The 72,089-nt window shown below is 41.4% G+C and overlaps 2 long non-coding RNA genes across 2 annotated transcripts; both read left to right on the plus strand.

Annotated features, from left to right (window-relative positions):
* The first annotated feature begins 4,961 nt into the window (after positions 1–4,961).
* LOC116438594 lies at positions 4,962–8,315 on the plus strand. The gene is made up of 2 exons (XR_004237834.1): positions 4,962–6,139; positions 7,824–8,315. It is a non-coding gene; the product is annotated as an uncharacterized LOC116438594 (long non-coding RNA).
* Positions 8,316–14,797: 6,482 nt separating this feature from the next.
* On the plus strand, positions 14,798–23,825 carry LOC116438459. The gene is made up of 2 exons (XR_004237757.1): positions 14,798–14,912; positions 23,078–23,825. It is a non-coding gene; the product is annotated as an uncharacterized LOC116438459 (long non-coding RNA).
* The last annotated feature ends 48,264 nt before the right edge of the window (positions 23,826–72,089 follow it).

A 72,089-nucleotide genomic window follows, 5' to 3' on the forward strand; every position in this document is an offset into this window, starting at 1 on the left:
TGTTGTGTTTGCATCTTCCATGTCTGCCCCCCAGCTGACACATCCCTCCGTATCTTTTAATGAAGATGAAAAGCACTGCAAGACCTTATTATTATAATTTAACACAGGGGAGAGCCTGGATCTGGTATTAGGAAAGAAAACATGAGAAGACGCTTTTTTTTTTTTCCCCTTTTTCCAGGGGAACAGGGTCATGAAAATGACAATCTGCAGGATGCAATGCCTGGGTAAACTGCTTTTGTGGAAGGAGCTGCCAATAGGAAGAACACCTGTAAAGGGCTCTGTACTATATCATCCTCACCGTGTCTCTCTTTTTATACACAAAGAGCACTTTTTGCAGAGTTCATGTCACTTTGCTGCATGTAATTCTTAAGGGCAACATAACAGATCCAGTCAGAGAGAGTGGGAAGACTGTTCCACTGCTGTCTGTGGCAACATTTGCCTGCTCTGAAGTATTCACAAGTGTTGCTATTTATTTAAGCATAGCATTACATGGATTTCAGAGCCTGTCTTCAGGAGACTTGGATGTCGCACTCCTTCATAGACGAAATTTATCCTGCTCAAAACCAATAATCAACAGTGTTTTGCAGGGCTATGACATAATGGATAAAAATGCCTGGCACTGGAAATCATATGGCCTGACTTCAACTCTTTGTAAAGCTGTAGCTTACTATGAGGTCTTGGGAAAGACATCTAATGTACATTTAATGTGTGTCAAGTTCTTCAGCATGAATAATTGTTTTTAACATCTGTGAACTTCTGTGAGATCTACAGTGGAAAAGCACTAGGGAAGCTTGATCTATAACCCTATTCAGAGCCCTCCCGCCAGTCATCCACGTTTCTGGCATGACTCACTCCTAGCTTTGTCTTTCTTCTACCAGCCTTAAGCAAAGCTGTGTGCCTGGGTTTTGCCTGAGGTTGAATTGTTTGTGAAAGATTGAGGAGAAAAAAGTATAGCTACCCTGTGTTGAAATGTGAGATGAGAGGAAGGAGGAAGAGCCCTAAACAAACAAAAATGAGTGAATGAGTCCTGAGGTTTTTATGTGAACATCTGGTAGTACCAAAGCCACATGAGGCTAAAGGCTGAATTTCTGATTCTAAGAAAGGACTTAATGAATATAATAAGCAGTACTTATAGTTTCAATGAAAGATTGCTGTGATTTAGCAAAAATGAACTTTTGAAAGCCATCATTTTAGTAGTTCCAACCACAGCAATGTTTTCAGTCATGATTTGCCAACTTTCCAGCAGAAATTCATATGCTTTGTTCCCGTCTGGATGGCTGATTAGTCTCCTTATTAAAAATACACAAAGTTCAAACTCCTGCCCATGATTCCAAAAAGCCTCTTGCTGCTATTTTAACTTTGTCCCTGACCTTTACCAAAACATAAGCACAAGCTCACTTATGTTACAATTACCCAAATAAAGGTAAGGAGGTGTTTGTAGGTTTACAGGAAGGTTTGAACCTTGTTATTAAATTACTTGTTAATTACTGATTACTTAATGATAAAGAGTTCACTCTCTATCTATGATATACAAAGGAAATGTCTAATTTTAGCACAAAGATGATGTAACACTTTCTCTCCCATCAAACAACAGAAAAACAGTTTATCTGATTTGGACTTAAAATGAAAACAAAAAAATTGTCTAAAAGCCAAAACCTGCCCTTAGATGCAAGCACAATTCCCAAAGTAGTTGGGAGACCAATCCGTGTACCTAAAAATGGAATATAGCCCCCAGTTTGGGTTAAAATTCAGCATTGCTATGCCACAAATTAAGATGTTATCACAGGTTAAATCAGTGATGATCTCCTTCCTCAGCACTAATTTAAAAGCCTGAAATCACCCCCCACCCCCTTGCACCCTAAATTTATATGGAAAATGGTGTATTCTGAACAGTACAGTAGATTTGGACTTAGTAAATCAAACTTGAAAGAAGGTATTTCTTATGCTAGTTATAGCATATTTAATAGGAAATACTTCTCTGGTTAGAGAAGTAAAGTTATCACATTAGCACTAATACAAACAGATTGCCTGAAAAGTCTATAAACGGTGTCTTTGTGGTTTTTCCCTGTCTATGCCCTCATCCTGCGAAGTGTTAATATAAATTACACCTCCTTAATTTGAACCCATCTATCTGGATTGATACCTGCCACCAGACCTTTTGATGATTATCAGTTTTGTGTCAGGGCATTTTCCAAATAAAGAACAAATAAGCCAAAACAAAATATTGAAAGGTACCTTTCTTTTTGGTGCTTATGCTGAAAAAAACATGGGCAACAATTAAATATTTCCTGAGAACTGTGCTGAGTACGTTGCCAACGTTTTTCTGAAATAAAAATGTAGACTCTAATGTTGCTTCCTTCTTAAAACATTTTCTTCCTTATATGGCTTTTCTATGACTGCAAAATAGGGCTCCAAGGATATAAAATATTCACGGTCTGCTTTATTTTTTTTCACATATGTACACTGGCAACTTAGTTGAAAGGCAATATGTATAAAATGTATAGTGGCAGGAGAAAGGTTCATTTTCTGATATTTTTCTTTTAGCTGTGTAACAATACAGTTAAAAACACTAATGGGATATATATGCTAACAACGGGTAGCATATGGATAATCTGATATAAGAATAAGTAAGTAGCTTCACTGAATTGGTCTGTGGATTTATATTGGTTTGACAAAAGGCGAAAGTTTCTTAAGTATTGCATGTGTATTTGAGGCATGTTTATTTGATAGTGTGGTAAGTATGCCTGTCTTGGAAACAGTTTTGGGCAGAATTACAGGGTTTCTTAGTAAATGGTGTCAGAAGGCCACATTTTGGGCCAGACTGCATGTTTCATAGGGAAAATTCTGGAACAGAGAACTTCACTTTGCCAGTGTGCTTCTCCACTGGATTTCCTACCTCCCAAGTATTTACAGGGTATAATTTTATGTGATCTATTGCATTTGTTTCATATTCAGCAGATTAGGATCAAGCCGATAAACAGAAACAAAAAAAAAAGCAAAACCAACCCAAAATCCCCAAAAGACCAAAGCCCTAAGAAATCAACACACAAATTTTCTTTCAACACTAGTTTTCAGGAGTTCTGTTACCCTTAGCAAAAAGCCACTGCACAGCAAAAGTTTCTCACTGTTTGCAATAATGCTGCTAATTATACTATTTATGGGAATTATGGGCACATAAACTGATTAAATGATTGGCATTTAACATGACACTTGTATTCTTTGCAGCTGTTTAGTGGTATATATACAGACAAAAAGATACAGACACAGATACATATTTAGGTATTATTGACAGCTGGAGAGGGGCTGTCCACAGCAAATTAATCCCACACCAGCTAAATGAATGCAATCTTTAAGTTTATATCAGTTTTTCTTCCTACTACATAAAAACAGACACTGAAGGATGTTTATTTGTCTATTGATTGTTTTTGTTGAGGCAAGACATGGAACACAAGAAGGTAATCCGGAGGAGTCAGCATGGGCTCACTAAAGAAAAAGTATGCTAGAACAACCTCATTGTCTTGTACAATGAAACAACAACCAGTATGGCTGAAGAGAGAGCAGTGGATATGATTTACCTTGACTTCAGCAATGCTTTGGATGCTGTCTCTCATAACATCCTCATAGGCAAACTCAGCAGGTGTGTTAAACGACTGAACAATGAGATGGATTGAGAACCAGCTGAGCAGCAGATCCCAGACGGTTGTAATGAGTGGCACAGAATTTGGTTGGAGGCCTGTCTCTACTGATGTCCCCCAAGGGGCAGTACTGGGCCCAGTACTGTTTAACATGTTCAACCTTTGGACAAAGAGACAGATGCCTCCTCAGCAGGTCACTGATGAGACAAAGCTGGGAGCAGTGGCCAATATCCCAGAGTGCAGCCATTCAGAGGGACCTCAACAGGGTGAAGAGACAGGCAAAGAGTAACCTTCTGAAATTCAGTCAAGGCAAATGCAGGGGTCCTGCACTGTGGAGAAATAACCCCAGGGACCAGCACAGGCTTGGGCTGATCTGCTGGAAAGCAGCTCTGAGGAGGACCTGGGGGTCCTGGTGGACAACAAGCTGTCCATGAGCCAGCAGTGTGCCCTGGGGTCCAAGAAGGCCAATGGTTGTGGAGGGCTGTGAGCCCTTGGCACAGGAGCCCTCTGCTCTCACTTGGAGAAGAGAGGCCGGAGGGCAAAACGATCTTCCCCAGAGATAAGCAACCTTCCTCTGGGTCACGGTGAGAAAGTGAACCACCCCCAGCATGCCTTGTTTCTATATGGTAACAGCCTGTACCCAGTTGGCTAGCTGGTTTCTACTCCATCTCCTGCCTACCCCATATAACCTCTGCCCCCTGGCCCTGATGCAGGGAGCCTTGTCCCTTAGCCACCCCTTCACAAGAACTGCTGGACAATAAAGGCTACCTCTGTGGAAGTGCTATACAAGGCTCCTGTCTCTCTATCCCCGAGTTTGCCTTGGGTGATTTCACAAAGGGCTGAATCACAAGAGCTTATATCACTTCTAGCTGAGAAGTTGCTACGCTACCTGAAATCACTTGTTGCCCAGGGAAGCCTGCCACCACCCCTGGAAGAGCTGTTCCTTGCAAGACACTCTTTCTAGGAGGGTCATGGCACACCGGGTTATCCACCCCCAGCAACAAGTGGTGTCCTGGGGTGCATTAGGAAGAGCATTGCCAGCAGGTCAGGGGATGTGATTCTGCCCCTCTACTGTGCCCTTGTGAGGTACCTCTGGAGTGCTGTGTCCAGTTCTGGGCTCCTCAGCACAAGGGAGACATGGAGCTCCTGGAGAGAGACCAGCAGACAAAGATGATTAAGGGCCTGGAGCATCTCTCTTATGAGGAAAGTCTGAGGGAGCTGAGCCTGTTCAGCCTCGAGCAGAGATGACAGAGAGGCGACCTCATCAATGTCTGAGTATCTGAAGGGGGAGTGTCAAGAGGATGGATCCAGGCTCTCCTCGGTGGCGCCAAGCAATAGGACAAGAGGCAACAGGCACAAACTGATGCACAGGAAATTCCACCTGAATATGAGGAAGAACTTTACCACGTGAGTGATAGAGCACTGAAACAGATTGTCCAGAGAGTTTGGGGAGTCTCCTTCACTGGAGAAATTCAAGAATTGTCTGGACACAATTTTGTGCCATGTCTTGCATGACCCTGCTTGAGAAGGGAGGTTGGACCAGATGACCCAATGTCCCTTCCCTTCCCTTACCCATTCTGTAATTATGTGAAACCCAAAGTCTCAGTCTTTTGAAAAAGCTTTGTTCTTTGTGAATGATTTAATGCAAATCCCTATTTGAATTGGAAAGGAGAGATTGCAGCCAAAACTATTACTAAAAACTACCACCTGGACTGTGATGCAAACCTAGCCCCATGTTACCTGCAATCCAAATAGGCAACTGTGTGAAGGAAGCAATCTTAGAAAGAAAAAGTGACTTTTCCGCTGATGCTAGGAGCAAAGCCTTGCCCCCAGACTTCCAAGAGAACAGCTGTATTCCTGCTGATCGCTACCTGGCCAAAAACCACCTTGATTTTCTGCCAAATTTGAAGCTAGAATGGATATGTCTGAGGCAACACACAATCTGTATGTTTTACAGCAGTACAACTTAGTATGTGGCATCTGATATTAGTAATGTGTATGTTTCCTTGCACAGGGTTAGAATAGTGATTCTCAAGCCCTTCTTCATTAGGCAGGCACTGAAACCTCTACTGCTGTCCAGCTGTTGAGGAGCAACTGAAGTGAGTCAAATACCGTTAAGCAGATAAACACTATAAATCCTCATGTGTGACAACACGATTACATGCATAATCTTTTATTGAAGTGACTTGTTTCTGGATCCCAAACACTGCCATGATGGCAAACCCTTGTGCTCTTCTTGTTCTTTATTTTAGGTAGCCATCACTTGTCCACCAGACAAGGAGAGGGCTCTTTGTGCTAGGCAATGTGCTAATTTTCTATAAGCCTACTTAAGAAGCTTAAAAAACGTTTCTAAAGATATATATACTCTGACTTCTCAGTGGCACAGGTTTCCCAGAAAGGTGGTGGACTCTTCTTCCTTCGAGATCTTCAAAAGCTCTCTGGATATGGACCTGGAAACCTGCTGTAGAGAACTCTGTTTGAGTATCAAGCTTGGACCTCCAGAGGTTTGTTCCAACCTTAACCATTCTGTGATTCTGTAAAACTTTCTGAGAAAAGAAATTAAGTTTGTCCTTCCTAAGAAGCATGATAGATAGAAGCAAGACATACAAGAAGGCAAGGCAGAAGAAAGGTGAAGGAAGTGATTTCATTTATCTTGTGTTTACAGAACAGAAACATAATGATTCATTTAGGGTGGTTATACAACACCCAAGCAATTCTAAGATGTAAACTTGGATTTCTTGAAATGTCATGACAGAGATCAGTCTGATTCTGTTTTCCTGAGCTGGAGATTTTGTTTTCTGTCAAAGCAGAAGTTTTACCATCCAACTTGCAGTTTTGGTCTCCTACCAAATTAATCTCTGCCTATGTGTATTGGTTTTGCACGGCCTGGTTTTTGGTAGCAGGGGGCCACAGAGGTGGCTTCTGTGAGAAGCTGCTGGAAGCTTCCACCATGTCCAGCAGAGCCAATCTCTGACGGCTTTGAAGATGGACAAGCTGCTGGCCAAAGCTGGGCCAATTAGAGAGATTGGTAACACCTCTGTGATAATGCATTTAAGAAGAAAATCAAAACAAAGTGCACAAGAGGAAGAGGTGAGAACATGTGAGGGAAACAAGGTCAGAGGAGAAGGAGGGGGAGGAGGTGCTCCAGGTGCTGGAGCCGAGATTCTTCTGTGGGCCGTGGTGAAGACCATGGTGAAGCAGCTGGGCCCCTGCAGCCCATGGGGATCCACAGGGAATGCAGAGATCCATCCACAGCCTGTGGGGGAGGTGCCTGTGCTGGAGAGGGTGGATGCCTGGAGGGGGCTGTGATCCAGTGGAAGACACGGTGGAGAGAGGGGGTCCCTGCTTCCAGGCTGGAGCAGCCTGTCCTTGGAGGACTGCACCTCGTGGAAAGAGAGACCCACGGTGCAGCAGTTTTGGGAGGACTGTTTGCCCATGGGGGGAGTTCACACTGCAGCAGTTTTGGGAGAACTGTTGCTTGTAAGATTGGAGCCACACTGGAGAAGTTCACAGAGAACTCCCTCCTGTGGGAGGGACTCCATGACGCAGCAGGGGAAGGATTTCTCTCCCTGCACAGCGGAAGAAAACCTTGGGTGACAAACTGACCAAACCCCCCTGCCCTGTACCGTATGCTGTCAGTGGGAAGGAGAGAGGGGCTGGGGGAAAAAGGTGTTTTAAGGGCTTATTTTACTTCTCATTATCCTCCTCTGACCCTGTTAGCAATAAATTCACTTTGCAACTTTAAGTTGAGCCTGTTTTGCCCTTGGGGTGGTTTCTCCTGGTCCTTATTTCAACTTACGAACACTTTGTTAATTTTTTCCTCTCCTCTGCCCAGCTGTGGCAGGGGAGGATGAACAAGTGGCTTTTGTGAGTGCATGGCATTGGGCCAGTGTGAAACCGTGACACTATGGGACCAAGAAAATATTTGACCTTACAAGATACTGGACTCTTAACCAGCCACTGAAACTGAAACTGAATTCAGCAGTGCTGTGAATGTTAATGGATGGGGAAAGGCCCTTAACTGTGTCTTCACAGAACCATACTCAGTGATTAAAACCAAATAACTAATTAATAATTAAAATCAAATAACATTGAGATCTTAATTTTTCATTCCTTCTGCTGCAATTGTTTTTCTGAATTTGGACATTAAGTGGATGATTTCATGTGAAGTAGTAATTTGTTTTACAGGAGGTGAAGAATAATAAGGAGACCAACAGTAGCTGAAGGAATTAGAACTGGAATCTGGAAACCATGAAATGTGGTGTTTGTATAAACCTGATGGGTACAGATCCTTTAATCAGAAGTAGAGCATGAAGTATTCTGTTGGAAGCAGACACAAGGAAGCTGTGTTTAAAACTACGTTTGAATGCTCCTGAAAATTTTTCCCTGAAGCAGATTTGAAAAGGAAGAGGAGGGAATGACAAGTGATTCCATATGACTTTTTTTGGAAATTACTTTTTTTTCCAAGATCATCTCTGCTGAAATCAATTTCCCTTAGTGGAGCTGACCCAACTACTGTTCTATATTAAGGAGCCAGGTGTTCTGCTTGGTCTGTTTTGAATAAATGGCAGAGTGTATCTAAAAGACAATTTTTAATTTCTACTTTGTCATATTTATTCGGCCTGTTCCTGTTTTAAATTGATGACTTGGCCTATCTAGAATAAAAAGGTCTATGCTAAACACTCTTATGTCTTGTTTGCTTTAATTAGAATTTTAACATGATGTTATCTTCCAAGTAAAAGTTGATGTTTATAGCATTTGAAATATAGTCATGAACAAGAAAAGGACAGACTCTTCTTGGTCAAAGAAACTAGTCAGGATTTCTTAAATGGTTTTACAGTATGAAGTGCAGTTTCTAAAAAATAACATTGTATCAGGAAGTTTTCCATTTGTCTCAGATATGACATATTAATATTTCACATAAGGTCAACCCAAGTGGCTTTGAAATATTTTGTTTTGTTCAAACAATGCCTAATATTTCTGCCCTATTAAGTAAATTAAGTTGGATTTCCCTACTGTGGCAAGCTGCTGCCTGGGAATATTGTTCTGTTCAGCTCTCATGATGCAGTGTTGTCCTTCCCCAGCTAACAGCCTACTGCTGTCTGACTGCAGACTTCATGGGAGATGTAATCTGGCCCATAAGGTCCTTTGGGAAAACACATTAAGCTACAATTCATGTGGTCAATGATACAACAGGTCTACCTCATGAGCCTCTGCATGAGTCTCTTGTGTAAGTGTCCAAATAAGAATAGGATGAGGTAAATATTTTCGGCTTTTGCAGAACCTCTGTACTTCTACAGCAACGTGTACACTGACATGGGCTTGCTTTCACTTTTGCAAGATATTTCTGAAAGACATTTGGAAGACATCCATGGACTTCTCTGAACAAAGAAAACAGGTGTGTTACCACCCCTGCATGTAAACACCAACCGTATTTTTTGGTGGTTCAGACAAGGAGTAAATATTTGCTGTGATGGGTTGACACCTGCTTCTCCATGGTCTTCACCCAGGGTAGCCTCTTCTCCACTACCTGGACCACCCCCTCCTTCTCCTTCTGCACTGACCTTGGTGTCTGCAGGGCTGTTGCTGTCACATATTTCTCACTCACCTCTCTCAAAACTGGTATGAGTTGTTTTTTACCCTTTCTTACATATATTTTTCCAGAGGCACTACCAGCTGGGCTGATGGACTGCTTACCTCTGGCCAGTGGGGGTGCCATTTTAGCACTGGCTGGAACAATCCATGTTGGGCATGGGGCAGTCCCTGACCTCTCCTCATGGAAACCACCCCTGAATCCCCTGCTGCCAACTCTTGGCAACTCTTTACCATAGCTCATTTGATAGAGAGGCTCTTCCTTTTTTTGTGTTGGCTGTAGCAGTGAAGACCCATAATCCTCCTTGAGCACAAAATCCCTTGACTGCACATGAGAATTTCTCTTTAGACCCAAAGGATGCTTGTCTCCTACACCTCAGGTCATACCTTCTTTGCTCCCCATGTAAAAGTGCCAGAGCTCTTGCTGGGACTCCCTGGTTCTCCATGTCACGACCCATGTTGTGTGTCCAAGCCCTACAGCTGTGACTAGCACCATGCATTGTTTTGTCCCAAGTGGCAGCAGTGACAAGGTGCATGAGCTGTGTTTTAGGTGGCACACACAGATTAGATGGCATGGTTTTGAGACACTGTAAGGATGAAGGAATTCAATGAGTGCTAAGGTTTTTGAGGTTGAGAAGACAGATTCAGAAACAGTGTGAGAGAAGGTATTTCCCAGGGCATTGCAACAGTCTGACAATGAGCTCTCACATCTTGAAATAAGGATGCCTTCTACTGCTCCTGTGGTTCATGCTTTTTAGGAAACCATTCAGCCCTGGTTTCTGGACAAGTTTTGTGTAAGAAAGAGTGGAGCTCGTTCAGTGGGATGACATGGATAAGCTCACTGCTACCTGCCCATTCCCACAGCACTTGAAGTCTAACTGCACTGGGATGCAGAGCACTGGCTCTGGGCAACTGAAAGGGAGACTCCCTTGTGAGAGCAAATCTACTGTGGAATGACTACAGCAGTGGGCAAGGCAAAAGCCGCGAATATCATCCGTCTGGATTTCTGTATGGCCTTTGACATGGTTTTCCACAGCACCCTTCTCCCTAAATTGAGGAGATACAGATTTGATGGGTAGCCTATTTAATGGATAATGAATTGGTTAGATTGTTGCATCCAGAGGTCAGTGGCTCAGTGGATGGAGATCGGTGATAAGTGGGGTCCCTGAGGGGTTTGTATTGGGAATAGTGTTGTTTAATGTCTTCATCAATGACACAGGGTCAAGTGCACTCTCAGCAAATTTGCAGATGACATCAAGCTGAGTGGTGCAGTTGACATTCCTGGGGACAGGATGCCATCCAGAGGGACCCGGAGAAGCTCAAGGAGTTAGCCCATGGGAATCTCTTGAGATTTATCAAGGCCAAGTGTAAGGTGCTGCAACCTGGGTTGGGGCAACCCCAGACATAAATACAGACTGGGAGAAGAACTCATTGAGAACAGCTCTGCAAAAAAGGACATGGGTGTGCTGATGAGTGAAAAGCTGGACCTGACTTGACGATGTGCACCTTCGGCCCAGAAAGTCAATTGTATCAAAGAGGAGTGGCCAGCAGGTTGAGTTATTCTGCCTCTCTGATCCACTGTGATGAGACCCATCTGAAGTGCTTGTCCAACTCTGGGGTCCTTAGCACAGGAAAGGCATGAACCTGTTAGAGCAGGTCCAGAGCAGAGCCACCAAGAGGATTGAGGCCTGGAGCACCTCTCCTACGAAGAGAGACTGAGACAACTCATGTTGTCCAACCAGGGGAAGAGACAGCTCCAGGGAGACCACGTTGCAGCCTGTCAGTTACTGAAAGGGGCCTACAAGTAATACGGGGACAAAACCTTTATCAGAATCTGTTGTGATAGGATGAGGGGTGACAGTTTTAAACTGAAAGAGAGTCAATTTAGATTAGATCTAATAATTTTTTATGATCAGGATGATAAAACACTGGCACAGGTTGTCTAGAGAGCTAGTAGATACCCCATCCCTGGAAACATTCAAGGTCAGGTTGGTCAGACCCCTAGATCTAGCTGAAAATGTCCCTCCTGACTGTAGGAGTGTTGGACTTTGTGATCTGTGGAGGTCCATTCCAACACAAACAATTCTGTGATTCTATGATTTATCTGTCTACCTGTACGTGCATGCAGACAATGCACTGGCAAAATCAAAGATGTATTAAATGAGGTTGTTTTCAGGTAATGTGCTTTCTTGATATTATGTCATAGTAAATCAAAGGGCCTGGATTTGTTGAGATCATGGATGCCAGCATGCATAAAAAAGATTGGGTGGTGGCTGGATTATATCACCAAATCCTAGTTAACATTTCTGAAAGATGGGTGGGCATCAACACTCTTAATAAAGCAAACACTGGGAAGTGAGAGGTGATTTCTTACCTTGGCTTACTCAGTTGATATCTCTGGTGAATTTAGGTCATGCGATTTACTTCATTGTGTTTATCACTCCCCTGATTTCCCATCTGTTTGTGTTTCTTTTTTAACACTTATTTCAGTCATTGTCTGTGCTATGATGGAGACTGAACTTCAGAACAGAAAAATTATTTGTAAGGAATGGGAAAGTGTTATATTTCTTAAAAAGTGTATTTAATAATTCCTAATACTAGTTCAGAGCTGTTCACTTTCACATACTGTCTTAGAAGCTAGTTGCCATGAATTAGCTACCACAAAGCAGAAATTCACTTTGCACTGCTGTTATGCAAAACTGTAGGTTATCATTTATTAAGAGAAAATAAATTCAAGTCTATATGAGTGAAACCCATCTCAGTAGCCTTTGGATCCCTGTAACAGAAACATAAGACACAGAGAGCTTTGGTGCCTCCATTACCAGAAGTCAAAATAATGACCATTTAGTGAGCTTCTATCATATTACAGGAAAACACCCCATGGTAACTTGAACCCCCACAGTCATTAAAACAAAATTCCTTGAAATATTAGTCCATTTTTATTGTTTATGTGTTGACTTAGATTAGAAGGTCAGACTGTCCAGATTGCTTTTCAGTTCTGTCTTAGTGAAAGATAAATAGTTTAATTTTCTCACTAATATTTTCAGTTGCATGACCTGATGGAATAGCAGCAGGCTGTCCAACCCTCTCCTTTGCATTGCCTCTATGTTATACGAGTTTCCTGGTCATTTCCTGGTGAGCATTTACTATGTCACTTAAGTCTCTTGTCTTTTCAGTTTCTCAGGCATAGTCTTTTTTAAATGCAGGATGGTCATAATTTTTTGGCTAAATGGTGGGTGATAGTGGATCTTTCCCATCCCCCAGTTACAACAGTGATACCAGGAATGCTAGGCTGTGTTTAGGGACTGTCATTTCAGCTGTAAATACCTTCTGCAAGTCAGGCAGTTTAAAGACCACTGGGATAAAGAAAAAGATCTTGGATTTCTAATGTGTTGTAGTGAAAAACCTTTAGGGGTTTTTTTTGTATCTATCTGAGGCATTTCTGTATTGCTTCTTTCTGCTATGTACAATATACATGTCACAGACAAACTGCATGTATTAATATTACAGAAGCAGGCCTTTTAGTTATACACAGCCATAAAACACAGGCATGGTTGCAGAGATTTAATTTCTGATATAAATAACACACACTAGAGAGTTTGGCTAAAGACATGTTAATTTCTTAGCAATAACAATCCCCTTGAAGATATGGCCTCTGCAGAAAATGTAAGGTAAAAAGCCTGTCCTATGTCTTGTCATTTATGTGAATATAACAAAGCCTTTTTCTTTTTTTGACCTTCTATATGCAGTGTTTTTCTTCAGGGCTTGCTAGGTTCTTTGGACATTTATCAGTTTTACTGGCACTTACTACTCCAGCTGCAGACCAGTATTTTGTAGGGCTACCTACAGTGACTACACAGAATGTTTGGGGTTTCTAGGTCTTATGTGTGTGCAAAATTGCGTTGCATATTTCAAGATATCTCTTCTCCTCTATGCTTCTTTGATGGCAAAGGATGAGTTAAAAAAAGAACAGCTGAAAAGTGGAAGAATAAAATACAAAACCATCTTTTCTCACCTAGAAAAATGTTTGTGAGAAAGAAGAGATTTATTTCTAGGCTGAAATGACGTTCACACCATGTTTGCTTGGAAACATCTTGCTCTTTCAATGGCATGCTTTGGTTGGTAAACAACCATTAAAATTCTGAGCAGATCTGCATAGCTTGCAGGAAAACCTCTCAAAACAGCTGCAGCCTCCTTTCAACAGATGGGAATTAATAATAGCCTTTGTTCTCCAGGCTCTTCCATTTTTACCCACAAAATGGGTTGAAAGTTGCTTTTCCTAGACCACTGGTGCCCACAGGAGTGTGACCACTCCTGTAGTGGGAGCTGTAGGTTGTGAATGAGCACGGGAGGTTGTGTGTGGCACCAGCCTCTCTTTCCCCTCCCCCTTGCTGGCCCCTGCAGATAAAGGAGCCGAATCCAGCTGATATAGTGAGATATAGGTCTGGTTTCACACCTCCTCTCATCTCCTCTCGGTGCAGGGAACCCATTGAGAGTGTTTCTGGTGCCTGCTGTGTCTCCAGGAGATGTGTGTTTGGGACTAAGGGTACAGCTTGATGAGTGGCAGAAATGCCACAACAGGCTTGGGGATTTCCAGCAAAGGATGATAGTGCATCACCAGCATGGATAAAAGGCTCATCTATGCTGGCAGAGAGAAGCTGACAAGTGGTGAGAGACATTCCTGAGCCCTGGGAAGGGAGTCAACCCCTGGCATCTGTATGTGCCTGCATTGATGAGGGGTGTGGGCCTGTGTCAGTGGGTGAGTGTAACTTGGCTTCTCTGTATTGACCCAGAATGTATTGTTTTGACCGCCAGAGTTACAAATTTCTGCTAAAACGTCTGGCCAGGCCCTTTACCCTATGCTTGTTATCTGGAACTTTTTTATTTTATTGTGGAAGAATTGCCAGGTATGTCTCTTACTTCCCAAAAATCCTTTTCATAAGGCCTAGACGCCTAGAGGCCAAAGCCTCTAACACCTGGAGTCACCCACATCCACCCCTGCTGCCGGCATCCCACCACATACCCTTGCGCCCTGGACTTTTGTCCTTACGCTTCCCATGGCTTGGGACCCGAGCGCCGTAGAAGCCGCCAGCCCCTCTGAGTTGCCTCCAGGCAGCGCTGCCCCTCGAGACCACACGGCATCGAAGACAAGAGAGAAGTATATGAGATGCAGAGACAAAATGTTCTTGGCTCCCCGAGGAAATGAGAACCTGCCAAAAATCCCTGGGAGATCACAGCATGCTGCAAAATCTTCCCGTTCAGTGGCACTTTCCCACCCTCCCTCCGTGTACGAGAGGATAAACACGCACGGCTCGGAGAAGGCTGGGGCGAGATGAAGCCTCGAGGAGTCTCCTGCCGGCGGGGCGGGGGCAGAGAGGGGCAGGGGAGCGTCCCTGAGCAGCAGCGCCCGCAGCCCCGCAGCCCGTGCCGCAGCCCCGCCGCTGCCGCAGCGCCGCCGCTCCCCGTTAGAGGGCGCTCCGCCGCCGCCGGTGCCGGGGCGCGGCCGCTCGGCGTCCCGGGCTCCCGCCGCTCCCGCTCCCGCCGCTCCCGCTCCCGCCGCTCCCGCTCCCGCCGCTCCCGCTCCCGCCGCTCCCGCTCCCGGGCCAGCCCCTGCCCGCAGGAGCGATGCCACCTGCGCCCTGTCGGGTAACAGGCTCAGCGAAGTTCTCTGTTACGATTTGTTAGGTGCGTAAAATATTGCTAATTTGCCTGTACTGCTGTGTTTAATTTCCGTTTAGGAACCTAAAAGTGGTGCTTCAGTATTGTGATTCCCCCTTTTCTCTGCTTTAATATAGAAAAACAAATCTTTATTGCTGACTAGTAGAATCTGCAGAACACATCCGTGAACGACAATCTTACTGTAATGTAAGCTGCAGAGGTCTGCTGAATTTCTTTCACACTGACATTTGATTCAGGAAGGAGAACATATTTCTCAATCCTTTTTAATTTCAGTAATTTCCTTGCATTGTTTGGAATTGTTTAGGCCTTCTAATTTTTTATGTACATGTTGATGATGTGTGCCTCAAAATCTTTTTACTCCAACTATTGTCAGATGTCCAACTCCACAAGGATGTGAGGTTCTAACTCAGATGGCAGCATTAGAAGTGTTAGAGAGAAACAAGAAGAGATTTTCTGCATAGTAAAATCTCAAAGACACTGAATTTTCTTTTCTTGTTCTCTTTGCCTACTGCTGTGCTGATAGTATGCTATTCTTCATACCAAAAAAACCTGGCTATGGGATGTAAGAATTACTGCCACATGTATCTGCTCTTTTTTTCCTTTCATAGTGAGATAAAAGCAGGAAGGCTACTTTTGCTGTTTGATGGCAAGTGGATTGAACTATCAATTTAAGGACAATAGGAAACATTTTGATGTGGCAGCATGACATCTCTCAACATCTAGCAAAATTAGGTGTATTCTGCACTAGCTAGGGATGTATCCTGTATTATAGTTAGAAGGGAGCCACCTTCACTTTCTGTTATTAGCGTTTGATGTTTTGCAGTCAGATAAGGAAAATCTGCAGTGTTAGACTTGCAATGTTTTGGGTATGCAAACCTAGTTCTCAGGTAAAACTGGTTTTGCTTATTTTCTTATGGGCAGCAAGACACCAAGTTCCCCAAACAAGTAAGCTCCAGTTGTCCTCCAAGTGCCTGAGTTTCCAAGAGATCGGCAGGGGGCCAGTAAGCAATTCAGACTGATCACCATCAACAACCGTGTACTAGTGCTGCTGCTCTTTTCTGATGACTCACATAATAGCATTGTTTGGTTCAATTTTATAGAGAGAACAAACATTGCCTCAGTGAAAGGAAAAAGGAAGCAGAAGCAAACTGATAATGATTGTACTTTCTAAAGGAAGAAGAAGTCAAGATACCTTTCAAGGATGACTCCTCTTTGCGTACATTGGTTGAGATGCAATCAGTTAGTGCATCTGAAGTGCATTCAAGATAAATTAATATAAGTTTATAGTAGATCTCTATTTTTTTCCAAATTTGTAAACATTTAGTCGGAGCTTAGACACATCATCATGTAGCTACCTGAGTCATAAAATAGGCAGAAGTCAAAGAAATAAAACTAAAATCTTTGCAAATTCTATCACAAATTCACATCACTGTAAATATGTATGTGGTTTCCTTGTAATCAGTTTTCCAAGGGGAGAAAATATGTATGGAAATGCAAAGAGAAGCTCATTTTTTTTTCCAAACAGGAAGAAGATTAGTTTACTGGGGTACACATTCATATTAATTTCACTGCACCTCATTGTAAGTAAAGATATTCATATAATGGTTGCTGCACAGGACACATGGACGCTGTATAGCTTGTCAGGGACTTAAAATTGTGAAGACTGTTGCAAAACATCTGCTTTTCTTTACTGGCAAAGTCTGTTCACATTTCAGGGAAAAGTCCCAGAAGAAATGGTGAAAGAAGGAAAAAGTGTATTTTTTGTATTTTCTGTTCTGCCTTAAAACTAAAGCGAATAATAAAACATATCCAAAAAGTTACACTAGAAAGAATTTTGTCATAAAATGGAAAGTCTTATGTTTCTGGATCAAGAATAATAAAATCAATAACTTGAACTAGTGGTTTTGGGCAATACAGGAATCCATGTGTGTAGAGTAATTATGCAGCTGATGATTTCAGAGAAAAGAGGACAGTTAGAGCAAAGTGGATTGCCTCTCTCAGATACATGATGACAAATAGAAAGTATTTTACCAGGATGCTGGGGAAACAGCAGTACTTGATAGAAAGTCCATTTGTTAATAAATCAGGAGGGAGATTATATTAAAAAAGACTTAGCATGGTTGAAATACTGAACTTGCTTTGCTTTCATCTTAAAAAAAAAAAATAGACAAAGTGGATGGGAAAAAAAAAAGCAGTAAATGCAAAGGGGAATAAACTGCAAAAAAAAAAAAAAAAAAGTGAACTGATATATTGAAAATCTAGACACATACAGGTCACCTGGATGACACACATCATTAGGTGTTAAAAATACTGTTTCCTGAATAATTTTCTTCCACTTACAGCTGTTTGAAAACAGTGGGCAACAGTGGAAGTGCTGAAAGATGGAAGGAAAGGAAATATCACATTCCTTTTCTAAAATAAGAAGCAGACCAACTCTAGCAATTCTACCCAGGTCTATGAGTCCCAGCTCTCCCCAAAAGGTAGATCCCATAGGAACACCCCCTCTCTCCTTTATCCTATTATGTCTCTCTCAGCTCAATGGTGCACCTCAGCCGCGCAAGCCCAAGTTTATCTGAAATTATACATAAGCTTAGGTGTAGGTGCTTACTTGGATCTGCACCTCTGAGAAGAAAATTTCTGAGTATTTCTGAATATTCAGACTCTTGGCAATAAAAGATGAACATGCAGATACACAGGAGATGCTGGAGAAAGAGATGAATGGGATATAAATACTATTTTCCTTGATATTAAACATCCGGGATTTAGCACAGCAAAATGCAGATGATCCGAAAACTCATAGAGCGAAAATATATTGGTGCAGCGCATCACAGTTTCAAGAGTAAAGCCAAAAATCTGCAGCAGTATTAAAAAAAATACAAAAATAACCCTATTCCTCAGGCAGGATGCTATTGATTTTGTCTTTTGTATGCTGAATAAACTGGGGAGGTACAAAAGAAATAATGAGATTCATTTGCTATTTTTAATATGCAGCAATGAATTTTAGTCCTTAAAGTGCCCCAGCGGGTGTAGATGTGATTGTGGAATAAAGAGAGGCATGGAAATTCAAAATGATGAACAGCTCAACAAAAACTTGCAATCTACTGGCATTATGAAGAATATCAGTATATTATTAATTGTGGTAATTTTTTTCATTTCAAGAGAGAGCTCTTCTCTTTTGGGAATGTAAATATACTCACTGCAGCTTTATTAAAGGGTTTTCATAAACTAAGTTTCATTAAAGGGAAGATCTGCAGCATTTCATCATGCCTCTAATGTCTGATTTGGACAGATCAGCTCCTTGATCTGAGCTTCTGATACTTGTGTAGCCCTGATTCAGGGAAGCATTTATATTCAGAAGCAGCCCTTAGTATCAAACACAGACACAAGCGATTTTCTAAATGGGAAAGGCCTCAAAGACATATTTAAATTCTTGCTTGGCTCAGGAGTTGCTTGCTGTCTTTTATGATGCTGTGAAACAGAAACAAATGTGACGATTACTGAAGTATGAGCTGTGAACTGCAGCAGTTCCAGCTGGAAAGCCTTCCTCTATGAGCTTCTGACTGCCCTTGCATAGCCTGATCCTAAGTAACTGGGAACCTGCTTTTACTAGGCTCATTTCTTTTTCTTCCTTGAGGATCTAGCAGTACATCAAAAAACCCAAAGCAAACCCAAAGCAAACCAAGAGCAAACAAAAACTCACAACCAAAACCAAGGCCATATATACAAATTTTGAGTTACTGAGTAGAAAGGAGAATCTGCATGTCTGACCTGGGAGAAATTATGTCTTGTAGAAATAACACGGTTTTGTGTGAGGAGGCTTTAATTTGTTAGTGCTTTACTCCCATGGAATAACTCAGATGATGTTTGCAGAGCAAGATTTTCCTGCCTAGAAATTCAAAACTCCCTTCCTTCACTGTAGACCAGGGTGAGGCAAACAGGGCCCTTTCTGGTGTATCAGGCTGGAGTCTGCCAAGGAGCATCCCAAAGCAGGGAGGTTTGACCAGTTTTAGGACATGGGGCAGTACAGTGACATCCATGTGTGGGGCACAGAGCTGCCCTGCCGCTAAAGGCCCACAGGGGAGGGGTGCAGGGAAGGGAAGCACTTCTGCTTCAGCCTCTCCATTTTCTCTTATCTTGTCATCTCCTTTTCTCCTCAGAGTGTTTCTCCCTCAGCCCCCACAGCGCCACAGGAAACCTCACCCACTCTACTTATTTTTGCCTGTTGGGATGTGGGCAGGTATACCTGCCCTGTGTGCTTTAGCTCAGCGCTGCATCATGGAGCAAGCACTTTTGTTCAGAGCTCTTTTTAAAGCTATTAAAATTTAAAAGAAAAAAAAAAAAGAAAAAAAAAAGAGAGAGAGAGAAAAAAAAGAAGCATGCACCCTGAAGCCTGAATAGCAGCATTTCTATCATCTGTTGTCATGACACACAGCTGACGTGGGAACACGGCAATAAGGCTGACTGCTATATGGGTTTAATTTTGGTGCAGAAATTTGCTAGAAGAAGCTTTCAAAAATATCTCTGGGTGGGAGGAAAACAGGTGGGTGCTGGTTATGTGTATGAAGCAGGAGGAAATAGTTGTCAATCTTACCTAAGCATTACTCCGCATCTATCAGCCCTTTGGTACCCTCACTACTCAACAGGGGAAATAAATGATGCTGCCTCTCTCTCTGCTCCTCTCTCCTGTTACTTCTGCAGAAAGTGCTGGTGAGCCATAGAGTGCAGGGAAACCAAGCATGGGATGACCGAATAGAACCATGGTTGTCTTGGTCATGTGGTTTCAGTAAAGATATCTATGCAGGAAGGGGATCACATACCAACCACTGGAGCCAAGCGACAGTGAGATGCACTCAGGACAGAATTCTGGGCCAGTAGCATCTAAAATGACGCCTGACATTGGAGATGGGTGGTGAGTAGTATATGGTCTGTAGGTACTCCTAGGCTAAACCCAGTTTCTGTGGTTGTCCGTGTAGGTGAGCGAGTGGACTCAGTTCAGCCAGTTGTTCAAGGGGTTTGTTCAGCCCTGTGTTCCTACGCCACATACACACTTTTGTTTCAAAAGCGTCTCTTCTGTCCATGTCAGTGCACCCAGGTAAATCAGACCTAGTCTGGTTTTTAGACACTTCTGAACGATCACAGCTTCTGCTGGATATGAAAGAGTGTAGGTGTTCAGAACTATTCTCTAAAAATCACTCTTCTAACCTGTTACAAGCTCATTTTGTTTTACTGCAATTACCATTTATTAGTATATTTCTCATCTGTTAGTCATCTTGACTAATGACTTTACTCATCTATACTAGTTTACTCACCCATTTCAATACTTTCCTAGATCACAGGAACATTTTGTGACTTAATTAAACAATCAGTTAGAAGCTCAGAGGTCTTTGAATGAAAAATGTTATGTTTTATAAGAGCAAAATACTATGATTTCATGACTGAAAAACATAATTTAATGTAGGGACTTTAATTCTCCCCGTTCGGTGATTGGACATCCATTATAACTACGGTGGCAAAACTGGAACCCCCAGCACTGAGAAGTTTGAAAGAGGACAGCCACACTATAACAAGTTGGTGGTCTGTACTGACACTGAAGCAGAGGAAGAAAAGGAAGAACTTGCTTGGAGAGAAGGTGCACTGGGGCAGAAGGACATTTAAGCCTGTATGAGCAGAGTAATTCAGAGTACCTCTTGCAGAGCAAAGCTTGTACCTCTTGTAGTCATAAAGCCAAGGGAACCATAGCATTTTATTTTTTCCCCTTTTCATTGTGTTTCAACACAATTTGAAAATCTGGCTTTTCCCATACTGGTGCCTCTATTTACCCAATGTGTGAAATCTCCCTTCTGCAGTCCCAAAGGAGAAGCCTTGTTGAGTTGAAAATTTGATAGCAATGTATCCTTTGCATCTTTACTTAGCTTTTTGGGTTTGATCCTGTCTCTTTGTGCTCCTCTGATTCTCCTGCAGTTTTCAGTTTTCAGCCTCTGCACTGAATATCTCATAATGTGCTCAATAAAAATCGAATAGTTTCCACTTAGAATTCTAAAAATGGTTTGCCATTTCCAGAAAGTGACAGTATCAATATTATCGTCAGTCTCTTATGCAAATTGCCACCCTGTTGCTACTCACCAAAGTATCTAATATTTCTCTGAAACTAGGCTCCACATTCTTCCACTCAGATGCTCTGGAACTCCTGATGTTCCTACTGGAGATGCCCAAACCACTGGCATTCACCTTGCTACTGGGCAGAGTAGATATTAATTATTTAAGTGGTGTGAACAGTCATCAGCTGGGAAACTGTTCTTCATACTCTCCCTTTGCAGAATCTAGGTGGCTTGTCTGAATTCTTATCCCTTTTCCTTTTCCTTTTCCTTTTCCTTTTCCTTTTCCTTTCCTTTTCCCTTCTTTAAATTCTAGAGGGCTGGGAAAAAAAATCAGTTCTGAGTTTGTCTTTGGGGAAACATAACCATCTGGGAAAAATATAAGCTTGTGCTGTAGGGTTGATCTAGCTTCCCATGCTAAACAAAGAAATTGATTTTTCCCTTCTTTTTAGTTACTGCACTTCACATAATTTTTTCAAGCCACCTTGAAAAGACAGCCTGGACTAGCATTCTTCCTATATAAACAACTCTGGTAGAAATGTTGCTTTTCTTTACATGAGTAGCAGCCATGTGCTCTCAGTCAGAATACCCTAAACGAGAGGACTCAATTACATTTTTAAGAAGCACATTTTCCTTGTAGACTCTCCGCTGCCTGCTCCAGTCTGAAGACAAAGTGACTGCCTGTCTGAAGACAGCAGATGTCTCAGAGACGTAAATGCTCAGCAGCCCTGAATCAAAGCCCCAGCATAGCTGAATACCCCACTGTATAGAGACAATATCGACTGTCTTTGTGTTTGTTTGCTTTTTGTGTAGGGAGTTGAAAATGCTAGTGATGTTTAAACACCTCTTTAGAGTCATTACAAGATATTGTGCAAACACGGTTATTTCTCCCTGGTAAGCAGGCATGAAATGCACATTTGCTTATCAGAATGAAACAGTTCCTGGGGAGGCCTTGATGTCTGTCAGGTGAATCATCTAATCTCCAGATTTAATGTATTGAACTGGGTAAATAAGTCACTTTTTGGAGATGTCTAAATATACATTTCCCCGAGAGCTTTTTGAGTCTCTAGGGTAAAGAAATCATTCTTATATAAAGATTGGGTGATTACATGAAAAAATAATTGTGATATGGCCATGTAGTGCACACACTAAACAGACTTATTTCCAACATTCTTCCCTGTAAAAAGGCTTATTGCCAAGCTGCATCAGCCACTTAGGATTTAATAATGTGTGATAAGATATTTCCCCCTCCTACTCAGGAGAAAAAGAAAAGCAAAAATAAAACAGATACAAATTTTGCAGTCAACAAAATTGCCATACCTCTTAAGAATATTTAAGTTATAATATAACCTGACAAAAATCATGAAATTAAAATGCAAAACCAACCCACTGTCCTTAATTCACCCCTTTGTGCTTTTCCTTATTATCATGCAAAAGAACAGTGCCATTTCTGCTGTGAATCTTTGCGACACTAAACTTCCTTGCTGCATTTTCAAGATGACTTATTCTGGCTGTTAGCTACCTCCAGAACTGTTACAGTAAGTCATCTAGTCCATCTCTGCAAAAGTGCAATTAATCCCTACTGCACATTTGCAAGGACTTATCCCACCTAATGTAAATGTCCTGAGTAAGCTGGCTTTCTCTTTATCTTTGCTTTACCACTGCATTATTTTTCAGCCTAGGAATATGTTAAAAAAATAGACTTAATCAGGATCTTTCCTTGACTTCATTAATTTTGTACTAAAATAAGTGCTTGGTATTTCCCTGCAGCTGCACGATGTTTTTTCACTGTATTTTCCTTTCCTTCCCAAAAGCTGACGTCTGGAAGTATTGTCCTGGAAGGACTGCTCAGCCTTTGACCTCACTTTTGGGAGGGATTCTTTACCCCCACTTTCCCACTTCAAGGCTGTTGTGCTTTACCACACGCTTGGGAGTACCATGTCTTCAGTTTATCTGCCTGGCTGGGCTCCTTCACTTTGCAGCACCGACAGGCTTAGTGTCAAAATCCAGCCAAGGTTTATTCTGAAAGAGGTTTAAGATCAGACACTGTCCATCTCTTCCTGTTCTTATTTGCAGCTCCCGCCTTGAAGATCCTGCCTGGATTTGAAAACCCTTTGGATGACTTGATCTGAAAGCATGTGCCTTGGGTGCACATGTTTTTCTCTGAAAATAACATTGAGGCTATTTTACCTTTCCAGTCTCTCCCTGGGAAAGGGACTCTAAAGACTCAAACAAACCTTCTCTCCATGGTGCCTCCTCAACCCCAGCAGCATCGTCAATGCCTGACCTCAGTTCTTCCCATGAAGCACACAAGAAAGAGCTTGGCTGTGATAAATGCTGGCAAGGTCTTCACAACAGGCTGGTGCCATGGTTTACAGGCTCTGAGTGAGGCACAGATGCTCAGTGAAGATTGTGCATGGCAGAGGCGCGTGCAGCCATGTCAGAGCAAGTGTATGAGAAACTTCCTGCCTTGCCCATTTTGGTGTGTAACCACTTGTCCAGGCCACTTGTTTCTCAATTAAACAAGGGATTTGGCAGCTGGGTCTCTGTGTTCTCAGTGATTTTTCCAGCCTACACTTAATTTTTCCCAAGGTTGGGCAGGAGGATAGAAGGAAGAAGTAGAGAAAGTTTTTTCAGAACTTTTATTTTCATTGATGTACGATATGTAAATTATGAAGAACACTAGTGGGAATATAGTTCTTAAAAGTAAGTAGCAGTATGACTTAATACAGCCAATCACCAAGAAAGAGATGATAGGGCATCACTGTAGAGTCTGCTCTAATGTTATGAAGCTGGCAATAAAATGCAATATTTAGTAACAGCCTTTAACATTTCCTTTATTTTATTTCCTTAACCTTTAACTGTGATGTGAAACTGAGACAGGAAGGAACTGCTTATTAGGCTTGCTAAGTGTATTGTTCATGGCAATTCTGAACAATTTTGCTGGCATCCAGAGGACTGAACCAGGCACAGGCTCGTTTTGAAGACTGTGATGGAGCAGAGTCAAGCTGAAGTTCCTAAATATTGCCTGATTCTTAAAACAAGTGTCTGGAGCTCAAATTTTCCATTGTTTTATATTTATAGGGAATTTTGCTTGATTTCATTGATAGTATAAATATTTAAATGCTAAGCACAAACATTTATATTGTTATTAATAGTATAGTGAGGAAAGGAAAATGAAAGAACTGGCCTGTCTGTCCTTACTTAGACAACTGAGTATGGTTTTTTTCTGTTTATTCTTACATCTTTTAGTGCTGAATAGACAAGAGTATTTAATAAATGGCTTCTTCACCATTTACCCTTTCTAAAGAAAAGTAGCCTCCCCATTCTGCAGGTGACTGAACCAGAGACAGAGTTAGTGCCTATTTGCCTAGCATTCAGACAACTGAAGCAGGACCCAGGCTGCTTTCTCTCACACAGGTGTGGAGCAGAACAAAATTAATTTCAGAAAACCAGTGCCAGAGAGCATGACAGGAGGGAATATCACCATTTTCCAGCCACTTCTGTTTACACTTGCATTGTGATCTGGGGCTAGTCTCTGTATGGACAGGACCTGCAGGAAAGTTAATAAAATTTTATTTTAAATGTATTGGTAAAATTGTATTACCTCGCTCAGGTGACTTTAAAAAAAATTTAAAACAGGCCTTAATTCTGTTTCTTTCAATTCTCTTTACAATATAATGTGGTTTACCTGGTCCAATTTAAATATACACCTTAAATTAGCTCAGCTTACCTTTCCTCAGCATCCTCACATAGCCAGGACCTAATTTTGTTTTCTAAGTCTTGAAGCCGTATTCCCCATGTAGGAAGGACCTAATCTTATCTTTTAAGTCTTGAAGCTGTGTTCTACCCTCTCTTCTCAGTGCAGCTGGGAGACCTTATTTCTGCACTTCACAGATTGCTACATGCCCTGCCATCATGCAGTTAATATAACCAGCTCTTAAAAAGGTCAATGATATTAGCAGTTTTTGTCGATACAGAGTTACTTAAAAAACTGATGATTAAAAAGAAGGTGTGATAGAATAGGCTGGGATAATAATTCACAGAGTAAAAATGATGAAATGGTGGAGTAATTACAGCCTGAAAAATTAAAAAACCCAAATGTGACCAGCTGTGGGACTTGTGACAGTTTTATTAAGGTGAGGGACTGAAGAGAGGGTGTGAATGGGGCTTTTGAAAACTGTTTTCCTGGCATGAGGATGCGGAGGAACTGGGTTTGCACTTGGTGGCAGTGCTCTCCTGCCCTGCCAGCAGCCCCGGCTGCCCGTGCTGTGCCGCTGCCTGCAGAAGACACGGAGAGAGAGTGATGTCTCTGCACAACCCAGGGCTCATAACCTGCCTAATATTGTTTTCTTAATTAATTTCAAATACTGTTCCTTTACTCTGTTAGAGCTCTGCTGCTTTAGAGCTTTCATTGCTGTCTAAAGGACTCCCTAAAGAGAAATGGAGGAAAGAAGTTTCTGGAAATGGGTGAAAATGTTTGTAATTATTATAGGAACAGTTATCTCTGTTATCAAGAGTCCCTTGAGAGTAAGGATAGATGTCAGAAGGAAAATGGTTGGGAGGTCTTAGGGCCGTACTTGGTATTTATTTTTTGCCTGGGAAAGCACTGACCTTCATGGACTGGCCCTATTTTTTGCTCTCTTTCCTCCCCTTTCTTTCTCCTTCCCTTTTCCTTCTTTCCCTTCGTTTCTCCTTCCTTCTTCCCAAGCAGGCTATACTCCTGTAAGGGAAATGCTGTACCTTCCCCACTCTTAGATGTGACATGTTGAAAGTAAGGAAACACACCAGCCTACAGCAAACATCCATTGCCGAGGCATTTATTGACTGTCCTTCAGCTCTCCAAGAGGGCAGGAGAACTGGTGCTGAAAGTCAGGTTCATTGCCAGTTTACTTGTCACTGACAGCACCAGAAACCACATATTGCTCTCAGATGAAGCTCTGGTCCTTATGTGACTAACAAAATTACAAGGATTGAGTGTACTAGACCGGAGCTGTTGCCTCTCCTTTGACAAGACATCCACAGCACCACAGGTGTTGAGGGGGAAATAAAGTGTCCTTCAAATGTCCTGTGCCTTGTGTAATGGGAATCTTGCATTTATGCCGTGTCCTGACTGATTCTGTTGGCAACAGATGGGAGTCCTCTAGCACCTCTTTAGGTGGAGATCACTGATGGTCTTGCAGCACATGGTAACACAGACCTACTGACCACTCTGGTCTGCTGGAATGAAGCAGAATTAACGTGGTGTGGTCAAGTCTCACAGTTTCATTATTAATTTTGTAGCATTAGGTGTTTTTCTCAGTGCTTCAGTCTTCATTCACATGACATGCAGAGAAGGTAATTTCTCTTCTTTGAAATGGAATGTGTGGCTTTTCCTCTTTGTGTGGAACAGATTTGAAAATGTGAAAAACAGAGGCTTTGATTGTAGGAAACAAACTCCCTCCATTTGCCCAGGAAAATGCGAGGCACTTTAGTGTCACGATTTTTGCAGTCCTCAGATGACCAGTAGTCAAAATTAGTGGAGTGGTCTCTGCTTCAGCTTTACAGACACATTTTTTGCATAACAAAATGAAATGTGTGAGACTCTGCAGCTGTTCCCTCAAGGTACATTGGTTGGTAATGCCCTGTGGTGGAAAGAACTATGTAATCAGGGAGGAATAATGCTGGCAGCAAAAAAGAAAGGGTGGGTCAAATCTGTCCATGTATAAATAGAGGATGAAATAGGAAGCTTTGTAAAAATTAGAGAGAATCTGGAGATGTCTTTATCAAAGCAGCAGGAGAGGGAAATCAAACAGCTTTTTAAAGGAACTTGTTCCTGAGAAGAATGTGAAGTTCAGACCAGACACAGTGACACAGGACACCTCTTTATTTACTCAAATTTGGCGGTTGGTTATGCACCATGTAAGTTCATAGCCCATTCTAGGTGCAGAGGTTAAATATTCGATGCTCAAATGGGCCCAAAGCACAGAAATAATCTCTTTACCATGACACACAGTGAAAGGTGAGGCTAATGTGGTTTCTGTGGCTGCCTGGGGCAGGTCGTTCAGCAGCAAACATTGTTCATGGATTTATCTATCAGCAGAGATGAGCCTCATTGCTTTTACAGTTCAGTGGAGCTCCTGATCAGCCCAATCTCGGTAACGAACAAAGGCTGTGACATAATTTGTGTCCTCTATTAGAGACAAACAAGCAAGAACACCACTTAAGGAAGCAATATAAATAATTAATGAGTAGAGAAATGTGGCTCTTTCTGACAGAAATGATGCTGGTTTTAATTTGTGTTTATGGCACCTAAAGTAATGGGCACATGAAATATGCATGGAGAGAAAGAACCAGGAAAAAAGCCCTGCAGAACCCGACTGCAACCCCCTGGACTCTGACCAAAACTTGCAATGGGAAAAATGCAACGAGGCAAAAAGAAAGCTCCAGTAGGAAGAGAAAATAATAAACACAGGAAAAATACAGTGCGTATCTTTCTCTGGTGCCTGCTACACTACTAGGAAATCAAAACACTTTTTAGGAAATGAGCTCAAAGTGTAAGATTGCCTAAAGAGACAGTCTGTAGCATTTGATATAATGAAGTCAGATCTTTATGGAGAGAAAGATAGTGTTTCAGTGTTGCTTTTTGTTTAAAATATATGAGTCCCTCTTTCAGGGGTCATTCAGAGTGGTTTTCCTCTAAATTTAAGAATAATATGCCATGAATCAGAATAAAATAAGGATGTAACCCATCATCTTGAATCTTCCTCTGGAAAAACAGGTTAAGTTTGGTTAAATCTTTTCTTGAAGAACATTTTAGAAATTTGAAAATAAGGATTAAAATTATTTTAGCTTTCATAGTTGAAATTGCTTGTTCCTGGACTTTTTAAAACCTGAAGAGTCTACAGATGTGTTAATATTTCTGAATATGATGAGTAGGGACCTACTTTTTTTAACTGGGGGGCTGAACAACAATGTCCCAAACCTGCAGTGATCAGAGTGATTACAGGATATTGTTTTTTGACCCAGAGCAAGAGTACAAACATTTTGTCTGAGCTTGACCATAGAATCTGGTTTCCCAAAGTAGCACGTATGATTTTCATCTCAGGAAACAACGGGCCAGCTCTTTCAGCAGTGCTTGGAATGGAATGGGATACAGGTCTTATATAGTTGAATTTTGAATGTGGATTTTTCTAAATTAATTTTTCCACAAAAGTGAAATGGTATCATAAATTTCATAACAGGACTTCTACATATCATAACAAGACTCCTGTACTTTCTCTTCACACCTGCCTAAAGCCATGGGGCTGTAACACCCCTGTACACATGTACCCTATGTATCAAAATTACATCTCCAAAGGCAGTGTGTTATCCATCAAAGGGTTTGTACTGGGTTTGCATGGCCTAGTTTTGGTAGCAGTGGGGCTACAGGGCTTCTGTGAGGAGCTGCTGGAAGCTTCCTCCACGTCCGGCATAGCCAATCCCTGATGGCTCCAAAGACAGACATGCTGCTGTCCAAGGCTGGGCCAATTAGAAATGGTGGTCAACACCTCTGGGAAGACAGATTTTAGAAGAAAGAAAAAAGTGGTTGTGGAGATGTAATTGTGGCCAGAGAAGAGCAGGGTGAGAACATGTGAAAGGAACAACTCTGCAGGCATCAAGGTCAGTGCAGAAGGAGGGGGAAGGAAGTACTCCAGGCACCAGAGCTGCTTCACCCCTGCAGCCCATGGTGCAGCCCATGGTGAGGCAGCTGTGCCCCTGCAGCCCATGGGGATCCACAGGGATGCACAGACCTACCCACCTACCAGAGCCAGTGAATGCCTAGAGGAGCCTGTGACTCCATGGAAGATCTGTGGAGAGAGGGGCCCTGCTCCCAAGCTGGAGCAGCCTGTCTGTGAAGGACTGCACCCTGTGGAAGAGTGACCCACGCTGCAGCAGTTTTGGGAGGACTGCTGTCCGTGGGATGGACTCACACTGCAGCAGGTCACAGAGAGCTGTTGCTTGTGAGATGGACTCACACTGGAGAAGTTCATGGAAACTGTCTCCTGTGGGAGGGACCCCATGGTGCAGCAGGGGAAGAACTCCTCTCCCTGAGCAGTGGGAGAAGCCTCAGGTGCTGAACTGACCATAACCCCCATTCGCTGTCTCCCTGTGCCGCTGGGGTAGGAGGTAGAACTGGGAAGGAGGGAGGCGGGGGGGAAGGTGTTGTTAGGGCTTATTTTACTTCTCATTATCCTGCTCTGATTTTGTCAGTAATAAATTCACTTCGTATCTCTGAGTTTTTGTTTTTCCCATGACAGTATTTGGTGAGTGATCTCTCCCAGTCCTTATCTCAACCCATGAGTCTTGGTTATTTTTTTTATCCGCAGTCCAGCTGCGGAGGGGAGTAAGAGAGAGGCTTTGGTGGGTGCCTGGCATCTCGCCAGTGTCAACCCACTACCATGTTATAGTTATGAATAGTTATGATAGGCTGTACTGAAACTTGTTAGTCCCAAACGAAGTGAAAGATAATAGTCCCTAGATAGATGAAAGATTACAGGAAAGAGAGAAAAATCCCACTCCATAACAAGAAGAAAGTCAGACACAAAACTTTCTAAGGGTAAGGACAGTAAAGGAGTAGATGTCCTGATCATCGAATATTCATCTCTGAGATGCTAGAAAAATGTCAAAGTGCCATTTCTGTCCAGCATGACTTTGGCACAGGCAATTCCCCAGGATCATGGCATTAACAGGCATGTAGGCAGAAGATGAAGAAGGAAGCTGCTTGAGGTCCCTTTCAGTTCCACTGGTTCAGTGAGCAAATGAAATGACCCAATTGTTTGTGAGTTCATGGAAGGATTCAAGTTGTGGGATTGCTCTAGCAATACTCATCAGAATTAATAATACACCTGAATTAGAGGGGTGCAGTGATGTGCAGTGCCCAGCTTCCAGGGTGTACAGGGGTCCCTGTACAAATGATCAGTATGTTTTCTTCCTCCTTGGTTGAAAGATTTTGTCCATGTCAAAGGGAAAACGATCAGTCAAGAGTGAGCAGAGCTGTGCTGGAAGCAAGAGAACACAGATGGGAGAGGGGTGCAAGCCTCAGCTTCCCTGGGAACTTTGTCCTAGCAGGTGAAAGTGGAACAGTTCCTTTGTGTTTTGTTTGTGTGCCTAAAAACACATTTGAGAATGCATCTATCAATTTTTTTCTCAAAGAGGTACCTTAAGCACCTTAAGTGTCATTTCTTTCAGCTGGAAAGTCCTCTGCAAGTCCCATCTGAACCTGCTGAGAAGTCTGGTCACTCAAAACTTGCATTTTCCAGAGAATTTGCTGAAAACAAAAAAAAAAAAAAAAAAAAAGGAAGAAGGCCCATCTCTTATGACTCTAATGACAAAACCATTTGTTCCATTTGTTTCCAAGAACTTCTCACAGGTGACACAAGAATTTTCTGTTAATGTCTTTGGGTCAGATCCTCGCATGACACAAATTGGAATATATGTCTATGTAACTCAGTGTCATAGGTTAGCAAGCATAGTCCCGGAAGGGACGTCCTTGCCAAGGGGTGCTTACAGCTTCCTCTGGGAACTGATAGAGCCTATCAGCTGGCCAGTTTGAATATGGACAATTCTCTAAGCCACTTAAAGTTGTGATCACCTCTGTGATCCACATTTAAGAATAGGCAAACTCCCCCCCAAGCTCTCTCTCGTTTCCGGCGCTGGGACAGGTGGCTGCGGGCCCCTTGTGGGGGCCAGCGGGCCCGGCCAGGCCCTGCTTGGGCCAGGCCGGGCCGGGCCACGGCCATCCTGGAGCCGATGGATCTGTTCCAGCCATGGAACCCCCCCCACTGCCTTGCCGTGGGCAGCCGGAGCGGCTCGGCTCTCGCCCCTCTCCACTGCGATAAGAAACATTCAACATTCCAGCTGCAAAGCTGCAAGGCCGAGGTGAGATTAACCCTTTTATTGCTGTGAAGAGCTGAAAACCTGAGGGAAGAGAGAGAGGAGATGCTTAAAGCTGAAATTCTGTTGTGAAGCTATGATATATCAGAGTATCCTGTTGTAATTTCATGAAGATATGGGGGGTGGAGTGTTCAACTCGTAAGCAAAAGCACCTGTGCTGAGATAGGCAGATGCTGACGCAGCTGTAATTTCATGAGAAGTTTGGACAGGGAGAGATGAACCAGATGAGGACTTTTGCTCCAAACAGGAAAGGAGAAAACCTCAGTTCCTAGAGATGCTCCCAGAGATAGTCCTAAAGATGAAGATGATGAAGACCCTTTGCTCCCAGGGAAGGAGAAGGGCCTCTGTTTTTGTTTCTGAACGGCTCAACCTTAAAATTGTACCCCAAAAAACTTCAAGAGTGGACCCTCGAAAGCAGTTGAGGGAAAAGCTGCAAGTCGGGGGAAAGGACTCACACGCAGGCAGAGAGACTCCTCTTCCTAAATGGACTGAACAATATTTGGAAGTGGGCGGCTGGCTCGTTGTGATAATGTTTTCATAGCATGAGCAAGAAGAGACTTCTCTTTCTAAATGGACTGAACAAGGTTATTATGGCAGTGGTAAACAGACTGAACATCTTAAGGGTTGTCTTTTCACATTGTCAGTGGGAGAAGGGAGGAAGGTGGGGGGAGGAGGAGAGTTCTGAAGGTGGTATAATTTTTTTTTCTTCTTTTAGGTCTGTTAATAAACTTCTTTATATTCTTTCAAGTTTGGTGCCTGTTTTGCATTTCTCCTAATTCTTATCTCACAGCAGATAAACAGTAATGAGTATTTTAGACCAAACCACTACACTCAGTCTTTCAATTCATGCTCCAGAGATTTTCTTTGAAGTGCCTGTTTTTGCACAAAAAAACTAGTGAGGCTATGGCCATGCCAAAATGTAGCAACAGGATACAGACTGGCATCTTCAGCAGGTGGAAGTCAGTTTATCTCCATGATTTAAATAGTTTATATAAGCCTTAGCCAGCATGAACCACACATGCATTTCAGTAAGGACAAAGGAAGGGCTCATCATTCCTTTGCAAGGACTCCCAGTCAGATATTTCCCATTCTCACCAGTTTCTTTCTCCGGAACAGTCCACAAAACCCAATTTGTGGCATTCAGTGAGTACTAGGTAACAAGCACGGTAGAAGAAAGGCCTCAGCAAGCCTAAGATTCACTGGGTAGGTAAAGGAGAACTGTAAAGAAGTGCCCTTTCCAGGTCTCTGGTGGGAAGCATAAACAGGCAAAACTGTTCTTTGCTCACATGCTTATTTTGACTGTGGATTTCCTACTCAAAGGCCTTGTGAGCACAAGGCAGCATAAATGAAAAAATGCCAAACTACTGGTAGAAATGTACATGCCCCTTAGCTGTTCTTCAGAACGGTCTCTGTACGATGAGTAGGGATCAGACCTTACTATGGGGAACACATATGCCATGTGCAAGTACACTGGTTAATATTTCTTGGTCTGAAAAGCTAAACAAACATGTTACATTTTATTGTCCAGAGAACCAAACACTATCCCCCAGCGGGGAGTACCATAATTTTTGTTGCATTGGGGTCTGCAGGAATCCTGAGCTGCAAGCAAACCATGAGAATTGTTTCTCAGCAAGTCCCAGGTTGACAGTAAAGGCAACAAAGATAAGTGACAGAAAGAAAAAAGTGCAACTGTCATGGCAAAATGGACATTGTTTTCAAAAGAAAACTAGCTTTCTTTGTTCCAGGGCTTTTGCTTTAATCTCATCTGTGCTGTAGTGCAAAATGGTAGACTCAAGATAAAAAGAAGCGTTCAGTGCTGTAAGAACTCCTAAATATTTGTTAATGGCCAGTGATGAATTTGCAGAAACCTCCCAGACCCTTTCCAAATGGGAAAAGGTTTGGGCTAGATCTACTTTGAAAATTGTTGCAGTGCTAGCCATTGTCCCTTTCATGTGCATTTACAAAAAAGTTAATCTGGGATTCATAATGCTGTTCAGGTAAGTAAGACATCCTCAAGAAGCCCTCCTATTAGACCTCTAGCTTTTCAAGTTGAGCAACATCCTTGATAGCAATAAATTTCCAGTGTCCCACCCAAACCTGTGATGGGTCATGCTTGACTGGAGGTCTGTCTGCTTTGTGGTGCTGGAGTAATCCTGCCAAGGAAGAGTATGATTATGGAGGGCCAAGGCTTGTGAGCTACACAAAATGTGTTAGAAATATCTGGAGTGGATTCCCTTTTCTTGCACAAGACGAATAGGTAGCATGGTAGATTTTGTACTGTTAATAAAAGCCAGCTCTTCTAGGAGAGTCTAATGTCTGCAAATTCTTAAACAAATATTAACAGGACCACCATCTTTGCATTTCAAAAAAAAAAAAAAAAAAGAAGGACACACATTTTGCAAATATACTTTTTGGAAGAACTGCTTAACTAACTTTGAACTGTGCTTCAGGTGAATATATTTCAGACAGAGCAAAACAGTAAAGCACAAAGCAGACTTGTAAAGTGACACCACAGCCCCAACTGTATCATGCACATCTCTAAAGTAAGCAGATCTTTCTTTGATAAGTGACTTAGATTATTTGAATGTTGACCAGGAAAGTGAGTCTTCATGGAAGAAATTACTTTTTCTTTGCATTGCGAAGAAAAAATTTCCTAGAACATGGGCAGGACAAGAGCTAGAATCCCTGATGAGTGTTATTAAGGACATTGTTATGAAATATAATACTTGGTAGTTCTTTGGAGGAGTGATTTTCTTGCCACAAAGACTGTTATTTTAATAAAACCATATACAAATGCATTTGTTTAGCCAGTTTTCTCTCCTCATTTATGGAGCAGGAAGTTTCAGAATATATGGTTTTTGAAAAGCCTATGTGGAAATTGCACTGAAAAGACTTGCTTTGAAGTAATGAAATTCTTATATTTTATCATACTGAAATGCTGAAATAACAACTTGAAACACAAGGTTTTACTTCCATATGTTGATTTAACACAATTTTTTTCTTAAGCATTTCATCTACCATCACAAAAATCAGAACATCAGTAACCTCAGAAAATACCAGCACTGTACCCCAAAATAAAAAATGTCTGTGTGATCCCATTATCACTAGAAAAATGTTCCAGTGGAAAGTATGAGCCATTGTCAGAGTTCATTAAAAATCCTTCCTATTGGCTTTAACTCTTTATTACTTGCCAGGAGAGGTAATTTTTCTACATCACATATTTTTTTTCTTCATGGAGTAGAGACACCACAGTTCTTGCTTCAGTTGTGTGCAGAGAAAATCGAAAATGGAAAACCATCCAAAGTCTGCTGAGGTTCTGGAATCTAATGGGGAAGGCTGACCTTTTGCATGTGGCATGAATATATCACACAGAAATTTCAGATCCGTGCCAACCCCAGTATTGATTTTTTTCATTTCAGCTGCTGGTTGGCAATGAGCTACACCAAAGCTGCCAGTTTCCAAAATAGGCCCAAGTGACTGGCCCTGACTCCATGCAACTGCAAAGAGGTGAGGTGTGCACACAGCAGATTTGATCATGTCTCCTCCCTAGAAACTTGCCCTGGCATTTGGCAGCTTGTGACTATCAAATACTTATCACATTGTCAGAGGACAAAGCCAGAGCTGATTGATATCTTCTATAGCAGAACCCAACAATGTAGGCTGTGTGATAAGCAGTGAGAGCTTCCTCGGCACTTCAAGGAATCGGAGCTTCTCAGCCCAGTGTCTTCTTATTTTTCAAAATTCCTATTCCTCTACTCAAGGTTGCCAAGCCATGAGAAGATATTTGCTGTGTATTCTACAAATTGGAAAGAGAGGCTCACCATGCAGCAGAGCCACCAACGTTGGCCAGGCAGTGCAGGGACAACCAGGTCTGGGGACCCGCACCAGAGATGCTCTGGCTGGCCTCTGTCACTGCCACAACAGGAGGGGAAGGGACAGTGTTAGGACCCAAAACATTCTGAGCCAAGGTAGAAAGCCACCTCAGCCTTTGGAGAAAGGATGCTATTACAAGCTCTGGCTTAGGGGTAGGAAGAAAAGTGTGTTTTCTGTGATTCTGGTGGTGTGATAGTACTTTTGATCCTGGCCAAGTCAGAGATCATACAGAAAGAAAAATCCACAACAACCCACAAACTAACAAAACTCCACCCCCACATTAAATTAAGGATCAGATTGTTCTGATTTTAACTCTGTTGATTCATCCAGCCAGGTTCTTCCAACAAGATTTTTGCTGCACAAAGAGCTTGGGGCATCTGAAGAAATAAGGGCTTGGGGTCTGGAAATGCTTAGTTAAAATTTTGGCTCTTTCACTACTTTGTGCAGTTTCCAGCTGGCTAATTCTTGTTTTAGTGCCTCAGATGGTTCATCAGCAAGGCAGAGCAACAGCAGTGTCCCCAGAGAACTAGTGACTGGGGAATAAAACTATGTTCCTAAATATGTACATTATTAGCAATGAAAAAGTGTAAATACAAAGAAGAAAGAGATGCTTATTTTTATGATGTAGTAGCTATGTAAAGGACTGTGATGTCTGCTAGCTAAGAAATATAGCTCTTAGTGACTTTGTGAGGTAAGGTTTTAAATTAGTTGCACGTTGATAGTGGTTGGTTATAGTCATCGGGGTATGTATTTGTATATCTGAAGATTATGGTAAATTACTTGGATTTGATGCCTGTTTTAAAGGGTATTTAAAGAGTGGGTTGACTGTAATGTGCAACACAAAGGATAGAGTTTGTTCTGTCTGTGGGGATATAACTCCAAATCTGTGGCCAGCTATTCTGAGGGGCTTTACAAAGCCAAAAATAACTTAAAACTGCAGTTGAAGTGATACCACTCTTGGTCAGTGCTATGTGAAAGTTCATTGAAGGGTTGTGAGCACTATCTCTTACTCATGAAGAAAGACCCCTGCCATCCTCATAGACACAAATCTTGTCTAATTTCAACAACTTTGGGATGGCTTGTGCCCTTGGGCCAGACTTTTGCATGGAAGGGGTCTGGTTTTGTTTTTTGCATTGACCTCCAAGGACGTTGTATATGACTTTGTTTCTTTGCATAACATTTCCCACAGTGTAAAAAATTATCTCAAAAAAGAATGGTTTTGTTTTGCCGTGGAGATAGGTATAAATATTAAAAGCAGGCACAGATAAAACAATAAACATTCAAAACAGAACTTTGAATTATGCTTTGTTTTGGAATCCATTCATCCAGCACTGGTGGATTCAGATATATGACTTTCCCTTGGGAGTGGAAATCAGGAGGGTTTCCACAAGTCATCTGACCACACAGCATGGTGTATGTTATTCAAATGCTTGCCCAGACTAAGCTGTCAGAAAAGGTCTCCCTCTCTCTCTCTCTCCGACACAGACTGCAGTTGTTTTACAAGAGCTAAGCTCTGCAATTCCTGGGAAGATTTCTGTTGCAAAGAAGTGATGAGCTGACTGATACCTGAGTGCAGGGTCATGATTTAACACACTTGCAGGTGTGTCCCACTTCGAGGAAATGTCAGAAAAGCACACGGGCTTTGTGTCCTGAAACACATTTGTTTGCCCTGAATTTCTGCTGTGATGAGTCTGGCTCTGTGTCAAGCAGATCATCTCATCCTGACACTGAGCTTCCATTTCAAAGCCTTTTCTTGATTTGCACAGAGTAAGTTCCAGCAGGTACACATTGTGCTGCTTGCCACAGCCCCTTGAGAGGGAATGCTCATGGAAATTTTTTTTTTTTTGCACTGTGGGGTGACCTGCAACAGGACCCTTGGTGTTCAGGCATGGCTTAAGGCCCAGCCATTCTGGGGTAAAGTTCTTGTTTGTAAAACCAGGTTACTACAGCACAAGGGTAAAATGTCAGTTTATAGCTTTCCTAAACACTGAATGTTTTAATTTGGACTTGGAAGAACTACCTGTAATTCTCAGTGTTTTTGTGAAATAGAAGGTATGGCAGTGTGTACCAATATATAGATGCTACACAGTAGCATAGATGGTATAAATTGGTATAAGCTCTGTACAAGCAGTTGCATTTCTCTTTCTCCAGACAGAGCTGAAGACATAAGGAATTAACAAAAGGTTCTTATGTCACCTTGTAGATTATTCCACCCCCCTTACTTTTAAGGAGAGGTGATTCCAGAGGAAAAAAGACCTGTGTTCTTATGGTATGTCCAAAAAGACTGATTTTGAGATAATGAGTGGTGTTATTTAAGAATATTCTTTCCACTCACCTCTGTATGTATTTATTTAGTATAATTCCTCACACACAAGAGAACTACAACTGTTCCAGCTTCCACTCCACATGCTGTGTCCATTCTAAGCCAGTCTCTACTTTTCTTTTACATACAAGTTGATGTGGAAGGTATCTTTTCAGCTTTATACCGGCTAGCGCTTGTATTTCAATGCCTTAGAAAGCCTTGAGCAGCCTTGAGAGGTAGCACGGGCGATGTAGCACTTTAGTAGCTCTAAAATCAGTACCTGAATCAGCTGCAAAGCAAATACCATCAGCAGAAGCAAAAGAGGGAGAAATATAGCTCTCTGCTCGCTCAATTCCCTGCAGTTAGAAGCTTTCAAATGAGACAGACAACCAGAGATGTTCACAGGAAGGTAGCTGAGCCAAGAGAGTGCGGGGCCTCCCTCGAGGATCTCTTTTATCCGGAGAAGGGGAAAGGGGAGGACTGGGGGCGGACCCGGGGTGAGCGGCCAATCAGACACTGCTAAAGAGTCTGAGTTACATTTGGTTTTGCCCGCGCTTGGAACAAAGGAGCTCGGAGCTCGTGGGCAGGAGCACGCGTCTTTGGGAGGGGGAGGGGAAGCTCAGAACAGGCAGCAACAAGTTGACAAGAGAGAAAAGGGTGGGAATACTGTTCACAACTTTGCTACCCAAGAAAACACTCCCATAATTCCCACAATTAGTCTCCAAACTTTGTTTACCTAAAAAACCTTCTTTATTTTCCAAAATGTGTGAATCAGAAGCCCTGAGTGTCATGGCTTAGTAATACTATTCCCCAGTTTGGTACCTTCTCCCACCACGCTGAGACTCCAAAACTACACGCTGCTCACTGGCTTCCCTTCCCCCCCTTCCACCTGCTGCCGGAGAGGAGAACTGGGGACACAAAAGCAAAATTCATGGGTAGAAACAAGAACAATTTACTGGAAACTGCAGTGTGATAAGAAAACAAACAGTAACAGCAACAATATTAATAATAAAGGCAAAAAAAAAAGGTGGAGAGCTCAACCCAATGGCAGCCATGCCACCCAAACCATTCCCTCCGGTCAGGAACAGTGTTACCCCACTGCTCCATCTGCCAGTCTTGCTCCACTGGAAAAGGAACACCCTTTGTTCTCAGATGTGAGACACAGTGCCTTTCCCCAGCTCCTAGCAGTAACATAAAATGCTATGGAATATCAATAATGTTGTAGCTACACCCAGACACCTCCAGGCTCTGCTCCCTCACAGCTGATATGGGCCAAAACCAGTGCACTAAATCAGCAAGATTTTTGACATGGCCTTTGGGAGAAGGCAACTGCAAAAATACCTCTGAGGATTCACTGGGTGATAAAAAATTCTTACTATATGTCAGCTAGCTTTCCCAGTGAACTGTGTTTTCATGTTAAAGCAGTGGACAGGAATGAGAGACTATCTGTTGCAGTTTATGGTCTCTGCAATAAGATTCTACTGTAAGTTTTGGGAATTTGGCTCTATTCTTCACCTGTAACATGTAGAAAACTTGACAGTACGACACATTTTCCCCATATAGGGAATACAGGGAAAGGTTTGCCCATAAATGCCTTTCAGGATATAAGAGAAAACTTCTGTATTTGTTGTTTCTGAGCTCCATTATAGAGGTTTCTGGTTTGCCTGGAAACATCGCTGCTGTCACTGTAGGCAGCATGTGCTGAAGTCTTATAAGAGAGGCTGTATTTTAGAGCAGTTAGGTCCTTTTGGGGTTTGACAGCATTAGACTGCTGGACTCTAATAACTTATAATTACACAACCTGTGAATTAGGAAAGTATCCACAGGTTTTCCAACTCTGCTGATGAATTTAGTCACAATTTAAAAGCCTTGTCAGATGAATACAAAAAGGATCGTGCCATGTAATGCTGTTCTGAATCAGCAGTTTGAAACACTTGAACTTTCCTGTTCCACTTAAAACCAACCCCAGGTTGTTGATGGTCCAAAGGACCCCTCCTGGCGAGGTACCTACTAGTGAAAGAGGAAAAAAAGAGAAGAAAAGAAAGAACAAAAGGCTTTTAACTTGCGCTGCACAGGATAATGATAGAGTGCCTTCAAAGAGCACTGGGGTTTTTGAAAATCACAGGAGTGCAAAGAGGTCACCCATAGATATTTGAATTATTAACATATGTTTAACCATTAAAGAAAGATATATTGATAGAATATCAATGTGATTAATTATTTAGGTACACAAAGTACGACTTAGAAAACAAATTAAGTATTCCCCACAGTTTGGGAAAGACAAACCTTGAATAAATGCATCATAAAAGGGTTTGTTACCACAAGGCCTGGTAATAACAGATGATCTTAGTGTATCATGGAAAATGTGTTTGTGTTGATTGTATTTATTTTGGTCACAAGATGAGCTTTCATCTGTTGATCTGTGGTGAGATGGAATGGAGACAATGACAAAGAACCAACTTTGTGCTTGAAGGGAAATGTGGCAGCTTTTCAGCTTGTGGTTTTCAAACAAATAGGTTTTTGAAAGAAGTGTGTACAGCTGTTTGAGGAAGAAAATCCACCTAGTAAAATATCTCACACGTGCTGTTTTGTGTCTCTAGTAAGTACCTCTGACCGCATTGCTAATGCAGATCCCGTGGTAAGATCAGGACATCTCTCTCCTAGTCTTTGTTGACAGGAAAAAATACTGTGCTCTTGGAACCTGTTGATCACTTTTTTTTGTCAGCTGTGGCAAATAAAATCTTGAATCATTGCATATCGACTTTGTAATACACTTGTGGCTGAAATTCCTTCAGATTTTGATTCCACTGTATGATTATTACATAGTTTCTTCAGTCATTGGTCAGCTATTCAAACAATCCAAGCGGATTCTTGATATTAAGTCCACAGGAGTAAAAGATACATACTTTTTTCTATGTATGTGATATTAGAAACATTGAATTAGTAAGCATAGTTTTGGAAAAACCTCCTAAGGCTTGCCTTTATTTTATTTATAGTTTGCGGCCCCTTGGCTGAGTTAGGTGCCCAATACTCAGCAGTGTGTTTCATCAACAGTCAGGCTGCATGTGCTTCTCTACCTTCAGTGTTGGAGGACTTGCCATGTCAGGTGAGAGTTGTGCTGGTATTTTCCATGCCTACAGACAGACAGGATAATGGCTGCTAATATATGCATATCTGTTGCTCCCTTGGCTGAGACAAAATGAAATAGTATGTTCTCTTCCCCAGGCACTGCAGGGGAACCTCTCTCCTAGCCACAGCCCTGAGGGCAGGCTCATGATGACTGGGAAGCAAATAGCTTGTCCATAGCCTCCAAGGAGTCAGAGGAAGGAGAGAGTCCATTCAGCTAGAGCTAGAATGTCTGTGGCACGTGTGAGAACCAGGAAAGTTTGGGTACCTCTGAGTATAACTTCAGGAGTGAGCTGAACTGGAACAAGAGTATTGAACGACACACACATTGTTCGTGATGACTCCAAGATGGGAAAGATACTCTCAACTATCTTTGTATCACTGTACTTTTCCGATGCCAGAAAATATACTTTTGTTTTAGTGTAAAGGTGTGAGATGATACTGAACACGGTCAACTTGAAAATTCAACACGAAAATTGGTATGCATGAGGGTGAAAGAAAAAGAGGAAAATGCAGGAATAAAAAAAAATTAATTGTAGATGAGAATTGTAAAAACAATTCTCATTGTGCTGGAAATGAAATAGTTAAACAGTGATATATCACATGAGATCTAGTCTCTATTGTGTCTGAAGAACCGTATCTGAGACATTTTTGTTGCTTTATTGGGTTTTGTTTGTTGGGTAAAAATTTTCAGCTTGTCAGTCATGTGCATGATATTCCACCTGTGTTTTAGTATTAAAGCGCAGCAATCATTCTGTAATTCATACTGCAGTTCATTGCTCCTTTTTGGCAATTGCAGTTGTCTGGCAAATGTGGGGTAGCAAACTCTGGGCTTCCTAGGAAAATCAGGCTCCAGGCTGTCTTGGAAGCATATGTCCCATGCATCTCACTCAGGAGAAGATGGTCATGAAATGTGTTTGGCTACAATACAAGCTGTAACCGTGTCACAAATGAAAAATCTGTCTTTAACCCAGTGGGGCAGAGGCAGCTCTCTGTTCAGGTCACTTTGGTCCAGGGCTCTCATACAGACCTTGTCCTCCTGACTTGTCTTGGGGTGTAGTAGCAAGGGAACAAAGGCAATATTTTTTCCATGGTCTTGGGGTGTGAAACAAAAGGAGGCTGTGGAGGTGGACTTCTACCATTTTTGAGGGAGAGCTCTCTGTCCCTTGTTCCATAATTTTAGGGAACTTGCTGAATAATTTAGTTCTAATAGGCTGCAGGGACTTCTCACTTGTAGGTCTTCTGCCAGTTAATAATACTTAGTACATATATTACTCTTTGCATCTGCAAAGCACTTTACAAACATTAACTAATTAAGCCTCACAACACTCTGGGGAGGTAAATATAAGTAAGTTATTATTGTTATGTAAGGAAGGCTCTTGGCACTCCTCTTAGTGGAAGTCTCAGGGGAAATCCTAATCCTCCACACTGCAGCCCTTTCTGATCTTCAGTCCCACTTGTGAGTTACATTTACAGAGTGAATTCAGAAATGAAGCTACCCTCCCACTCCTTGCACTTCCATAAGGAAATTTTACATACTCTGCAATTGCTTACTTGCCTCCTGCACCAACTCTCGGTGCCAGCAGAGACAGCTTTAGGGATTGCATAAGTCTTCTGCGTCTCTTCTCCTGGGTCTCTTTCCTTCCATAGAATCCAGCATCTTGAAAGGCTGCAGTGATTGCAAGTGTAATGATGATTTTCTTGGAGAAGTCAGAAAGCTTGGGGGAAAAAACCAAACACCACCTGTAAGAATAAGGTAGTGGGAAAATGACATGAATTTGTACTCAGAAAATGGAAGTTTCTACTTTAGAAACTGAAGTGTGTTTATGTTGCTTCAAGCTAATCATCCCAGCTAATAATAAAGATTCTGTTGGTGTCAGTCATGCAGGAACAGTCTGAACAAAATCATTAGGAATCCTTGTATTTTCAGCAATACATGGATTTTCAGCATGGAATTCCAGGAAAGCCAGTGGAAACTGTGTGCCCAAATCCTGCACACTCAAGTTGATAGCGTTTTATTGAGAAATCAATCTCCAAATGCAATGCCAGTAAAAGCAGCATGGACCAATACCGTTTTTTCTCAGCTTCCAGAGGAACTTTTCTGCAAAACCTGGACCAGAATTTTTGAATTGTGCAGAGGTTTCTGGCAATGCGTCATGCAGGGGTGCTGTGCAGGAAGGTCTGAAAACACTGTCAGCTGTGACCAGATAAGACTTTGGGAAGTGCATGTCAGAAGCAGGAAAGCATGCTCCATAGGTCATATCGTGAATTTCTGACAGGGAAACACTCTGTATGGCTCTGATGAAAACTGGCTGATGACTCCATTGAAAAAGCACATTCAAATCTCTGCTCAGCAGAGCTCCTTGTGAGGATTTGGGGTTTAACATTTGTAGTCAAAACAGTGCTGTTAATATACCACATTAAAGAGACACTTTGAAGCTCTGACAAGGGCAGTGAGAGAAAGCAGGATGGCAGCTGCTCTGTCAGTCACTTTCTTTTCTATGGGAACCAGCTGGCTGTTATTATCACTTATTGTTTATCATTTAAGCTAGACTTGTTACAAAAAAAATAAAAGAAACAACAACCCAAAACCAGACCTCCATGGCCAGAAAGAAAGCAAAAATGGTCTTTGGGGACTTTGGAAGCTTTCTGTGGTTTGATACATATGTAGGTTGATGGCTTTTCAATACACCACTTCCTCCTCCAACCACCTTAGCTGCCATATTAAAGTGATCAAGTTGACCACAGATTTACTAAACAGAAATATGCAGTTCACTTAGTCTTTAAACCACATAAATACCAAAGAGGGATTTCTCCAGTTTCCAGCATTCATCTTGAAACTACTGCTTAATATTAAATCATTAGACCTCAGGCATTTTTTTTTTTGCACAACCTATAAGCAGGCACTTAAAATCTCAGTCCTCTCCCACTAGAAGTGAAATGAGTATGTCCTGTGCAGTAGAACACCAAGGGCAAGTTTCTAGTAAGGCTGAAGAATCTTGAAAGGCTTGGCTAGTGGAATAAATGTGCAACATGCTCGAAGATAATTTGACTTTTTGGAGCTCCTTGTTTTTCAAGAGCTGATTGTGTGTGGCTACTTAACTATGTGTTTTCAAGGGAACGAGCCTACATGCACTTCACTGAGGCATATATTGGCTTCTGGGCTTTAACTGTGCACATAGTGTTGTCCTTGTTATTGTTTGGAGAGGATGCACATGTGCACATATTTGCGCGTCTGTGTGCATTTATTTACCTAGGTGTTCTCTGCAGGGGGAAATCAAAGAAAACCACTCTTTATTAAAGACTTACACATATGAAATTTTCTAGTTGTTAAAAAAAAATAGTAAAGATGCACTTATCTGCCATTCACACTAAGCAACCAAGGAACAGAGCACTGGCATAACCATCAGTGGACACCACCCCACACTTTACCCCAGGCACTCCATGCATGGAGCATGCTCCTTGTGAAAACCACCCCACTCTATGCTACCTTTTGCCAGATCCCTCCTTAAGACTCCTCTCCTTTGTGACCCCTATAAAAGACATGACAGGACTAAGTAAACAACTGGGATGGGGTAACCACTGTTAATTGTACTTATTTGTGTTGGGTTGCCAGGACCTTCTTCTCTTCCTCTTCTCTTCTCTTCTCTTCTCTTCTCTTCTCTTCTCTTCTCTTCTCTTCTCTTCTCTTCTCTTCTCTTCTCTTCTCTTCTCTTCTCTTCTCTTCTCTTCTCTTCTCTTCTCTTCTCTTCTCTTCTCTTCTCTTCTCTTCTCTTCTCTTCTCTTCTCTTCTCTTCTCTTCTCTTCTCTTCTCTTCTCTTCTCTTCTCTTCTCTTCTCTTCTCTTCTCTTCTCTTCCCTTCCCTTCCCTTCCCTTCCCTTCCCTTCCCTTCTCTTCCCTTCCCACACCTTCCCACACCTTCCCACACCTTCCCACACCTTCCCTTCCCACACCTTCCCTTCCCACACCTTCCCTTCCCACACCTTCCCACACCTTTCCTTCCCTTCCCACACCTTCCCTTCCCACACCTTCCCTTCCCACACCTTCCCTTCCCACACCTTCCCTTCCCACACCTTCCCTTCCCACACCTTCCCTTCCCACACCTTCCCTTCCCACACCTTTCCTTCCCACACCTTTCCTTCCCACACCTTTCCTTCCCACACCTTTCCTTTCCTTTCCTTTCCTTTCCTTTCCTTTCCTTTCCTTTCCTTTCCTTTCCTTTCCTTTCCTTTCCTTTCCTTTCCTTTCCTTTCCTTTCCTTTCCTTTCCTTTCCTTTCCTTTCCTTTCCTTTCCTTTCCTTTCCTTCCCTTCCCTTCCCTTCCCTTCCCTTCCCTTCCCTTCCCTTCCCTTCCCTTCCCTTCCCTTCCCTTCCCTTCCCTTCCCTTCCCTTCCCTTCCCTTCCCTTCCCTTCCCTTCCCTTCCCTTCCCTTCCCTTCCCTTCCCTTCCCTTCCCTTCCCTTCCCTTCCCTTCCCTTCCCTTCCCTTCCCTTCCCTTCCCTTCCCTTCCCTTCCCTTCCCTTCCCTTCCCTTCCCTTCCCTTCCCTTCCCTTCCCTTCCCTTCCCTTCCCTTCCCTTCCCTTCCCTTCCCTTCCCTTCCCTTCCCTTCCCTTCCCTTCCCTTCCCTTCCCTTCCCTTCTCCTAGTTACATTCACCTGCTATCTATTGTCTTATGATGTAAATCAGGCCTGAATAGCTATGTCTGGAAGGGTGGAAATCAATTTGTTGTGCAGTATTAAAATCTCTAGAACAGCTGGACAGTATCCATGGACAGTACTGCAGGACAGCCAAATGATAACAATGAGCATGTCCGAGAATCAGAGAAACAAACTAAGAAAAGAAGTAATAGGTCTTTTTGCTTTAGCTGAGACCCCAAACGTATTTGGAGCATATGTCTCATTGCCAGGGAGACACAATTAGCCACCAAGCAAAGGTTAACCCAGGTAGCTCAGATGAGCACACTTTTTGAGGCTCCTCCAAGGTACATCAAGGTGCTGTCATTTGGATGGTTCTGGGAGCAACAGAGGAGCAACACAGGAGAAAGCCTTTTTCCATGCACAGTGAGGGATGAGATGCTCCCAGGTGTTGCTGTGTGCCCCAACATGCTGTGAGAGCACCTTGAGTTGCCTTGCAAGCACGTGGCTCAGCAGGATTTGTCAAAGATATCCACAATAATCAGTAGAAGTTTGCCACTCGTGTCTTAGTGGCACTAGAAAATTCTTTCAGTTGGGGTTTTTGCTGCTTTTTCGTAAGTTCTGTCCCAAAGAACATAAGGGCAGCAATCTGCCCTCATTCTCCTGGACTTCAGGGAAATTAAAGAAGGAGATCCACAGAAGTCTTTTTGCATTAGAAAAAATGTAATTTTTTCCTGCCAAAATATTTATTCAGGAGCATGGTTCACTATGTAATCTTTTATCAACTTTTCCACTTTTGTTTCCTAGGTACAATAAAGTGCAAGTTTATACCTGCTCCCGCTCCTCTTCCTATACATACACCACATGTGAACACCATATGTTTTCGCATTGTTCAACTACCTGCAAAGTCATTCTTCTTTATTCCTTGTTCTGATAAACAAAAAGCAATTTTATGCCCCCTCCTGCCACAGCTCAGAAGAGCTTTAAACAATCAAAATTTTTGACCTGCAAGTCAAATTGTATTCTTACATGCTTGTGTATGATCTCTGTAAGTATTGCATATACATTTCTGATGGTAGAACTTGACCCATCAACATCTTTCACCATGTGCCAGCATGAGGGAAAATGAATTTGTGTTGCAAAAAAAATTTATCTCAACACAGAGTGGGAGTATATCACACATACGCCATTGATTTTTGTGATTCAGTGTTTTCACTAAGAGGATGGTAATAATCTGTCCAATTAATCTTCTTCTGAAAATCACTCTTCAAGCAAGATTTAAATATTTATGGCTGATCAGTGGGAATATTTAGTTTGTAATGTCTTTGTTTCCCTTGGGAAGTGTGCTTCTGCCAGGACCTGTAACTTGCAGTCAGGCAGCATATATACAAGGAAGGAAGGTGCAGTTCAAGCGTGTGCTCGAATTTGAAGAATTCTCAAAACTGGCTGTTTCGTTCACACTTAGAAGTCATCTAATACCATCCCTGTCCTGGCTCCGTGGGGTCCCGTGTGCCCCCACAGAAGCACGGGTGGGTTCAGTATTACAGTCGGTAGCAAGGAGTCGAGAAGGGCATTTGCGTGCGTTCTGGCAGGAACATTTATTGCTGCTGCACTGTCAAAGGTTGCAGAGGCAAAGACCAATGTGCTCCTGAAGCTCACAGTTTTATCTGGGGACGGGGAAAAGGTGGGACTAGGGAACAGGGACCAATGGAGAAGCTCTGGGGGAGTGACAAGGGGGTAGAGGCTGACAGCCAACCAGGGAATTCAAACTGGGACAGATTAACATAACAGAGCAATGCATCCCGGGAGAAGCCTTTTTAGTCACCCTAACGTGAAGTGGTTCTTGTGGTACTAGGGACTTGTCTTACTGAAAACTCTCTCTCCCTTGTAATGTATGTTCACCGGCCACCACAGTTATCATCTTTCAATATCTTCTTCACATAAGTTTTAGACTTACATTTTAGGAGAAATGGGCGTGTTCTCATGATGGACATGTGTTGCTGCCTGTTCTGAGCTTCCCCTACCCCTCCCAAAGACACTTGCTTCTGCCATGTGCTCCGAGCTCCTTTGTTCTAAGCGCGGGCAAAACCAAATGTAACTCAAATTCTTTAGCAGTGTCTGATTGGCCGGTCACCCCAGGCCTGCCCCCAGTCCTCCCCTTTCCCCTTCTCCTAATAAAAGAGACAATCGAGGGAGGCCCCGCCTCAGCTACCTTCCTGTGAACATCTCTTGCTGTCTGTTTGTTTTGAAAGCTTCTAACTGCAGGAAATTGAGTGAGCAGAGAGCTATATTTCTCCCTCTTTGCTTCTGCTGATTGTATTTGCTTTGCAGCTGATACAAGTACCTATTTTAGAGCTACTAAAGTGCTAGATCGCCCGTGCTACCTCTCTAGGCTGCTCGAGGCTTTCTAAGGCATTAAACCACTAGCCTAGCCAGTAAAAAGCTGAAAAGATACCTTCCACAGACATGATGGTGACAGGGAGAAAATAGTAGGTTGAGATGAAGCCTATAAGGTAGCCGGATAACCATGAGTGGGAAATATGAAGGTCCTGCAAATCACCCACACTAAAGTGTAGGACTTGGTTCTTCCTCAAGGCCAAATTCACAGGGCAAATGAGGTTTTTATAATCACTGCCTGCCAAGCCTCAGCTGAAGTTACAGTACTTGATGTTTCTGCCAGTATGGAGTCCTTTGATTTCAGTGTGGATACAAAGCTGGGGGCTGTTGCTCAAGTGTGGTGATAATGGTGCTCTTCCAGAGCACAGCCACTGCACTCATTCTGCGGAGTTTTTTTGAAGTTTTCTTTTCTTTAAGGAGACGAGACAATATTTTAGCATGGGAGCACTAAACAAGCAGGAGACCATGTTTTGACTGCACCAGGTGAATTCTTGCAAATTATCCAGTGGCTTCTTTTGTAATTGCTTTGGAGAGTTAAATCCTGGGACCTGCGTCCTTCTCCTCACACTCAGCAGCACTGAGGCCACTGTGTCAGGCATCTGTAATTCCTTTCCTACCTACAGATTTTGTTTTAAATATCAAGACAACGGTCACAGGGAAAGCAGTGTTTTGATGTCTGTGAATTGTGGTATTTGAGAGTTACAGTAAACTGCTATTTTAAATGAAGTAGCTTGAAGCATGGTGTGACAGAAAGAACGGGGAGATTTAAGTGCCCTTGATGAGCTGAGTAGCACACTACTCACAAAGCTAATGTCTGCTCTGTGTTATGCCAGCCAAGCTCCCTGACATTCTTAAAGCCCAAGTTGTTGTAAGGTTATTATTAGAGATTTAACGCTTTCTGAAGCCAATGGAGTAAAATAGCAAGTGAGGTAAATGTTGCAAGGCCCACAGACTGTGTGTTTGTGATTTACGATTCAGATGCAGATGCCCAGTTCTGGTAGAAACAGCCTTGCTGGTGCATTTGACACTATGTTTCAAAAGGTACTTATTGAACAGAAAGTGGAAACAAGAAGGGGGTAGTTGAGCTCTTGAGGACTGAAAAACAAGGCAGCCTGTCTGTGGTGCAAGGCACTCTCCTGTTCCCCTGAGGAGAAAGCTCTTAGTGGATTTCAGCTCCTGCAATGACAATGGTGTTATGTTTCAAGCTTCTTACTGCACTGTAAATAACATTATGTTAAAGTAGTAGGAATAGAAGAGTGGAGAAAATGCATTCAATTAGAAGCAACTCCTACTACTCATTGTGAAATGGAACTGATTTGCAAGCAATATAACTACAGCCATTGCTACTCTCACCTGTTATTGTTTATATATTAATTCGATTTCCACCTTTTTGTTCTGTATAAGGAGGTTTAAGCCTGTTCTCGCCTTGTTATTTATAAGCTAGTTGCCTGCTTTTGAGCATTAAAAAATATTTATTTAAACCAGATGTAAAAGTTTTGCCCAGATCTTCAGTCAGTCTTCCAGTGGCATGAGTCAAGCAAGCAGACCAGAGGTGATAACAAAGAACATTATCTGATAGCAGTTACAGAAATCCTGTAAGCTGATGGCGAATTACACAGTTAATTTTTAGCATACTGGTTATCTATAAATACACTGAAGTGGGGTAGGAGTTCTTTAGGGCAGACTTTTTATCTGTGCAGAAAGGGAAAACTGGAAAGCTGAAAATCAGCTTGAGTACTGACAAAAATATTCAACTGTATTATTTAATCCTTTATTAAATTCATTGTAATTTGAAGCACTTCTGATGACACTAGATAACACCCTGAATGAACTCTGAACTTCGATACATAGTTTAAACACCAGCTGTTTGCAGTCCAAAGGATGGAGGAGATGATTTGAAGCATTTTTCCATGTCTGAATTCCAGCTATGCAGTGTAGTTTGCAATGAACCTAAAATAACAGAACTACAAAGGGAAAAACATTGCTATGGCAACAAACTATTTCTAATTTAAGTGAGCTTGGTGTAAGAAAAGAAGCAACAGTGTGATTTAAACAGACTTTGCAAAATAAGAAATGCAATAATTAATTTAAAACTAAGCAGTAATTTAGGCCTCTACCTGTAATAATTTAGCATATCCACCTGTAACTCTCTTTTCTCTGGTATTTTCTGAACTTACAGAGACATAGAACAACATTTTATGGCTTTAGAAACTAAGACAGGAGTTAATTGAGTCAATCTCAGGAGACATAGGAATGCATAATTCAGGATGTAAGGTCAAGATTACTTATAGATGGTGTTAGGCACCAAATTAGGAGCCCAAATCAGGAGCCTTATTGCCAGAAGCTATCTCCACATTCAGTGAAGTCTTGTGGAGAAGTATGCCGATTATGTCTTTGGCTGAATTGACAAGAGCGTATTTTTCAAGGCATGGTCCCTCTGATTTTTAGGGAGCACAACAGGACTGTCTTCCTAGTCAGCTATTGTGATAGTCTGTTAACCCACTGATTCTGTGATGCCATGTTCCCCCTGTTCCATGCCCAAGCCTTGGCCACTCCCCCAGTTTCTCCCTATTGGTTCCTGTACCCCAACCCCGCCTAGGGGCCGCCCTTGGGCCCCTGGCAAAACCATCCTGCACCCAAACCCTGATGTCTCTCGCTCTGCCTCTGAGAGCACTGGGACAGGATGTGAATAAAGCCATCTTAGCACCCTCATGGGAGACCCTTCTCTACCTCCTTTATCACCACTGCATTGTAACGCTGCTAGCTGCTGGAGCCAGATTGTGGGGCTGTCCGAAATGGACTCTGGGATGCGACTAGTCACACAGCCCTAGGTAACCCCTGTTGTGCTCACAGAGAGCTACGGCCTGCTAGGCAGAGTCCAGCGGTTCCAACAAGCTATGTCAATTAGAAAATGAACCAAGGTCAAAGGCCTTAATTCACTCCAGTGCTTGATAGGAATTATAAAACTGTACTCCAATGCAAATTAATGCCACTCATTTACCATGCTCCAAGCTGCAATGAAGATTTCCCTGACTTTGGGCTAACTGCAAGCAACAATGTCTGCTTTTTCTACAGCCTTCCTGCAAGATAATGCTTTGGTCAAAGGACAAAATTCAGAATCTTCCTCTGATAACCAAGAACTTTCTTGTTGTCAGTGTAATGGAAGTAGATAAAAACAAACTCCTTTGCTCTGCCCAAGCATTTTTACAGGCAGATGGCTTGGCTACTGTGTTGAGATTTTTTGTTGTTGTCATGGTTTAGTATAGTTTGGGTTTTTAGTTAAAGAGGGCTCCATCAGTCACAGAAGTGATTCTTTGCAAAGAGGTGCTTACAGCTTCCTCTATGACCCAACAGAACCAATCAACTGGCTAGTTTGAATAGTGTCAATTTTTTTAAGCCACTTAAGAAGCTTGACATGCCTCTGCGATCCACATTTTAAAATGAACAAAGCCCAGGAAAGCTCTCTTGCTTCTGGCTTTTGGACACGTAACTGGGGCCCCGTGGTGCGGCCCACTGGGCCCTGCTCAGTGCAGCCTGGCTGGGTCGGCCACAGCACAGCTTGGCTGAGATCTCAGCTGCTTCTGCTCGCTGGACACCCGGCGCAGCCCCTCAGTGCAGGCCAGGCCAGCTGGGAGACAGCCACCCCGGAGCCTCGGAGCCCTGTTCCACCCACGGCCCTGCTCTGTGCGGGGCGGCCCCCGCAGCCCTGCTTCGTGCAGGCAGCCCAGCAGCGTGGCCAGGCCAGACCAGTCCTCACCCAGTGTGGCCGAAACTCATCTGAGGCTGCTGTCCGGCAAAGGTCATGTGACCAACAGCGATAAGGGAATTCCAGCTGCGGGGCCCAGGTGAGATTAATCCTTTTAGTGCTGTAAGATTCCTCCAGAACAGATGAAGCCTGCAGACATCAATCCTCTCCCAAGTCAAAAGAAAAGGAACGGTGAAGGCACGTGAAGAAAACACCATAAAGACACCAAAGGCAGTGAAGAAGGAAGAGCTGAAACCCTGAGGGAGGAGAAAGAGGAGATGCTTCAAACCTAGGAGCTGAAATTCTGTTGTAAAGCTATGGTGATGAACCATGATACATCAGAGTACCCGTTGTAATTTCATAAAAGCAATGGGGGGTGGAGTGTTCAAACTGCAATTGTGAGCAGAAGTATCTGTGCTGAAACCAGCAAATGTTGAAGTAGCTGTGATTTGATGAGAAGCTTGGACAGAAAGAGATGAAAGTGATGAAGACCCTTGCTCCCAGGGAAGAAGACCTTTGTTCCTAGAGATGAAGATGCTCCCAGAGATAGATGAAGAAAATCTTTGTTTCTGAACAGCTCATCCTTAAAATGGTACCCCAGTAGCTCAAGATTGGACCCTCAAAAACAGTTGTGGGGAAAGCTGTAAGTTGGGGGAAGATACTTTCACATGTGAGCAGAGAACCAACCCAGGCAGCTGTCTTGTTGTGATACTGAAGCCATGAGAGAACTGTTTCTGGTGGAGATGTCTCCATAGCATGAGCAAGAGAGACTCCTCTCCCTAAGTGAACTGAAAAAGGTTATTATAGAGGTGGTAAACCGACTGAAAATCTCAAAGGTCATCTTTATATGTTGTCAGTGGGGGAAGGGAGAAAGGTGGGGGGAAGAGAAGTGTTCTGAAGGTTTAGTCTGACTTTTTTTTCCTTTCTTTTAGGTCTGTTAATAAACTTCTTTATATTCTTTTAAGTTTTGTGCCTGCTTTGCTTTCTCCTAATTCTTATCTCACAGAAGGAAAAAAAGTAAGTAGTGGATATTTTGAACCAAACCACTACAATTGTTGTTGAATTTTTTTTGTTTGTAATTAGTTTATAGTTTTTTTCAGAGGATAGACCACTCTCCTAGAAAAATGCATTGATAAAAGTATTTTGTACTTCTATGTAATGCTTTTTCTTCTTCATGATCATCTCAGTCATTTTTTGGGAACCTTCAGAAAATAGTCCTTAACGTGTATGTGTAGGAATATTCTCATTTGTCAACAATGCTCTGTATAAAGAAATGATGCTGCCTGCACTGCCCGAAGGAATGACTCTGCTGCCTCTAGCCCTGCAGGAGACAAGGGGAAAGTTTTGGGAAAATGCGCTTGGGACATATAGGTGACTCTCATCTTGAATGCATTGCCTCTTGGTGATCTAAAGTTTGAAAAGACTTAGCAAACATGGATGATGTCTTTTCAGCTCTACTCAGCTACTTCAAAAGCTTCTGCTTTGCCATTAAGGCAAACTAGATGATTCAAAGAGTTATTTTTGATTAAAATAAAAGTGATGCTTAGTTGGCCAATCAATTTCAAGTAGGCTCTGCAGTAAATAAATGGCAACTTGTTTATTTTCTGTTGCCACAAAACACAGTTTGACTTGACTGCAGGAAAGCAGTGGCTTTTTCTGTAATATTTGGTTACAGTCTCTCAATTGAGGGTAACTGGGGGAGATCAGAATGCTGAAAAATGTTGAAATACTATGATTTCTTTATGTTAAGTTTTAACATGTTTAATACTTAAAAAAAGATTAAATGACTTTTGAAATCAAATTGAGTGATTCAAACTTGCAGAATAAGGCTTAATCTTTGATTGTTCTGCTTCTGCAGAATAAAATGACCATAGTCAACAGGGTTTTTTAAAAGTATGTTTACTGAGCTTCTTTGGTAAAACTGTCTTCATTACCTCTCTTTCACTATGTTTTGGGCCTGAGTATTGTTTTTTTAATTTGCTTTTGTAAGAGCAGGTTTCAATCCACTTGCAGTAATTTTGTTTACCTCACAGTTGGACAATCCAAGAAGATGGAATTATATTTATTTTACTGTGTGACTCCTGTGACAGACTTTCTTAAGTAAATATACAATTTTGAAACAATCAAAGTTTTTATGTAGAGTATTTAAGTTACATAGCATCATTGATTTTTAGAGTTAGAAGGGACTAGTCATTCCCTGATCAGATTTTCTCTAATTATCCTAAAATTCCATTCAGTCAGTCCTTCATTATGTCCAATCACTAATGGGTAGAGGTGGAATAAACCCTTTAAACAGATACCAAATCTTGATAAAAAGAGATTGCTATGAGGTTATCTACAACATCTTCTAAGTTTCCCAGTATACACATTTTGGCAATTAATACAAAACTATATTTTTAATTGTTGGATATAAAGTCTTCATTTGCCTTTATGTGGTGGACTTGTTTCCCAGCACCATTTGCTGTATCTTTCTGTAATCTTTCCTGTTATTTATAATTTCTCCAAACTCTGAGCCATTATGGACTTTATCTGCAGCATCTTCATTCTTCCCACATCTCCATGAATTGATCTCTTTCAGACTACAGATGAAAGAAGAAAATTCCTTCCAAGGTCCCGTAATGGGAGATCTCAGATTTATTGTGAATTGTGATTCATTCATTTAAGAGATGCTACACTGATGCATTGTGTTTACATACTGTAGAATTCTGAGGAATGTCTGGCCTTATGGGAAGTTATCAGGTTGCCTTTTTTATCAGACATGTTCCAAGTTTATTGGAATCTCCTGTTTGCTCTATAATCACCTTGAGTTACAATTTTATTTTCAAGGGCTTGAAGATTGTAAAATATTGTAAAATATTGAATCTCTTTTCATGTTTCAGCCTTCATGAGAGGAAGTCAGCAGAAAAAGTGCATTTTAAAAGAAATACAAGTCTGATTTCTTTTAAAGGATTTGGTACGGGTGTCAATGGTCTTAAGTGGAGATTTGGAGAGTCCGGTACACTAGCTCTACTCTGGATAGACTGGCATTGTTCAGAAATAATTACATTTCTGTAGGATATATTTCATACACTTGCCTTGCAGAAAGATACGGACTTGAAATGCACAGAAGAACCCTAGAGAAAAAGCAGTTTACTGTAAAACATCTCCCACCAGAGATGATTTCAAGCTGAAATATATCACAATGTATTTGTGATATCCCGCTGATGGTGGGATTGTTTTTGTAATTATCCCACTGATAGTGATTTTTAATGCACTCCTCATGGTAAAGAAAACTTTTGAAGACAAGCTTTGTTTGAGAGGAACATTCTTGAGCTGAGGAGAATGAATAGTAACAATGGTGAATACTACAAAGAAAAACGTTTAAGGCAATCAAGGAACGTATGAATTATGAAGAAAAATGGTCAGTTAGAAATACTGTTATTATGTTGACATCCCTGAAATTAAAGGTAAAATTTTCTTGTTTAATCCATTAACTAAGAATCTAAATAGGGTATCTGGCTTGCACAAAGGCTCTCCCTCTATTGATTTGCCTTAGGAGTGAAAAAAATAAAATATTTTCATTAGCTAATTATAGAAGATGGGCAAGACTACGAGGAGAAGAGGACTCTTGAACTCTTTCTTCTGGTCTATCTCAAAAGTCATGTCCTATCTTCCAAGCCAATAGATAGCCTTCTCTGTCTCAAACTGGGAGTAAGGCTAATGAACAGCACATTGTTCTTTATCTGGGACCCAGGTTCTATTTTGTGTACCAGCTTACTCTGCAAAAGCAAATTCCAAGTAATTAAATGTTGGGGATGCAGCCTCCAGGCCCTGTGGGTCAGGCCTTCTTTGAAACATTGAAGAGCCGTGAAGAGGTAGCATAGGACATGGAAGGCTGATAGTCATTAATGAAGGGACGACGGACAGAGTAGGAAGAAACTTGATCAAAGTGAATATAGCACCTTCCATTGCAAATTCACATCCATGTTTCTAGCTCTGTATCAAGACACTTCTGTTCTTTGCAAAAGAACTGATAACTAACATGGGCAACGCACATAATAGGGTACACTGCATTGTCTAGGAGAAAATGGAATTGTGAGAAATAGTCCCCTGTGCAGTTTCAACATTCAACATCCCATCGCATTCAGAGAGCACTCAAATATCAGCAGAGGCCACTTGGCCTGACAGCTGCAGTCAATGAGAAGATTTCCTCCAACACTGCAGGTGAAGACCCCTACATATTACTATATGGTTCTCAGTAGGATTCTTTTTCACATTGTGAACACTCATCACATTGTGAAAGACGTGTCAGAGATACTGTAATGTTCAGCAAAAATCACAGGTTTGTACAAGCTTATTCACCTATACTTAGGGTTGCAACTGACTAAACAGAAAGGCAAAATATCTCTAGGTCTAGTAAAATATGGTTTGAAAATTGTCCCTGAAAATTACATCTGAGAATTTTTGTGGATTCAAAGATATTTTGATTGCCTAGTGATTTGATACACCTGTGGGAATGAGTCTTTTTGGAGGATCATCTGCCATGGTCTGTTTGAAAAACACCAGTGGCATATTTACATTTTCCTGTTTCCAGCATACTGTTTCCATTATGTCAAATTCTCAAATTGCTTAGCTCAAATTCAGCAAAATAGCCTATCTAACCAGCACAATACTCATAATTTCATAATTTGATTCATCATTTCTCATGACAGTTGACTTTCCTGGAAAAACAGTATCTGTGGTAGTATCTCTAGGCTTTGTTCTTTATCTCAGATCATCCTCTTTAGAGCAGATGATTAGAATTCCACTTAAGTGATCTCTTAAGAGCCAGATGACCCAGTCCTTAAAACCCAAACATGTTTGACCCTCCAGTCTGATGTGGCATGGTAATTTGTTCCTCCTTTCAGGAAGCTGTGACCAAGGATAATACAGTTGTCCAAGCAGCTGCCATAGAATAGATATTCAATTTTAAGCAGGGGGTAAAATTCTAAAAGAAGGTTTTTAAAATTACAGTAGATGTCACCGTGTTGAGTGCTTGACTAGGGGCTAAATTTTCAAGTGTTCTTTCAAGTCTGGGGTTATCTTACTGTGCTGTTAACCTCCCTGTTCTCTTTATGAGACTTGATTCAAACCTAACTGAAATTTCTTCTCCTTTACATTCTTGGACTTGTAACTAAACTTGCTGAGCTCAGCAGGGAGTTGTAATAAAAGCACCAAATTGAAGAGCTCTTGTGCTGTGTCTGAAGTATCTGGTAGGGATTGTTTCAATTCTCACTCTTCCTGGTCACATTCTCTGACAATCCAGTTATTGAACTAAATTACTCTATGAATACATATTCGTGGATCAAACATCTCAATAACTAATCCAACTTATAATATTCCTAAATTACTTCAATCAAGTCCAAATCTATTACATAGATGATTTCCTTCTCTGACGTATTTTGTCTAATGTCTAAGATTTTGAAAAGGATCATTTGCCTTTTATTACAGTACATCATATTAAATCATCTTGATCTGCTCATTAAATGAAGATGATACATATTATATGGAATTGCCTTGGATTTCTCGCTCATTGAAGGTATGTGTCACAAACAAGAAGATGCACATATACACACACTACACACAGAGCCATGGGAACTACCTCCAGCGGTAAGTCCTCTACAGGGAAGGAAGAAAATGCAGCAGGATGCCATCTGTGGTAATATGTGTCATACATCTGTCACTCACCAAATATATGGTATCACAGGCCTCCATGAAGAGTCAGGTGTGCTAGGAGTCATAGTCAGGAGATTAGCTCTCAGACTGCTTGTTAAACTACCTCTTATAAAAAAACCCTCACCAGATGTTGTGCCTGAGATGATAGAAGGAGTAAATCATGGAGTAATTCAAATCAACGGCAAAATTCTCATAAACCTTAAAGAGGCCAGGGTTTCACAGGAGGAATTTTAATTTGTTGGAGAACATTAGTGCCTACTAAATTACTGTTTGGGCTGTTTCTACCCTAATATATTCCCAACATTTTGATATAAAATTAGTGATTAGAAAACCCGAGCAGATTAAAGGATGAAGGAGCATTTAATGTAATAGCTCCCTAAATATTTTGTGTTCCAAATTTGAAAATAATTCATTGAAGGATTTTTGAAAATCTTAAATTTTTTACTGTTACCATTCAATGACTGGCCACACAATAAATAATTTTTAAAAAAGAGCATAACAATTAAAAAATTAAACATAAGAATGTACTAGAAGGGAAACATTCAGAAGAACAGGTAGCTAGAGCAGTGTGTGAGTCCTCACCATAACACAGATCAAAACACCATTGTAGTGGAGCAGAGAAAATTACTGCTGTGGGGTTGGAAAAAATATGAAGAATGAGAGAAAACAGGAAGTTTGAACACAGAGGAAGAGACAGTCAGCTGGGTCAGCAAGTGCTATCTTGCTTGGATACATCTCCAGCTCTATGACTCAGCAAGGACGAGGTTTATGCCTTGGTGGATGCCAAGAAAGCCCATAGCTCCTATGGTCACCTGTTACTAACACTTTGGGTGAGCTATTGATTTCCCATATACAAATGGAAGAGGCTATCGGGAAAAGAATGTAAATAAAGACACATAGAAACAAAAAAGAAAACAGCAGAAAATCCTGCTGGTGTGGCACATGCCTCAGTTATGGCTGCCCATTTCCTTGTACATAGCTGTGTACAGTCTTCTGTTTGAAATGCAGTTACTCTGTTATTGATTTTCTAGATATGTTTTTAAAAGCATTTAGGATTGGGCAATTAGTTACTGCTTAATGCAGAATGTCAAAACAGAGCTATCGACCCAACTAATTGATCAGTTGGTTCATTATTTCTTTCACATGGCTTGATGTGGACGTAGTCCAAGAGAACAAAGGAAAGAAAAGTTAGTTGGAATTTGTGATAAATATTATACAACAGAAAGTTAAGGAAAGATGTTTTAATGTTGAAAGGGAAGAGTTTGGGGATAAAAGCAATTTTCCAGTAATTGCTATTTTGTTGAAACAACCAGTCAAAGGAGGATTTCACAACAGGGCAACAGAACAAAGAAATACTGAGCTGTGTACACAATGAAGTGTATTTATTGTAACTAGGACAAACCGCACGCCTTTAACTATGTTATGAGAACATATTGATATATCATTAATTACTTCATTCTGAAGTAAAACATAGAATAATAATTATTAAATAAAGAATCAGCTCTGAACCAGAATCCCAAAATGGTGAACTTCAACTGGAACTAGCAAAAGTTTGAGGAAAATACGTGTGAGAGAACAAAAGCATATGATTCTGGAAACTCTTTTGGCCTCTTCATTTGAAATTAAGGGCTGCTTCTTCAGTCACATGAATAGAAGGCCAGGGCCAACCTGAAGTGCCACCTCACAGGGCCACCAATACACAGAGATAGGGTTGCATGTCTGAAGATAGTAGGGTCCAAATACCTGCTGAAGCAGAGTCAGCTACAGTAGACTGCTCAGAGTCACCTCCAGTTCGATTTGAATTTTGTCAAGAATGGAGACTTACAGCTTTTCTGGTCAAATTATTTGCACATTTTTGCTTGCCTCCCCTTGTACCAGCCTCCTGGAGAGATGTTTTACAGGTTGCTCACTGCTGCATTTCTCCCCCCTTGTAAAATACATATGCAGCTGAAGCATCCTGGCACCTCTCCTTGAGGTGCAGAAACTCTTCCCAGTCTTCTGCTGTACTGGTGCAGCTAGGAGATACACATCTAAATTCAAGAAACTTTTCAGCTGGATGTTACTTTCTGTCCCAGTCTCCATTTAGAGTCAAACAAACAAATAAAAGACAAAAAAATTCACAAAACCACAAACCCCCTTTGTCCTGAAAAAATATGCGGCACAGTTTCTCACTGGGCTACATTTCTTTCTGCACATGTTGACAGATTAAGGGAATAACCACAACAACCATTGCAAGTCCCAGGGCCCTTTTTTTCCAAAGATTTGTTGTTCCCAAAACATTAGAGATAGGCAGATGTTTTACTAGAAAGCCAAACAAAATACCATAGAAAATGATTAATTAAATAATGATGAATGTAGCTCACTAACTGTAACTCATTAATAACTATTACAGCGAATTCTGACTAAAGTCATTATACAAACAATCACTTAAAACAAATCTGTAGCACAGGAGGCAATTCAAAGAAGCTGAAACTACAACAACATATTTAAACAGCTGGAGAAAACACAGGAGGTGCCAAAGATTGTTCTGTTAACTGCATGCTGTCACCGGAATAAAAATGAATATAAAGGGATGATAAACACCCAGGTTAGACTCATGGTATTAAATTGGAGGGGACTAAATTCTGTTTTCATTTTACTGGTGGAAAAGTGATGTGGCCAGTGGTGTTTGCCCACTGCAAGTAATTTTAATGCAAGATAAATACAGGGCAGAGTAAGAAAGGCTAAAAAATCCGGGTAATTTAAAAATACTCAAGGTAAAGAGGCCTCTGAAATTCAACCCAGCAAACTTCAAGTGAAGCCGAAGGATTTTCTGAACCATTAGTTATCAACTACAAGAACTTGTGAAGGACAAGGAGATAAAATCTCTGAGGACAAGAGAAAATCAAATGCAATACCTACTATTAACAAAAGGACAACAGTATGACCTGCGGAAGTATAGACTCATCAGGATAATTTTAAGACTAAAATTAAGATAAAACGTGTGATTGCATAGTCAATTCATTAGCATCTAGAGGAGAACAAATGAGACAAATTACTTCCTACACTGATTTGTCAAGAACATATCCCATCAGACCAATCTTTGAGAAGACAACTAGCCAAGCAAATAAAGAACGGCAGAAGTCATATATATGGACTTTATTAAGACTTTTACATGGTGTTGGGCCTGGTGTCCTTTTTAGTAAGTAGACTATAGTATAGAAGACATCATCACATTGGGCACAGATGGTTGTTCTGCAACACAAAGACTTATTAATAAAAAAAGAAAATAATAATATTAATTAATATTAACTATTTTTCTGCTTATTCTAGGGAACCTTACACATCTCTGCAGAGCTTGCTTCATCCATCATTTTCATTAGTGGCTTGGATTAAAGAATGCTCCTAGAATTCATAGGTGATGCTGAGCCAGGATGAATTATAGTGAAGAATCAAGGATTAAAATTCTTAATACTCAGAATCAATGATCTGAAATTAAAGATGTTAAACCAACAGAAAAAAAGTGTGAAGTATTTTGATGAGGAAGCAGGAAATATAGAAATTAAGAGACCTCAGCTAGATAAACACATTTCATTTAAGGCATTATTTTCTGGAAATTTATGAGAAGGATTTAAGAGATATTAGAGGAGACAACTGAGAAAATGAAGAGGTCTGCAAGACATTAACACTGTACAAAAGTTGAAGCAACTGTTGTTTTCTTAGGTTGACAAAATGTAGCTGAATAAGTGAACCTGGTAGAGATGTTCCACAATACGAATGTTTGCTAAAAATATTTATTCACTACCCATTGCCTTTACTTGAAACAGAGAGGATTTTGCTTCTTTGAAGAATTGTTTCTGAGAAGAACCTGTAAGAGATAGAGGGAAACACAGAGCATCCTAGCAGCCTGAGTTACTTTAGTGGAGATACTAAGAGACCGTTGTCTGTGATGGTCCAGGTCATAGCCCAGGGAAAATGGACTCCAAGAAGGCAGTCATTTATTCCAAAAGGGTTGCTATGGGCACTCTATTGTTTGAAAAGGAGCAACTGAACAAATTCCATTTCACACTGTATCTGACTGACCCCTGAGGAGCCCAGTGAAGCCCCACTATACTTCTACCGCCACAAGCCAGTGCTTGAGAGATCAGAGAGCTTCCTGGGAATACGGTAGGCAGCCACAGGCAGTGAGTACATTGAAGAGAGCAAGATCTGGCACCAATCATATTCACTGTTTGCACAGCCTCTCCCTGCCATGCCCATCCTGTTGATCCTACCACCACATAAACGTAACCAGATTAGTAAATAAAAAGTATAAAATAGGATAGGACTGATATTTTTATTCAGCTTCCGTTTTGTCACCTGTCATATCAACACATCTCAGTGGCCAAATCAGAAGAAGCAGGAGTCATTCTCAATGCTATATAGCATAGTATAGTATGGTATAGGGAGAGTATGCTCCTCACAGTGCTGAGAATGGAGATTTTACTGAGCAATTTAGCTACAGCTGCAGCTTTTCCGGCTGAATGCTGACTGATGGAAGAAGCCTGTGTGTTCAGAAAATGCGGTGGTTTTTCAATACTAGGTGATTGCATGGCAAGTGGTGCATTCCACCCACAACATATTTTTGTGCACTTGTGTGGTGCACTTGTTCAGTTAATTGCACACCTGTTAGACCATACAGGAGAGGAAATACAAAATATATTTTGATTCATTTTAACTTAATAAGTTGTTTTATTGAAATTGCCCACAATATTTTCTTTGATTTTTCAAGAAGGAATAGCTATTTTTGAAGGAATAGCTATTTGCATGACAGAAATATTTGAAGATATGTTTCTCCCTGTTTCACACATCAAATGTGATGGTATTAAGAAGGAAAGAGAAAAGAGCATGCTAGAATGGTGTATCTCAGAACAAATGAAAATGAACAATGCTCTCCAGTTACAGTTTCATCTCCTTTTGTATAGACAGTTATGATATTAAGAATCATTCATCACTCATCATGTTTCTCCAGCATTAAAATGAAGATGACTGTGATAGTTTTTGCCATTTCCTCCTGGAGTACAGTAAAGATACATGCTAATAATACTACCAATGGAAAAATAACCCATTTAGCTGAGTGCTGTTTAAGAGATTGTATTCACAACTTCTTTCATTTCACACAAATTAATCCAGTAATGATCCTTGATGGCTGATCAAATATCTGCTGTATTCTGCCATTTGTAGGGAGGTTTCAGCCTGGCTTTGAACTATTTTGTCAGTGATTTTTACTTTCTATATTTTGAACTGATCAAAATGGTTGATAAATACTAATATATTTCACACTGAGACTGAATTTCTGAAAATATAAAACTAAGGAAAAACCCCTTAGTTCAGTAGAGGCCACAAATCCCAAAGATCTGATATACTAGCCAAGGTAATTATACCTAGCAGTCCACAACAGGGTTATTGGTGTTATTGGCTTTGTAAAAGGCAGTTTCAGATTTTAGTAGAAGAACAGGAAGTTTCTGCTGCTACGCTTATTTTTCCAGCTCTGACAACAGCTCTGCTGTAGTTTAGTGCATCTTGGTAAGACCCCAGAGAGCAGGAGAATAAATGCAAAGGGTCCTTTGTTTTGTCTCAGGTCACTGGAGAACTGCAATAAAATTTGATTTCAAATGATGAACCAAATAGAATCCAAAGCAACCAGAACAACAGACCTGTGAAAGACCAAAATGGTGCTATGACATCCTACCCTTAAGGGGAAGTACTCGGGTTCAAATCTGGCCCTGAGAGCATAAAATTGGCAGCACCTCCTACTCTGTGCCATGATTTCTGTCTCTCAGGATGCATTTTTTCCACGTTCCCCCGTGTCATGCTGCTTTTAGCCATGAGCCCACTCATGAGTCCCAGCACACACAGGCTTTGAGGTCAGTGCAAAACTGCAGTCTGTGGTAGGACTCTTACTGGAAGAGAGACTTGTGGAGTCTTTTCCAGCACCTCAGCAATCATGAGGTTTCTTGAGTCTGTCTTGTTCTCATCGAAGGGCTTGTGGACTGTCATAGTGGGACTGATGAGCAAAGGTTTTGAGTAATTTAAGGGATTTAAACCAGCTACTTTTCAAGTGACATTGCAGGTCTAAAGGTTCCCTACTTTATTGGAAGAGCATTGAAAAAAATCAGTGCTTTTGAGAAACAAATAATTGTGACATGATATTTGGGTCTTTCTTTGTTTTCTGTGTCAGCTGTGGGTTCATGCACTGTTTGAAACTGGTTTAAGAAAATAATTCATGGCCATTCTAATGGCTGACAGTCTGTACTGCGGCGAGGGGGGTCACCTCTGCTGTTCTCCTTATTGTCTGCGGGAAACTGGAATGATCATAGTAAGAATAAAAATGCTTCCATGCTAACTTTGTTTGGTCTTTTTTGTTTCTTTTATATTCCACAACAGATGAAATGTTAAGATCTATTTCAGGATATTAAATGAAACAAATAATACAATTTCATCACCCAGTCACCTTTGAGCATACCACATTACCTAATAACCAAGAAGATGGGATTAGAGCAGTGGATTTATGTGACTGCAATAAGGCAAAATAATATCTGAGGAAACACGGGAAGGGGGAAATGAATTCAGATATAATATATTAATAGGGACTAGGGATTCATAAAACTGAACCAGATCACTATGAAGAGACTCAGACCTCAGTGATACAGTTGAAACCTATTTCATTAACTTCCGGCTGAAGTTCACTTATCCTCCAGAAAGGTGAGGGTTGGAAAATTTCAGTGCTTGTGTCAGGAGAGCTGAGAATGAGATAATTTGGGGCAGATGGGAAAGTGTTGCTTTTATATTAGACTCAGCCTCTGGGATATGTCTCTGTTTTTGTTCATACCTGTGCAACCGATTCAAATACCTGAGGTGTGGGATATCTGCAGAATGAGCCCCTCAAGTTCTGGGATGCTCTCCTCCTACAAGGTCTCCATGCATGAGTGTTCACCTTCACTGCCACCAAGTAGGTGATGAAATACAGGCCAGGAATGGTCTCTACCAGTTCAAGGGTCAGTGAGACTTATGGCCACCTATTTAGACACACCACTGAAATGACCCTGGCAAGTTTTGGGGAAAGAAAAAGAAGAAATTGTTAGGTCTCCCCATTTGTGTATCAGGTGAAACTAAATTAGTAGCATAGAGAAGTCCCACCAATATCCAGATGTTAATGCTGTGGGCTGTTGGGGTGGGAAGGGAGTTGAGAAAAATCCAAAGCACGTGGGGAAAGTAGTTTGAGTGATTGTGGAAATGCTAAGGGAAATTCAAGCCAACAACTGTCACTTCTTTATATCTTTGGCAGCAACACAGACAATGGGATTGAGTGCAAGTCTGATGTGTGCTGTGGTTGACACACTTGAGGGAAGGGATGCCGTGAGGAGGGACCTTAACAGGCTTGAGAGTTGGGACTGTGCAAACCTCATGAAGTTCAGCAAGGCCAACTGCAGGATCTTGCAGCAGGGTCAGGGCAATCCCAAGCACAGGCGGGGGAGAGTGGATTAAGACTAGCCCTGAAGAGAACTTTGGCCTGTTTGTGGATGAAAAGCTCAACATGACTTGCCAGTGTGCACTCACAGCCCACAAAGCCAACCGTGCCCTGGGCTGCATCCAAAGCAGCGTGGGCAGCAGGGAGAGGGAGGGGATTCTACCCCTCTGCTCTGCTCTGGTGAGACCCCACCTGGAACACTGCATCCAGATCTGAGGTTCCCAATATAAGTAATACATGGACCTGTTCGAGCTAGTCCAGAGCAGGCCATTAAGCTGATCAGAGGGCTGGAGTACCTCTTCTATGAAGACAGGCTGAGAGAGTTGGGACTGTTCCGCCTGGAGAAGAGAAGGCTCTTGGGAGACCTTATAGTGGCCTTCCAGTATGTAAAGAGGACTTACAAGGTTGGGAAGGGACTTCTCACATGGGCATGTAGTGATAGGACAAGGGAAAATGGCCTTAAGCAGAAGGAAGGTATGTTTGGATTAGATATTAGAAAGTAATTCTATACTGTGAGGGTGGTGAGGCACTACAACAGATTGCCCAGAGAGGTTGTAGACTTCCCATCTCTGGAAATGCTCAAGACCAGTCTAGAAGGGGGCTCTGAGTCACCTGATCTAGGAGGAGGTGTCTCTGTCCATGGCAGGGGCCACTGGCATTTTTTAAACAATCTTTGAAGTACATGTTAAAATGTTGTAGAACCATTTTTAATCATACATAACACACACACATAGTCTTTTCTTCTCCATCAGACATGCATCTCCCCTTGTTGGAGGAAGCTGGAGCATTCCTTAATGGTTTCTCAGTGAAGAGCAGTTCCTTGGAAGTGGATGCTAAGTTTGTCTCATGCTATGCAATAGTCATTATCCTGATTATCCCATATCTGAGTTTTCTGATCAAATTCACAGTCTCCTGAGGGTCAGAATCCCCTTTCCCTAAACCTCTTCTTGCCTAGTTCGTATGCATTGCATTCCATGCTCATGTAGCAGCATACACTGATGGTTCCTTTTTCTTTTTTCTGTGTGATACCACATGAAAACTACATGATCTTTAAGATGCCATCCAACCCAAACCATCCTATGACTCTATGATTCCTTTCACCGCATTCACCTGAACCTCAGGCTGTGCTCCCTACCTGCCCTCAAAACCCTTGTAAGCAAGCCCCTGACTACAACAATCCCTACGCTTGGAGTTGCTTGCAGCAAAACTAGGTAGGAGAAGTGTTTTTAAAGACCTCACTCAATTTCAGAGCTATATATAGTGCACCAGCTTGTGTGCAAAAGCAGACTAGAAGAGAAGGAAAACAGAAAGGAAGTCAAAGGAAGGCAACTTGAAAATTGCTAGTGAGTGTTAGTTCTTCTGGTGTGAAAATTTGTATATGGGTGCAATCTATCTGTTTACATAAACAGGTATAATTGCACACCCTGCCCTTTTTCTAATACAACTTAAATTTTTAAAAATCATAATTGAACTCATAGCATTTCCCCCCCCAAAATAGCCAGTGGAATGTATTTCTTGGTCTGAGAGAAAGAAAAAAAAAAATTTTAGAAGACACCATTTTAATTCCTTATCTGCTTTAGTAGAATTTCAATTTATTTAGATATTAAAAAGAGACATGTCTTAAAAAGAGACATGAAGATAGTCTTGTCTCAAGGTATATTAGCTGTGAATGGAAATTTCTATATACACTCTTTTGTAAACCACAACACTGTATAAGAGATAGGTAAGTTACTTAAGTTTCTTTTTGTGTAGCTTTATAAAATAATTTACTAAGTGTCTGGAATGGGATGGAAGTTTTGCTACTGACTCCAACAAAACAAATATTTTAGCCAGTGATTCTTTTCATTTATTCACTTCATTAGGCCTAAGATTTTTTTATTAAAAGCAAGGACTAAAATGCTTTGAGATTTACTGCACTCCTGCAGTGTTTAAATAAATTTTGAAATCATAGTTAATGTCTGTCAAATTGCAAAGCACCATTTTCTTCTGTAATATTTAACATATGTAAATGTAACATATATGTGACATATTGTATGTGTCCATAGATAGCATTTGACCAACGACTTTCTTGTAACTTCATCTTCCTTTTAAGAAAATGCAGTAAATCTGTTTGCTTCCATTATCTTAAATTTGTACCATTCATCTTTAAATGTATTTGAATCTGAAAAGTGGCGGACAATAAGAATACCAATTGGCATCAGTAGAAGAATTTTCTCTTAGGTAATGAAACAGAACAGATGATCAAGATGCCTTTAAATATACAAGTTGTGTCTTAGGTATGTATGCATGTACATGGACGCAGACATACATAAAGTTAAGGCATGTAGAAATAAAATACCTTACATACAAAAAAACCTGTGGATGCATAGAGGGAACATCAATGATAAGGAAAAAAAATCCAGATGTTTGAAATTCAGGTGAAAAGATCATACATTATTTTCAGAGTTACCCCATTAAATTTTGCTTCTAGGTCAGTTGCTCCTCTCTCTCTGCCTGTCTGCCCAAACTCTGAGATCTTCAATGATCTTGGTTTGAGTGCTCAGGTGTCACCCCACATTTTGTAATACCAAATGAAGGGAAAGTAGCAGTTCCCCATCTCTCTCTGGGAAGGCTAATTTTTTTTAGACTAATATCTTCTTGAGGAATCTTGTGACGAAACCCACAGGGAACACGACACTATTTTGAGGAAGATATATAACTACCTGGTTGTTTTGAAATAAAAGTCATTCCTTAAAAAAAAAATCTGTCAAATAAAGTTGATCAATTGCCTGTGAGTGGAAAACCTTGGCAAAAAGGGATACATTCCATTTAGAAAATACATTAATTTATTTAGAAAACCAACTGACCCTGGAAGGATCAACAGATCAGCACCCTGAATCAATCTTGCCACTCTACTTAAAATGCCATCCATTATTTCAGAAAAGATGTGACATTACTTCCTCCAACTTCTAAGTCCAACAACCCACCATGCTGGGGAAAGCAGCTCTTCTGGACATACCATTTTATAAGCAATTGTCAGCCCTCATATGTGTCAGTAATGTCTTATTCTGCTATTAGGGAGGCGTTGACCTAAAGGCAGACCAGCTCCTCTCTATCTGTAGTAAACCTACGTATCTGACTCCCACTAAGACTTTAGGCAGATGTGATCCTCTCACACTTGTATGAATGTGTTATGTTCTGGTAGTCCCTGTAAAAATTTTTTCTGGGAGTTATGTCTGTGTTTTAGTGCCAATGAAGTGGTTTGTGTTAGCACCAGTCTTGAGAAAGGTAGGATACACAATGGAAAATACAGATGTTCTCTGCATTTCTTTACTCTCAACTAGAGGATCAGGGCAGGGCTACTACATGGCTTTGGAGCAAAAGTAATTTATGTAAGCTACTGCATTGTGTTTCACATAAACCCTTTCCTTTTCTCTTCTTTCTTTACCTTAAATGAACATGACCAAATTAACAAAATCTGTGTGGGAACTTACATTTCAGCCAGAATCCTCAGGCAGTACTAAATCTGGCTCTCTGCTTATGCAGGAGGCAGATGTGTTCCCCTTGTCTCTAAACTCTTGTCCTAGAAAATGCAAATGAGAACCCAAATCAGGTGTCCAGGCCCATCTGCTCCATTTTCCCTCTGACTATTGCTTTTCTAAATTAAATTTTCAGTCCCCAGTCAGATATATTCTATCAAGGATGCAGCAGAGGGTCTAAATGCAGGGAGTGGAGGGAGCAGTTGAGGCAAGGCTCACAATGAAGACCCTTCACTTCTTCCCACACCCACAGTTCCTGTCTCTGGCCCTGAGAGGAAAGGTGGGCCGAGGAGCACTCCTACCAAATCATAGTCTTTGTTCAACAGCAGAGGCAAAAAGCAAACTATGGCTGTTTTCAAAGGCCAGTTTAGGACCTGAAAAGTTTAACCATTGAACTGTGATCCCCTGGGTCATGATGCCTTCAGCTTAGCTTGTCATTCTTCTGCTGGTGACTAGGTCCAGTGTCCTCACTTGTCATATTTTTCTCTCTATATTGCTGCAGCGAAGAGTTCAGGTGAAGTTACATTTTTCAGTGCAGGACCTTCTGAACTTGTTAACTTGTCATTTTAATCACTCTGACAACCAGTGTGTGGGAGAACTGCTGCAATGACCTTTATTCTGCCCCTGTTGCATGATTTAACCTACTTACTCAATCACCAAAACACATGTAAATAATTAGGGCTTGACTATTAAATTACAAGAACTACGATATCTCAGGACAATTTCTTTCTTTTACTTTTTTTTTCCTATTTTTTTCCTTTTTCTACTCTGCTCTTTTGAGAACTCATTGGAGTACTGTGTCCAGCTCTAAGTCCCCCAACATAAGGTTGTGGATCTGCTACAGTGAGTCCAGAGGAGGCTCACAAAGATGATCAGAGGACTGGAGCAATTATCTTGTGAAGGCAGGCTGAGAAAGTTTGGGGTGGAAAAAGCCTGGAAAAGAGAAGGCTCTGGGGTGACTTTAGAGCAGCCTTCCCATACACAAAGGGGGACTGCAAGAAAGCTGGAGAGGGACTTTAGACAAGGGTATACAATGATAGAATGATAGGAAATGGTTTTAAACTGAAAGAGGGTAGGTTTAGATTAGAAGAAATCTAATCCAAAAAAGAAATAAATTAGGGTGAAATTCTTTATTGTGAGGGTGGTTAGGCCCTGGCACAGGTTGCCTGGGGGAGTTGTGGATGCCCCATCCCTGGAGGTGTTTAATGCCAGACTGGATGGGTCTCTGAGCAACCTGATCTAGTGGGAGATGTTCCTGCCCATGGCGGGAGAAACTAGAACTGGATGACCTTTAAGGTCCCTTTCAATCCAAACCATTCTGTGGTTCTCTGATTCTGTGATTTCAGCTCAAGACCAGTTCATTTAATTTCAACACATTTCTTTTCAAGAAGAAGTAAACTTAAATGGAAATAAATTGCCTGTAATGAAATGCAGCTTTCAATAGCTGACAGTTCCTGGAGGGTCTCGCAGCTCTTGCTCATACTTTCCTGACTCTGGGAACCCCCTGCCCAGCTCATTCTAGTGTTCAGCCCCCAGAAAGTCCTGTAGCCACCTCTGTTGTCACTGCTGTCACTGGCATCAGCACTGTTGATCCTTGCCTCTCTGTCTGACATTTACACTCATATATTTATGAAATTATATACATGTATAATATATAATGTCTATACACTAAAGGATTTGTACTAGTTTAGTCTTCTATATGCACAGACCTCCAGTTGCACATCCTGAGTGAACACAGCCTTGCTGTTTCTGAGCACGGCACTGAAAAGGCATTGGTATCTCGTGCAGTCTTTCTGGGGCATCCTGTATGTATTGTAGCTTTTAACCTTTCAGCACTTTTACAGGGAAATTTGTCATCGCCTTTTCATTCAGACTTGATGGGCATGACCCTAGCAGGAGCTACAGAAAACAGATGAGTGTCCCACATCTGTGGGGTGAATTGCATTTGCAGACCTGTTGTCTTCCCGTCCTATTCTGAAATAAAACAGACATCTGTTTTCAAAGTTGCTTATACCTGCTACAGAATGAAAACAAATAACTGATTGAAATGAATCAACACAGGGCATTTCCAGTGCATAGTTACCACATTTTTATAGTCTACTGTAAACCAATTTTTTGTGGACATGTTTGTGATAGAAATTCTGGCTAAATTGCTGCAATGGGGGAAAATATTGCATATTTTGTAAAGTCCCCAGGTGAAACTATCTATCACACAAGAAGGGTGGAGAAAGCTATAGAATTAGAAAACCTTTCAAAAACCTGAAAACCTGGAGTTTTCTTTTCATAACTCAGAATATAAACACTAAGAAGTACTGCAGCTAAAAGAGGTATTTTATGTAAATATGTCTAAGTCAACACAGAAAGAGATTGGTGTCAGTAGTATACTACAACAATGTGAGACATGCAATTAGTTCTAGTTATTATATAATTAGTCATACACTTGAAGTTTTATTGACTTATAACACTAGTAAAACACTGTGCAATATGGAATCTTCCTTGTTTTAATAGCATGTTTAAATTGTTCCACTGCACTGTTATTTGAGAAGCTGTGGTAAGAAAGACAATATTCAGAAAAGTTTGTTTATTGGGGACAACACACTTGTTCAGCTACTAGGGCATCTTAGAAAAGTGAAATTCAGCTAATGGAGATTTCAGAATAAATGTCTTTAAATTGAATACAAAATAAAATCTGTATCTGAGACTTAAATAGGAACATTATTTTCAGACTTGTGTGTGTCTGTGTTTTGTTAGAGAAACTCTTGTTTCTCAGTAAAGTTGAAAATCTTATGTGAATGGCTATATACACCTTTAGGCATTAGATTTGAATAATCCTAGTTGAAAGTGAGTGTCACCGTGCTATAAGACATCTGAAAGCAGGCTTGTGATGCTACACAAAGTTTGGGGGACATGTTTGTACATAAGTGCAATATTTTTATGTGAAGATTTTTGCCAATCCAATTCAGCTTTTAGTAAAAACATGGCAAAGAAGTTAGTTAGATTGTGAAAGGCTTCTTCTTTAGCAAATTCACAGTGAAGTGGCCTCCTCTTTGTGGCCTGATTTACTGCAGTAGTTCAAGACATGCCTTACACTGAACACAACAATCCCACCAAAGCCAGAGTGAACTAGAACATGCGCTGAAAAGTAGGTAGTCTTTAGTCTGGAGTCAGAAAGGCTTCAGCTGCTGAAGAATTACTTTGGAAAGCTGTAGCCATTTAAAGTGCAAGTCGCAGGACACTTGGAAGCCATTTTCAAATAAACTTTTCCTGACTATATTCGAAGTTATTTTGCTATTCCTTTTAAATAATTTGTACTATTAGCAAGTAACTTTGAGTTATTCGATCAGAGGCCAGATGGAGTTGCTTTTGCTGACGTGAGTATTGAGTAAGCAACTGTTTTCTTATCTTTTCAAAGAGATAGCAGAACCTGTTCAAAATATCATTTTAAATGTTTGCCTTGCAAAGTAGTGAACTCTTGAAACAAACTTACCAATAGCTGTCTCACACCATAAATCATGAGTCCTGCTCTGGGAGGGCAAGAGGAAAGAGAGTCGGTAGAGTATGGGACTAATGTCAGAGGTCAACTCTACTTCATTCATGGCCAGTCAGGCACTAGTGCAGTTGCGAAAAAAAGGCAATTGTGAAGTCAATGCAATGGGGAATGGTTTGTAGAAGACCTGTTTTTTCTATAGATTTTAATCCACAGTGGAGGTCTCTGTAGAACAGTGTGTGAATTTTTGTGGGATCACAAAAATCCCAATTCTTTACCAATCTTTCTGTTTCTAGTTTCACCTCCTCCTCCTTTCAGCTCCATTGCTGTGTAGGCTTTAGGAGAGTGATCTTTGAGGGAAATGAGACACCAGACTGGAAACAAAAGGCCCACAGCAATCTGATGTTCTCTTGACCTTCTGTTAAGGTTGTTTAAATTGGTGCCATAAATAAGTGAAGAGTTCATGGTAACGCTTTTCATCCAAAAAAAGGGTTTGAAATGGATCTGCAGGGAAGTAAATTGTTCTCTCTGTAGTCATGTGCTTTCCTTCTTTCTTGTTCACTTGCATCTTGTTTTATTCCTGTTTTTTTGGCACTGGCATTCAGTTGTTACCCAAAACTGCCCTTGGGGCTGGCTGAAAGGATACGTTCCCATGTCCTTCCCACTCTTCCCCACAAGTGCATTACCACTCATGGCTTCAGGGGCCACCCCCACTCTGAAACTGCTGCTGACCGTCTATTGAGTTAGTTTGGAGTAGTGTGTTAAACAGACTTCATCGCATGTGAAAATTTAAATGTTTATGCTCCTGGAAGGAGACATGTAAGGCTTACTTCCTTTCCCTGCTTTCCTCTACACCAAATGAAGTAAGGGATAAAATTTTGCCATGGAAGTCCTGCCAACTCCTCATACA

The sequence above is a fragment of the Corvus moneduloides genome, chromosome Z, assembly GCF_009650955.1.
Source record: "Corvus moneduloides isolate bCorMon1 chromosome Z, bCorMon1.pri, whole genome shotgun sequence".
Classification (NCBI taxonomy): Eukaryota; Metazoa; Chordata; class Aves; order Passeriformes; family Corvidae; genus Corvus; species Corvus moneduloides.